The sequence below is a fragment of the Trachemys scripta genome, chromosome 1, assembly GCF_013100865.1.
Source record: "Trachemys scripta elegans isolate TJP31775 chromosome 1, CAS_Tse_1.0, whole genome shotgun sequence".
Taxonomy (NCBI): Eukaryota; Metazoa; Chordata; order Testudines; family Emydidae; genus Trachemys; species Trachemys scripta.
The window spans coordinates 233,819,155-233,891,243 of NC_048298.1; the positions used below are offsets into that span (position 1 = coordinate 233,819,155).

Consider the following 72,089-nt stretch of genomic DNA (forward strand, 5'->3'; position numbering starts at 1 on the left):
GCTTCTGCTCTGCTATAGGTCTTCACTGCTTTACTTTGGTCCTTCAAAGTTAATACTTCCTCTCAGTGACCAGCAAAAATCTCCCTTTGCAACAAGGCCGTTATAGAGGTATAGTCTTCCCTCGACCCAGGCAAAGAATGTCTGTTAAATTAATAGGAACTATACATCCAGAAAAGGGGGAAACTATACCCTGGGGAGTAGTCATGGAAGATTAATGGCAGGAGAAGAAAAGTGATACAGTGCAGGCAGAACAAAATCAGAACCACCCATACAAAGCTGGACAAGAGTTCATTTTTTAAAAGTCAGTCAGAACGACAGGAAAGCTTATTAAAAAATCAGGACTGTTTCAGTGCAGTTTTACTTACATTGGCTTTCAGGAGACATGAATAGAAACCAAACAGTAACTCTTTTTTTTTTTCATACCTCCTCTCGAGGTCTCACTGGCAAAGAAGGATTTAGCACTTAATTCCTGTACTTTTATGTGGAAAATTAGGAATTTGCATCTTAAAAGGAAATTGCTTTTCAAACTCTCATAAATTTTGGATTTCATTTTTTTAAATAGAGAACAGCATTCTCTACCTTCATCCCCAACACATAATAAATAGCAATCTCAATTGGTTCTTCTCAGAAAGGGGTAGGCCAGAAGGGAAGTAGAGCTAGGCAATGAGAGAGGTATTCCTGGTTACTGCTAAGAGGAGGCAAGGTGTGTACAGTTAACCATTTATTCTCCTCAGCACTCCTCAGTAGGCACACACCTTATTCTTTGAATTGAAATCTGAGGGACTGCATGGGAGAATATTTAATTTGGGACAGTAAGTATTTAGCTAATGTTTGACCAAGCAAGTCTCAAAATCTCAGGACCTATCTGAAATATAATGAGAGTTTCAGGTGGTTGTGATTATTTTGTTTGTTTTGTGAGGTGATTGTTTTATTTTTTGGTGGTGGGTTTTTTTAATTTAAGATCATCTATCTATTCTGGAATCAGCTAGGACTATAACAGGGTTTAAAAGAGAACTGGATAAATTCATGGAGGTTAAGTCCATTAATGGCTATTAGCCAGGATGGGTAAGGAATGGTGTCTCTAGCCTCTGTTTGTCAGAGGGTGGAGATGGATGGCAGGAGAGAGTTCACTCCCTCTGGGACACCTGGCATTGGCCACTGTTGGTAGACAGGATACTGAGCTGGATGGACCTTTGGTCTGACCCAGTACGGCCGTTCTTATGTTCTTATGTGATAGCCAAATTGGAAAACGCTCTGTGACGTGCACATTTTGACCTTTCACAGATCTCATTCCTCAGACTCAAAATGCATGAGTGAATATCAGACTCAAGGAGGCTGATTCTCATTCTCACTAAGGCCTTGTGACACCACTCTAGTTTTGACAAAAATGTCAAGCTTTGCATAACTTTTTGAGATGCAAGCAAATCTTGAGTGAACCACTGCTGGTTTGTGAACACAAGTTGAGTTCCAATCAGTCTTGATTTTGTGTATATGTTCAAGGTTTGTGTCTAATTCCATGCATGCTTCTATTTTCAACACACCCTCCCCCTAATGAAAGTTATTTATTAATCAGTTATTTTGCATCTACCGTAGTGCCTTTGTCAAGGGAAATTTCCTTCATGTTGCAGTCCACTATCAGAAGTGGCTTACAGTGGCAAAAGTGTGCAATATGTTGAGTGCTATGAAGAGAAGAGGTGATAGCAGACATCCCTGTTAATGTTACCCATAGTAACATGTCATGGGATGTTTAACACAGTCTTCACCTAGCTTGCAAAGAACCCCCAACATTTAAAAATAAAATCTTATGCATCAAACACACATTCTCTCTAGAGCCTTTTTGACATCCAGGGAGGTGATGAGGAGAAGGATGATAATGATTATTTATTATTTGTGTTATAGTAGCACTTAGGGAACCCCACCTCAGGAGCTGGACACCACTGTGGGGGGCACTGTATAAATACATTGTCTGTGCTCCAGTCTAGGTTTATGATAGATGGATGCAACAGACAAATTGTGGAATGGGAGAATGGGAGGACAAGGCAACAACAAAATGAATGTTTTGCATACGAGGCAGAGGTGTCCACTCACTAGGTAGTGTTTTGTCAGCATCATGGCAGAGATCTCATGATGAGGGGAAGGGGTTTGTAGGCATCATGGTGGAAGTATGGGGATGAGGATAGCACTCGGCTGGCAACAGAATTCAAATGAATAATTCAGCAAACCCAATTCAGTGTGATCTGAAGGATTGGGCCATGGAAGTGTGACACTAAACCCAAGGCCAGAATTTGAATTGCTACAGTACCTTAACAATGGAGATAGATAGAAAGAAAGTAATTTGGGATTCCTCTCCTTCTTAATGCAAAAAGTAATTTGTGCATCAGAGGCACAGAAGGAAGCAACCTACTCAACCTACTCAAGACAGCACACACATTCCACACTGTGGGAGAGAACAAAGAAAGATGTGCAGGCATAAAAATCCAGGCTAACCCAGCATCAACTTATTAATGACTGCAATAGGCCCATCTCAACATACCTTTCAGCCACAGAGATTGCAGTGAAGAGACCAGTCTTGTCTTACCTTAAAAGATAAGCATTGCCTTTTTCATACAGACACCTAAAAATATTCTTCCAACGGATCTTTAATACCGTATGTTTGCATATCCTTTAGGAAAGGAGGGAATAGCAAGGCTAAAATCAGGCTGCATAAACATTTCCAACACCATTATAATCCCTCTTTTCAAGGGATTCAGATAATTAGTTTGTTTTATTTTCCTTGAGGCCATAATTTGTCACAAAAGCCCTCAAATCAAGGATAGTTTTTTACAATAATGTCCAAACTTTTATTTACAGATATTTAGCTGGTTTTAGTTACCATTTGGGAGGGGAGGAAATGGGTTTAGATGTTGTGTAAAACCATTGTACTTCCACTATTACTCAAATGTAACAGATTCAATAGCACCAGATTGTTGTCTGTTCTGTGCCTTGATATTATACTTTCAAACTGGTCTGAAAAAGACGTTGTTATGTGTCAGTGTGTAGTATTCTACCTATGTAAAATTTGCAATGCTACCAATAAGACTAAGCATGGCTCTACGTATCCTGTCCATACTTAATATAGTGCCTATGCACTGAAATATATTTTGCTTATGCTATATTAAGTGGTATCATAACATATCACAAATGTTTGGCAAAATATTGAACGATAAACTAGTAACATCTCTACATGATAGAAATGAGAACAAATCAGTGACTCTGTCTGCATCATGTCAACCTGTAGCCTAATGGCAATTCAAGTGGAAGGGGACTAGCAGTAGAAGGGGTTTTTGTTTGTTTGTTGTTTGTTTGTTTTTGTTTTTTGCAGGGTTTTTTATTATGAGGTATGTTAAAAGATCAAACAAGTTGGAGTTAATAAAACCCAAATAACACTACATTTCTGATTTAAATTAAACCAAAATACTGAATCTGAAACCCTAAACTTCAGGAAACTTAGGACTCAATTTATCTGTGACATCATTCCATTAACTTCACCCAGGGATGAAAGTGATCTCGATTTTGATACCTGGCTCTGAATTTTGAGGCTTTGGTCCATATCTAACTTCAACCAATAAAGGTTAAGATGCACAGTGGTAAGCCTAAAAAAAATAACAGGAGTACTTGTGGCACCTTAGAGACTAACAAATTTATTAGAGCATAAGCTTTCGTGGACTACAGCCCACTTCAGTCTATTCTAAAATCACATGCTTAAATATTGTTGTATTGCAATATGTAAGATTTGATTCTGCCCTTTGTCTGAAAAAAGCAAGTGTGATTGGCTGTGATAAAAGCAGTCCAGCTTTCTGTATGCTAGAAGGATACCTCAGCTCACACCATATTCTTCTCTGTTTTGGCAGATATGCACATGGAACTAGTTCAGGGCATGGTTTCCATATCTGTGCCTCTGGCAAATGCAGTCAGAGTCTAACCCATACCTGTGCCCATGTATGGGATTATTTATGCTAGTGAAAACTACACTTGATAGTGTTTGCTTGCAAGAACAATCCTTGTGACTGGCAATATCAAAATTATCTTCTTCTGAAACTCTGGGTCAAAACAGCATGTGCATGACCAGAAAATATAGAGAATATTTGCCCTATTTCTTATAGTCTAGTTCTGTCCTTTGTGAGCATACATTTTATATTTGTTGTTTAGATATGTTTATCTTTTTTAAAGTAGAAAAGGCATGGGAAGGGAATGTAAATAGGAGGATATACAAAAAATAGAATATAACACATTGCCACTAAGCACAGCAGAGCTGAACCTGATCTATTGCAGCATTTTATGGCATACCTGAGTCAAAATTCCAAAGCCTGGCACACTTTTCACTTCAAGGAGCGTCATGCCACAGGCTGGGAAACGCTGCAGACAGTCTGCGCTCTCATTTTGTATAACTGAATAATCAATCTCCGTTCTGTTCTGTTATGTAATTGATGTAGCTCCATCGAAGTCAGCCATGTACAGAGCCAGATCCTCCGCTGGTTGATTTCTCTGGAGCGATGCCAATTTACATCAGCTGAGGATCTAGCCAATCTTTCTTTCACCTGTGCCAAATGTAGTATATGGGTGATATTATTAATTTAATAAATCATCCAAGTAAAACTCAATACAAGTTGCTGCAGCAGTATGCAGAAATATTCTTCAGCTGAGCAGTTTCAGAATTATAGCTGAGGATCTGGCTCCATGTATCATTGACTGTCATGCCATCGGTGGGTTATGCCCCCAGCACCCTGAGAGAGCATCACAAATCCACGTGCAGTGGGTCAACTGAAGAGGCTGGTGAGCTCACTGAGGAGTTAAATGAATTTTTTGCATCATCTTTGCTACTGAGAATGGTGTCGAAATTCTTATGCTGAAGGCACTTTGCAAAGGAAATCAGAGTGTGGCCTTTACACCAGTGGCTCTCAAACTTTTGTACTGGTGACCCCTTTCACATAGCAAGCCTCTGAGTGCGACCCCCCCTTATAAACTAAAACCACTTGTTTATATTTTTAACACCATTATAAATGCTGGATGCAAAGCGGAGTTTAGGGTGGAGGCTGACAGCTCGCGACCCCCGTGACATCCCTGAGGGGTCCCAACCCCCAGTTTGAGAACCCCTGCTTTACACAGACTGGAGTCTCGACGGAGGAAGTTAGAGAGTAACTTGAGAAACTCAAGTGCAGTAAAGCGCCACAGTCGGATGGTGTTCCCCTGGGAGCTCAAAGGGAAGTAAGGTGTGAAAAAGCCAAAATATTGACAAGGGTGTGCATTACTTCCTTAAAAACAGCTGCTGCTCAGGAAGGCTGGAAAGTCCTGTTCTGCTGCTTGTCTTTAAAAGAAGTTGAAGAAGATCCTGGAATTGCAGAGCTATGAGCACCACCACAGTTCTAGAGAACCTGGGACTCAGTTTTTAATAGCAATTTAAGATTGATACAGTACAAACTTCGGATGCCTATAACCTGATGGGGGTCAAGCCAGCATGGCTTCTGCTAGGGAAAATTGTGCCTGGTTAACCTGTTGAAGTACTCTGAAAACGTTCACATAATAGAAGAGAAAAGTGACAATACACAATCTCCTTGAATTTCCAAAGATTTTGAGGCAGTTCCTCTAAAGAAGACTTATAAAAAAAAAAGTAAGGAAATAAAACTCAAATTCCAAATCCTAGTTTACATAAACTTTGGGAATGCAGCATCCATCCCAGACTGGGATCCAAGTTTCACATCTGGTTCCCATCTTACAATAGGACAAACTAAACCCAAGATTTAAAACTCCAGAGCTAAAGTTTGTAGTTCCAACCCATTTCATAGTTACAAATGAAATGTGTGTGTATGTCTATGGGGAAGAAATTAAATATAAAACCAAAACAATTAAAATAATGGTTTGTCGGATGAAAGTAGAATTGATGTAACTTGCTGTTGACACTACATTTCTGTGGCTGGTACAAACTATAGAGGATTCTGAGAAATAGAGCAGCCAATCTTGTTGGTTTTGGTTAGCCTCGCTTCTGACAAATATTTTGGTTGGTTTGGATTTGTGTGGTTTCATACCCCTTCAGTTTCACTTAAAGTTTTGGGTTCATTCAAATCCAAAACCTTGCAAGCAAAACAGGTTATTACTGTTCTGCTCTTTGTATCCCCTGTGAGCTCATTATGTTTGGGCAGTTTTCAGATGATGCCAGGGCTGGAACTAGACAAAATATAAGATGTGGGACATCTTTGACTGGCTTATTCTAGGCTTTTAGTTGAGAGACAGGCAGTGATTTTTGAAGACAGATTGTAAGAGGGCTTTTAAAAATAGATAGTTACATTTGAATTAGACCAGATCCTCAGCTGGTATAAATCAGTGTAACTCCTCTCTGTCACACATACACGCATAGAGACTCATTACAGTTTTGTTTCCCTTGTTTTAATATAGTTTTGTTTCTTTTTAGTCACAGTGCTTTAGTTAGCTTTGTAAATTGTAAGTTTTAGGAGTTAAGGTTCCTTCAGGCTTAAGTGAGCGTCATGTATTTAAGGGAGGCAAGAGAGGAGGAAACTTGAGGCAGGGGTGCCGGGGTGCGGCAGCGCCCCCTGGCTTGAAGTGGTTTCCATCATATGCAAGATTTACAGTTTTGCTCAATGGCTTTCAGCAAATTTGTTCCAATGCACTGAGATGAGGTGCAAGAGGGAGAGGGACACCTGAGCAGAAGAGACTGTGGGAGAGGAGAAGGTGAAAGAAAAAGCTGGGAAGGGCAGGTGTCAGATGGACAATGAGGTACCAAATGCCAGGCATGCCTTTCTGGGCCCTGCTGCACTGTTAAAATTGTAACCGACAGCGAAGGTGTCATCTGCATCCATAGCAAGAGTGAGGTGATCTGCGGGTGAGTGGTTGAGCTTTTTGGACATGCATCAGGTAAGTACAAGGAACCTGTCACCAACAGCAAGGTGGTGAGAGTGTGCAGGATGATACAGACAGGTGGCGGCTCCTGTGGCACAACTGCTATTCAAGGCATGTAATAACCACACAAAATTCTCTGTTACTCCCACACTCTAGGGCACCCACCTTTACCCAGTTCCTAGGGCTTAAGGTGTAACCCTCTTATTTAGGCACGCACCCTTAGCCCATTCCTAGGGCTCAGGGCATAACCTTCAGCTGGTTTGCAGGACCTTTTATCAGTGAAAAAGCCTTACACAATAATATCCTTATCCTCTACTAACAGGTACCAAGCAGAATACGCATGCTAAGCATACAATGCTATGCTCACCAATCCTGATCAGGCAGGCAGACTTTCCCTGTTGGCCAGGCAAGGTCCTCTCGTCTGGATTCTGGTTGCTGCACATCACGGTCGTGCCGAGGATTCTTAATAGCTTTGATCTTAGGCTGTGTCTTAGAGTTGAGTTCTTCTTCTTCTTCTTCCAGGTCTTTCCTTCTTATTATTCTTCTGTTCCTTCTGCTGGTCTCCTTCTGGGACCCCAGTTTATATAGTGAAACTTGAGTCCTGCTTAGCTATACCTTAACCAATCATTTTACTAAAATAATTCTTTAACTAATCATACCCCACCACCTTAATTGATTTACACCTAGCAAAATTACAGACTGAAACAACCAAAGAACCAGAGACCATATAGATGAACAATAGAGAAGTGGGGACCATAAAGACAAAACAATAAAGAAATGAGGATTTCACAACCACAACTGTTGACAAGTGATTTCTTGCCAGATAGGATGCTATCAAACTAAGTTTTCTTTAACCATCTTAAGATCTGTTTCTTTATCTGTTGATGGTGGGTGCTGTTAGGAGGATCACCTTCTTAACAGCCCGGTATCACATTGTTTTAATGTAATTTAGATGGAATGTGAGGATGTGACTTTCTGCTTCTTGGCTAATGGCAGCTGCTCTCCTAATATGGCTGCAGATGAAGGCCTTAGGCTTTACAATATGGCTACAGGAAAATGACTTATCCTTACAGCATGGACTTTTTATTAGTATGTGCTTGTACCTGAACAATGGGGCCCCGCTACTGATTTGACTCTCTGGCACGATTGAATATAAATAATAACCACATCAGGGAGCAGCAGCTAGCTGTGGAGAAGAGCGGAACCAGCTGCTGGAAGGGATGAAGGCATTGACTGAGGCATTGAGGAGTGAGAGGGAGTGATGGCAGAGACAATGGAGACTCATTGCCAAGAAGAGGAAGATGAAAGCACAACAGAGGTTCACCTTAGGGAGTTGCTCTTGGCCACTCTCCAATAACTGGTCCAGAGCCCGGGCAAGGAGTAAATAGCAATGGTGAGGGGCATATCCAGCACTATTGCTCAAGTGATGATGGTAGTAGATATAGTACTGGAGCTGGTGTGCCCAAGAGAGCATCAGGTGGTGCCAATAGAGAAAACAGAACTGCCACTGGGGAGCAACACCATTTGAAGAAGTGAGCCCATGATCCCTCTACTCCATTACTCTACCCCAGCCCTGGGGAGTCGAAGTGGGTGCAGGCTGGTTCCACTGCACTCGCAACTGAAGCAGGATTAAGGGCTAGATTTTTAAAGGTGTTTTGGTGTTTAAAGATGCAGATTGGTGCCTAGTGGGATGCCTAAGTGCCTAACTCCCATTAATTTCAATGGCAGTTGGGTACCTAGGCACTTTTATAAATCCCACTAGGAAGCTATCTGCCTCTTTAGGCACCTAAATAGCTTGTCAAATCTATTCCTAATTCCTTTGGGATGCTCAGGTGAAAGGGTAAAGTAGATCCAGTTTCTAACTACACGGAGTGCTGCTGTGTATTTTTAACACTCTGGTGACATTACCAGTGTTCATCTTCTTTTTTTAAATATTGTTTCTTTTCCCCTTTCAAAGTATCACTTTAAGGAAAAATTAGAATTGTTTGCTCACATAGTGTGTGCCCACACAGTACCACTGACCTGTACATAATCAATAATAAAAAAGATGGCAATAATCTCTCAAATGTAGCCTATTGTAAATTGGACTAGGATACTTACCTACTTCATAAGCATATTGTTTGGATCAATTAACTCATGTTTGTAAAGTATTTGAGGGTGCCTGAATAAAATGTGCTATACGACTGTAAAGTATTATTATTAACTAGAGCTGTGTGATAAATTTCACATGCACCTTTTAGACATACCGATACTTTAATTTAGCCCTGCATGAACCAACAATGTTTTGCTCCAGGTTTTTTGTGTCCAGTAATTTTTCACTGAATTCGGATGCAAACACTTTTGCTCTGTCTGGATTTCCATCAAGAATCTGAGGCTTTGCTGGTTTCTTTCAAGTTCCATGTGTGTTCTTTGGGAAGGATCATAAGAGGCAAAACCACATGTTACTTTTCCTGTGGCCCTGATTGGCTGAGCAAAGCCGTCATTGTCTGGCTATACCGAAAGAAGGACAGGAGACATTTGATATGGGTTAAATCAGGCCGCAACTTTATCATTTGATGTCTGAGACTACCCGGCAGATAAACATGTACAGTGCAGGTAACCCCCTGTTTATTCCATAATTACCTGGAGGGCTTTTACCAGCTCCCCCTCTTTTTTCATCCAGGTCCCTCCAGCAAATCCATTGCTGGGACCTCACCATCCATTCCCCCCCCCCCCCCGTAGGAGGTTTAAGGTAGGCTATAATAATGAGGGTTGGCTCCCTGCTGTACCAATCATAGGAGTCCCCAACCGCCCCCCTTTTTCTCCTTTACTGAACACCTCTGTTTAAGAACTTTTCCAAGCCATTTATCCGGTCACTGTATACCTTTCCTATGAAGTACCTGCATTGGACATCCACCCAACACTTGACTAATGAATTACGACATATAGCCTACTGCTCTTCATGCCATGCATGAACTGAGCCCTTCCTGAAACCCGCTATGGGTAGGGTTGCCAACTGTCTAATCACACAAACCCAAACACCCTTCTCCGCCCCTTCCCCGAGGCTCCACCCCACTCACTCCATCCCCCCTTCCTCCTTTGTTCACTCTCCCCCACCCTCATATGCTTTCACTGGGCTGGGGTAGGGAGCTAGGGTGCTGGAGGGGGTGTGGGCTCTGGGCTGGGGCTGAGGGGTTTGGAGTGTGGGAAGGGACTCTGGGCTGAGCCTCGGGCAGGGGGTTAGAGTGCAGAAGGGGGTGCGGGGTGCAGGCTCTGGGAGGTGGCTCAGGGCTGGGGCAGGAGGTTAGGGTACATGGGGGTTGGGGTGCTGGCTGTGGGCAGGGGCTCAGGACTGGGGCCAGGGGTTGGGGTGCAGGAGGGGGTGAGGGATGTGGGCTCTGGCTGGGCGTCGCTTATCTTTGATGGCTCCCAGTTGGTGGTGCAGCAGAGCTAAGGCCAGCTTCCTGCCTGCCCTGGCCCTGTGCTGCTCCAGGAAGTGGCCGCCACATCCTTGCAGCCCCTGTCAGGGGGCCAGGGGACTCTGCATGTTGCCCACGCCCACAGACACCACCCCCGCAGCTCCCATTGGCTGCAGTTCCCAGCCAATGGGAGCTGCGGAGTCAGCACTCGGGGCAGGGGCAGTGCACAGAGCCCCCTGCCTCCCACCCAGGGGATGCTGGGATGTGCTAGCCACTTCCGGGAGCAGTGCGGGGCCAGGGCAGGCACGGAGTCTGCCTTAGCGTCACTGCACCGCCGGACTTTTCGCATCCTAAAATCTCCTGGTTTGGCTTCAGTAGCCGCCGGGAGATAGAGCCAGATTCCAGGAGACTCCCAGCAAAAATGGGAGGGTTCGCAACCCTAGCTATGGGGAAGATGTAAAAACCCCAACTCCACCTAAGCCTATATGGTGGCAAGGGAAAAATTACTTCCCAGCCCCCCCCTTAACAGAGGGGCATCTAACGTAATGCCCACAGCAGGTCTGGCCCAGACCTGATATTTTACCACCTAAAGGGAGAGGGAGGGTGGGTGCTGCCTCAAGCTGCTCTGTGCACAAGGAAGGGTTAAGGAACAGGGCTGCCCCTTTTAAACTCTCATTTCAAGGGGATCAGTCAGCGACCATGCTGCCCCTCTTGCAGCAGTTTTCATCTCCCCGACCCCCCAGCCATAAAACACAGTTCCCTTTATTCAGCCAGCACGCCAAATATCCCCCTGCCCCTGCTTAAAGGTGTAGGGTGGTCATTTCACATGGGGTCTGTGTTTAGCTGAACTCTTCTATCCATTTTAAAACAAATATCATTTCATCCCATTTTATTAATCACACTGAAATAATCTCCATTTGTATAGCCAGGTAGAGAGTGGAGAAACTGTGAGAGGAGAGGGTTTGTCTCCTTTTATGGCAGTCCCACACAAACAATGCATCAGAGGGGCCTCATCTTTGTGTCTTTCTTGCAGGCACTGGCTTAGTATAGTTCATAAGTGAGCCCATGTAAATGTTCATAAACCTGAGGAAACCCATAGGCAATATAGAGATTAATTAATCTTAGCTGTATGTTTGCAATGAGATTCAAACATGAAGAAATGGGTTCTTTCAAAGCAAACCTTTTCTGAATGTCAGAACCAACCTAATTTAATGCTGCCAAAAAAGTCTGTTTTGAACTGAACTGGAAAGAGCTTGCACACCTCTGTTGTTAACCAGCTGTGATAGAAAGTGGCCTCCACTACCCAGACATGCCATATGGCTGCCTGTCAGTGTTCACTGGCCAAAGGTTCTCACCTGTCTTCTATGGAGCAAATTTTTTTCTGGCTTCAGCCATAGAGCTTCCATTTATGCAGATGGGAGTTGCACCCACTTATTACATGTCCTAATTTGTTCTTCTGGATCTGTGTGTATATCTATATTTTCCACATAAACAGGCACATTGTCATAGTTTGCAGATAACTCCAGAATGGGTTTTACTGTAATCGTTTTTATTATATAATAAGTCAGCCATAGGCGGTGCATACCCTACATAGGAATAAATGAAAAACAAAACACAGGACTCTGTGTATCACATATAAATATTTTAATGGTTTGGGCCATGGAGTCCCCATATGAAACAAGACTTTATGCAAAAAATATATAATGCAATAGGCAGCATAATCAAATCAGCAAAGAACATTTATCCCAACCTCTTAGAAAGATGGCTTCAGCATAATGAACCAACAGAAATATCTCATCAATACTATCTCTCTCTGAATTGTATTAGGTGAAACAGGATAAAGTTAAACAAGTTGTACTATCATCACTTTTACTGGTAATTTTCTTCTATGCTGACAGCAGTTTGAATTGCTTGAAGGAGATAAATAAGCTGTAGGTATAAATGAACTTATTAGGAGCCATTATTTTAAAAGGCTGATCCAAAAGATATTAACTCTTGAAAGCAATGTTCCACACAGCTGACCAATTTAAAGAAGCCCCTGCTGGTACAAAGAAGAAGGAGTTAGCAGATATCATTAAACATGACCAGATGAGGCTGCAGGTAGCCAAAGCTTTCCTTAATGAAAATTTAAAGAGTGTGGATGAAAATGATATTCCTTCAATCCAACAGAATACTCTGGTAAAGACATTCAATTACAACCAAGATCTTTTTTAGCACCAAAGAAGTGTTGTTTGTTGATCAGGATTTATTGCCTGAAGTGAACTGTTAGGCTTATGACTAGCAACATATTTTCTACGATAAACTATGCTAGCACTTACACCTATTTACTAGACAAGCTAATATGTTCAGTAGTTGTAGATTTTAAAATAAACCTCCAAAAGCTGGACATTTTCAAAAATGAATGTGTCCATGTCATTTTTATCTCATGCCTTTGTGTAAAAAAGAAAATCATAATGGTGTGCATTTATTTTTAAAAACAGTTGGATTGACTGTTTCAACTACTATAAGCAGTGGTGCAAGTAGAAATAATTTCTTGCCAGTACTGCACTCATGGGAAGGACATAAGGGGGAGCAAGTGACCTCACCACGTGACCCTTCATGTGATTCCTCCCTGCCCCGCCCCCAGCCCGGGGCCCATGCTCTCCCTGTCCCCTCCAACACCTCCCTTTTTATATACAAACATCAACATGCTTAACTACTCACTTTCCCCCCAAATATGTAGTATTTCAGTATGTTTATATGGAATATGGGAGTTGGGTGAGGAGCTATTTCAGCATATGTATGACTTATTAAAAGACAAAATTTAAGTAGAACTGTATCCTAAACTGCTCTATGGTATTGTACACAAACACTGCATTTCAATGGAGGATTCAACTTCCTTTATAGGAACAGACTCCTGAAACTCTTACCAGTCCACAAAAGTAGTCCATAGTCATGCAAATAGTCCCATGGTCTTCAATGGGACTGAGCAAATGATTAAGGGTTTACAGGATTAGGTTCCAAGTTTGTAAATTGTTCTGGATGAAACTGACAATGCCTGAGCTGTCAGATCAGAAGGCGCTTCATTCGAATAAAAGTGGGCAGATGTGTGATAAGTCTTAGCTCTGTTGCTAAGATGATGAACATATTTTCAGCAAAGTTCTTGGCAGATTCCTGAGGTAGCTGGTTTAAGGCCATCAGTGTCCAGCATTAAAATCTTCACTTATAGTTATCTCACACACAAAGCTGGAAAATGAGGCATTTGTTTTCTTTATTTTGTTGTTCCAGTTCCAGTTAACAAAAAGCATGTTAGACTAGTTTGGCTGCAAAGAAGAATTCTGTGTACACTGGGGACAACACCTGATTCCTGTAAGACTGCAGAATTGGGCTGACATCAGAATCCAAACATCCTCTGGTCAGTGCAGGCAGAGGCATTCCTCTAATGATTTGGACTTGATGTGATGCAGTATGGATGTCATGGATAATTCAGACCAATGGGGAGCAACAGAATCAGAAACACTGTTTAAACACCTTCCTTCCCCCCACCCCTCCCCTCTTGAGGACTCCTGACCAACATACCAGCACAATATATATGCTAACAAATTTAAACAAAGCCTTTGCTTAAGTTTGTTAGCATATGTATTGTGCTGTTAAAGCCATTTAAAGAATGAATGCCCTCCCTAGCCGTGTTCTGCTCCTTTAAGAAGCAGAGCACAGCACTTCCTCCACCCCCTCCAGAGAGGGGAGCTAGCCCTGAGTCTTTCCGGTACCCCATACCCGCTAAAAATCTCTTGCCGGTACTGCATACTGGAGGGCACCTTCCTACTTGCACTCCTGACTATAGGTTATAGTGACCAACAGAATAAGAAAAAGTGAAGGTAAGGGAATGATCTTGAAAAAGGTTCTCTGTCAGTCTGTCTGCCTGTATAGGAATTTTAGGACAGTCACCACCAAAGTGTCAGAGTGTATAAATCAAAGACAGTTGGTGCTCAGCACCATGCAAAATCAATCCTTAATTCAGCACCTCAAGACACCTCGTCACCAAAAAGACACTGACAATCTAGAGGGTGCTGAGAGAAGAGCAAGAAAAATAACCAAGGGACAGAAGGGATTGATTTATCAGGAAAGATTAAATGAGCTAAATATGTATACACAGCTTGGCTAACTGACAACTAAGAGGAACATTATAGTAGTCTAAAGATACTTGAAGGAAATAACTCCAAGGAAGGAAAGGAATTATTTAAGGAGGTTCAAGGGAACATAACTAGAAGTAATGGGATGACATTAAGAAAGGGGAAAAAATTGACAGCAAGATCCATTAGGCAGTGAAATAGTTTCCCTAGGGAAGCGCCATCACTTGGGACATTTAATCTAGATGTACAAAACACTAGAAAATATGCCATAGGACACAATCTTGCATTGGCAAGGAGCTGGACTGGATGTCCTAAAGGTTTGCACATTGCTAATTTATGTGAGTCTGTAATTTTCCTGGCTTGTGCCACAAACTCATTGTTACCTCAAATGTATTTATTTTCTCTGGGCCCAATCCAACTTCCACTATAGTCAATGGATGTTTCCAGTGGGAGTTGGAATGAGCCCTCCCTGTCTTTGTGAGTGTCAATGTTTTTGTTTCCTGTTTGAACTGTTTTAAAAAGGAAAAACCCAATCATTCCCAAATGATTTTAATGAGTCTATTACTTACCCAACAAACCAGAACAACTTCCTCAGTACTGTAAAGATATTTTAACCCATGTTTATGCTTGTGGGTAAAGATGCATTTACCTTTGGAACCTCTCAGATAAATAAGCACGTATTTTCAGAAATACATGTAAGGGAGCTAGAGACCAGAAAAAAAGAAACTTCCAATGCACCTAAAAATACATTTCAGGGAAAATTTGATTCAGTTACAGAAGAGTTAAATGAATGTTTTCTAGATATTAAACCAAAAGATATTTCATAAGATGTTAGAGCCCTCTTATTTGAATACCTCTTACAGCAGGAATGCAGCTGGTGGGAAAATAAAATGTTGCTGTAATGAGTTTATCCATTGATCAGGATTCAACTATATTTCTGGTTAACTGAATAGATAGGTATGTAGTATAGACCTTTTTAAAAAACAATAAGTATAGTAAGCATATACAGGGGACTCAATTTGGCCTAATTTACATGCACACGGTCTAGTGATGTATGTATATGACAAAATATACATGCACAAAACACACTCTTGAGCTGAGATGTTATATACCAACTTTCATCCTCGCTTACATTTTTACAGGAAATATATGTCACTAAAATAAGGGTTGATAATGAAATTTTTGCCCAATTGTAACTATATTGCCATGAATTTTAAATGGTAAGTTAACCAATTTCTTCTCTACAGTTCACACAATAAATAAAATCCTATGTGAAAAATGAAGCCTTTTATTCCTTTGTCAAAATCTGATCAGAGTAAACTACAGATGTTAAAAGGCAGTGTAGTTCAAAGAATTAAAAAGAGAATCTTATGGGGGTTGTAGGAAGAACAGTTTTAGAGAATAATATGGAAAATATTAAAATGCCATTATATAAATCAGTGGCACATCCTCGCTTTGAATACTAAAGATTGGTCACCTCATCTCTGAAAAGAGATAGCAGAAATAAAAAAAAGTCCAGAGAATGGCAATAAAAATGATGAAAGGCAAAGGGGAGGGGAATTTCATGAGAAGAGATTAAAAACACAAGGACTATGCTGCGGGGGAGAGCTACCCCATGGGGGTGCAAATAATATTTGCACCAGGACGGTTCCATCTGGAGAACTGCTTGTGACCAGTGCTTCATAAGACCTCTGTTGCCAGAGATGCACTGAACCCTAACCATTCTTGTGGCTGCTCTGCACAGCTATGGGCCAGCTATAAAGCAGATACCCTGCATCACTACAGTCTTCTCTCTGGGAGGACTTTCACCTCCCAGAGCCCCTGCCGTGAATCAACTCTGTCACAAACCTGATAAGTGACCCTGGGCAAGTAACTTCTTTTTGTGCTGTTGTTTTCACATTTTGGGTGGGATTTTCAAAAATGTGAGTGACTTAGTCACACAAGTCCCATTGCCTTTAGTCACAAATTGGGGTCAGGAAGAGATTGTCCTCATGAAAAAGCATTGCACAATTAGGTGCATTATGTGGAGGGATAAGCTGCTTCTGAAACATCAGGTTTTGGCCTTTGTCAGAATCAAGACACCATACTCGATGGACCATTGGTCTGATCAGGTATAGCAATCAATAGGTTCCAATATTCCTCAAACAAATGTTCAGTGGCACAGAAGTCCTGTGTATGGAAGGTCAACAGCCATCTGATCTGACCGACGATGGACAGGCTAGTGCAGGTCTGAAGCCATTGTATACAGGAACTGCAGAGGCCCAGAAAAGACTAGAGAACTTAGGCAGAGTACGTCTCTGCATCCCATTCACCACAGTTGTGCATATCCTGTCTCCTTTCTGTCCCTGCACAGGAGTCACAAAGGCTGCAGCAATCCGGGTGCTGTAATAGCCCCCACAGAACTGCAGGGCAGGAAAAAAGAGGGCCAAGGACTGGAGGAGAACTCAGTGAGCACCTGGATGAAACAGGTGTTCGTGAGTGGGAGAGGGCTGGAGGGTCGATAGTGCCTGTGTGGTTCCTCTTTCCCCAACTATCTGCATGGGGTGGGGGTGGGGGCTTCTGGCCAGTGCTCCCATCTAATCTATTTAGGAGATGTCAGCAGACTTTGGTGCTGAATGAGGGAGACCGCTTGGGTCCCTTTACCATCTCTCTATGCAGGAACAACAGAGGAGGTACCATTTTCCCTTGACCACACGATAGGCCATATATGGCACTGGGGGAGGAGTCTTATACACTGTTGCCAGGGAAATGGTGGAGCTGGGCTGCTGAAGAACTGCGACAGCTCAGAGGAGTTATGCAGTCACCACTAATGGGCCCTCTAGTTTTAGGAAATTGTTTACCAGATAAAACCAGTGAAAAGGATCAGAACTGTTCCCTACAATAGAGTTTTTACGCCAGCAGTCTCTAAATATATGTAAAGATTTAATACATGCGTAAAATAAGCACGAAATGCTTACACTGTTGTGATTCCTGTATATTTATATCAGTTAGCAGCTTATATTTTGAATTATTTCTTTTCTGGGCAGAAAGCACAGTGGAAAAATGCATATTATTCATAAAAATGATTGTCCTGTTCACTTGTATACCTATGCAATTTATTCTTTAACAGCTTTTTACTTCAAAGAAATCACTAGCTAATGACATCTCAGACTTTTAAGAAATCCACTTATTCAAAATCCTGTCCCTGAGGGAATTCCAGTGTGTTATCAGAAATTTTTCCAAAGATCATTAGCAGATATTACAAACCAATTGAAACTGAGTATTTTCTTTGCAAATTACTTTTAACTTTAGAGCTATTGAAAAAAGACATTGAGTGATTTAATTTACTTAATCTGTCTACAGATTGCAGTTATGTGCACATTCTGTGATTGCATTTCCAACAAAAAGCATATATAACTACCCCTAATAGAGATATTTTTCTAAATTATCATACTGGATCAGTAAGATCTCTGAAGATATTAATGTTTACTTTTTCATTTAGAAAATTGCACTAAAAATGGGCATTTGTACTTTGTTGATATGTTAGGAAATAATAATATTGCATCACACTTTTTTTACCTACTATTTTAATTAAAACTCTCCTATAATCTTCAGGTTGGTGTGTCCTTTGAGGATATGTTTTTACTGACTTTTCTTAAAATCATTATATTTTTACTAGGCAATTAAGCTAATATTTTACATGAGAAGCACTTTATACAGTTACTCATTCTGAACCAAATCCTTTCTCCTGTACCAAACCTGAGTAACCTATCTTGATGATCAGACTGAGGATGGGGAAAAGGACCCTTGCTCCCCAGCTGTGAAGTACCAACCCTGCTGCTGTATCCGTATGCTTCAAGGATCAATGGTCAGTGAATCTACACAAAGGTAGACCCACTGCCAATGCTTACCCTGTGCTATCACAACCACTCCCTACTCCTGCTCCTTCCCAAAACTACACCCATCATCAAAATCCTGCAGTAGGGATAGTCCGCAACAGAACAGACTCTGACACTCTCAGAGGGCAGGCACTCTTGTGCAAGTTTTCAATCCTTCCCACTCCCACCTGATGATGATTGGAAATGATCCACTTGTGTTGTGTTTGAGGAGCTTCCTGTTCTCTGGATTTTCCCTATTTCCATTGAATGACACCACTAAGAATAGCTTACAGAGGACTCAATCTGCAATTCATATAGTTAGGGTATCACAATACAATATTCATTCATAAGAATTTGTATGTATGTGTCAAGGGTCCTCAGTAGTACACACGTTATTAGATTACTTGTATAGTCCTTCTTAGAACCCCTGCTGTTATTTAATATATTTATAATATATATATAATCAAATATGTGCTAGTTGTTTTTAAAGACAAATATGAGTATAAGGAATAAGGGATCATATTCCCCAACTGTGAAGCAGCAATCCTGCTTTGAAAATCCCATTAGATGCCTATCTGCATCTTTAGGCACCTAAATATCTTTTAAAATCTGGACCAAAAGCCCCTTCCTTGGAGAGCTTAAAATCTAGGTAACAATATTGTTTCACATTAAATGGTTATTTAATAAATATGTGTTCACCCCAGGAGTGGTATTGCAGCATTTGTGGCTACCACTGCAAAATACTGCTGCTTTTCATGAGCAGAGTTTGTTTGTGTTCATAGGGACCTCTTCTCTCCTTATCACACATATGCAACTCACATTCAAGTATTTGTTAGGACAATGTACACATATCAAGAAAAGGACAGTTCTCATAACACTTACTTAGGACTTTCACTTATATTTTACCACAATATCTCACACACATCAGACTTCAGTGGAAGTAGAATTAGTCCCTAGATTTTTTTCCACAAGACTTTAAGTTAAATCAGTACATTTTGTTGCTTGTAAGTTAACACTCATTGACAGCCCTGAATATTAAGGTTCTCTTTATAGTCAAACACCCAGTACAGCGCAACATCAGTGGTGCAAGCAACTCTTAACTGTGGCTCAAATTTGACCTGACATGTCCACCTATAGGCATTTAGTGCTCGAGCCTCAGCTGGTAAATCAGAATAGTTACCTTAACTTCAATGGTATGACACTGGTTTACACCAGCTGAGAATCTGCCCATAATCTTCCTCCTCACTGAATCATTGTCATCTTTATTGAGCCTGACAACACACGTTAACTAGTGCCAGCTGTGATAGACGGCCATTTATTGGTGTAAATTACCATTGCTCCATTGAAATCACTGGAGCTGCAATGATTAACAGCAGCCAAGAATCTGGCCCAGAGATTTTTTTACAATGTGGATTCTTGTCCTGTTGGAACTGCGTGTAAACCACGAATCGATTTCACATAAACCACCAAACAGCCATTAGATTAACTTTCAGTCACTGCCAGCCTGTGTTAAATTAGAGGTGTAATGCAGAAGTGAATGGCTCTGGATCCATTACCAATTCTCTGAGCCATCCAATCCCTCTCTTATAACATACATAAGTCACAACATTCTAAGGAAAAGCTAACAAATCTAACTTTTAAAGAAGAGAATAGCAGGAGATCAAAAGTAATCCTAATAACAATCACATATAAATATAGTGTTTTACATTTCAAACAATTGTCCAGATCCATTTTTATTAGCAATAATTTGGACACTTACTTGTATGAAAAGTATTGTTCTTTCATAACCTTATACTAAATGCACTGTTGGTTGATGGGTGAAACAACATGAGAATTTTCTCTGAATTTCATTTCTGATATTTGTCAAAATTTCATTTTCATCAATATTTTCCTTCCTACTCAAATTCCTCTTGGCTGTTGTAAATGGAGCTGTAATAAATATTAATTCTTAAGTTAACTAAAGGCAAGTAAAGCCCTCCTCGAAATAAAGCAAAAGTCTGATAGGTTGTGTTAAAAGGAGCTCATGTTATTATTATTATTATCATCATTCTTTTATTTGTTAAGCACTGACAATGTGCTCAGTTCTGCTGATTAAGTTCTACTGAGCAAGTTTTACTGATTAGCTTATAAGGACAACATACTGTACTAGAAAGGAGATACTTAACAGCTATCAAGACTCTTACTTTCAAGGCTCACTTAGCAAAACAATTACGTGCCTGTTTTGTATGCAGGTTTTCATGAAAAAAGTAGAAAATGCATAAACTGAGTAAATATCATGATTTTGTGTTCACTAATTTTCTCACCCCACTCCACCGTATTCTGCCAACTTCGCTTCCACTGAGGCTTGAATAAGTTCGAAAGCCCTGATCCTGAAAACACTTATGCACCTTTTAGTTTTCAGCATGTGTCTAGGCCCCATGAATGGATCTAAGTTAAGCACTCAGGTGAATGTTTGTAGGATCAAGGCCTATTTTTGCAAGCAGGCCTATTGAAAAAAATGGGACTACTTGTAGAGTACTACTTAATGTGAGTACAAATGACAGAATTGAGTCCAAAGTGGACAAAACTGTAGGAGTGTCTCCAAGTTTTTCACTATCACCACAAAGCAGGTTCATTAAGCACATTTGTCCTCTCCAATATCCATACGCTTCTTCAAAGCCATAAACAAATACAATGAAGGAAAGGGCAGCTTGCACCTCCCCTATCCTGGAGCTATTGGGGGTCACTTCAGCCTTCAGTGCTCAGATTTGCTGATTAAGTTCTACTGAGCAAGTTTTAGGGTCTGTCTATACGTAGTGCACTGCCGTGGTAATACAGCTGCAGCGCTTCTGATGAAGACGCTCTATGCCAATGGGAGAGAGCTCTCCCGTCAGCATAAAAAAAGCATCTCCATGAGTAGCGTAAGCTCGCCTGCGGACATAGCGCTGTGCACACGAGTCAGTGTAACTTATGTTGCTTAAGGAGGTGGTTTATTCACATCCCTGAGTGACATAGGTTATGCCGACATAGGTTGTAGTGTAGACATAGCCTTACTGAAGGCTGCCTTAGCTAGTGCTCCAGCTGTTAAGGTCTTCCTGTGGGCCATGGCACTACCAGAGAATAGCTGGGGCACAGAAATGCCCTGCCTGCAGAGGGCATAGAGGTGGCTAAACTGGTTCTATGTCTGACTGAGAGACCCCATATGCCAGGGGTACTCCTAAAAGTGGAGGGACATTGTGCCTATTTTACAGACACTTTAATACAGTTTAAAGGAGCCACAATACAACTCTCTGTCGTTTGTGCACCATATACATGAAGGACTGCAACTTTTCAAGAGCAGGCATTTCAATGGAAATAATGTTTTGGGGACTACTAAAATCAATGGCCTCACATCCCATTATGTGTTAGGAAGGAGCTTAACAGATATTGCCACTGAACACTATAATCGCATCTACTTCCTCTAACTATAATGCTGTGTAGAATTCCAGCTGTAAATGTGTTCTTAGGAAAAAATGCACATTTGTCTATGTCCAGCTTTCTAGTTTGTACACCTCTCTAAACCCAGCCAATATGCTTTTTCACAACTGACATAGAAAGGTCAGTTCTTACTTACATGCTTTTTGAGAAGATCAAAGTGTATGTATGTGTAACTCAGATTGTTAGGGAAAATTTGGCCCTGATAGTCATTCCATGCTACCCCAATGGTTTCAGTGAAGCATCATGGGTCTTTAACTCAGGACTGAATTTAGTCCTTAGTATGTTAATGTGTAAATCCAGGCCTCTCCTCTACAACTGCCAAGGGCCTCTGTGCTGTGGAATCATTCTGCTGTTCAAGACAAGCCGAATGTGAGCAAGATACTGTCTGTGCAACAGCATGAAGAGAGTGGGAGGGGACAGAGCATGGGCAGTCTGAGAACAGGGTGAGGCCAGGAGAACTGTATCTGACTGGGGATGCAGTGTGAGTGCCCCTCATAGGCAATGTCACTCACTGGGCTGACGTAGATTCATGGAGCAATGCCAAAGTTATACTGTGGCCTGAGAGGGAAATTTCTCCCCACCTGTCCACTGTGCATCTCCCAAGATCACTCAGGCCAGAGTGGAGTCTGGATTTTTAGCTACAGTTTTTTAGCTAGAGCCCTAAATTAATTTACCATTAATTACCATTACCATTAATTGCAATTACCAATTATCTTTAATTACCATTTATTAATTTACCATTCAACAAAAAAGGGAGGATTTTTTTCCATAAACACGGTCTTTGTTTTCCTGACCACTTATTAACTGACACTGAAACTTTTGTAATGGGAAAACAAATTGAAATAATTCCACTGATTATGGTGCCACTAAGAAATAAACTAATCTGAATCAGGAGTACTAGAGAAGAAATCCCCAGTGTGCAGAGGAAGGATAGAACTCTTGGCTAAAATTCAGTGTCACCCAGTATTTGTATTTTACTAATATATTTGCTTAATTAACAATAAGAAACATACCCAGGCAACAGACATAGATGATACACCTGCTTTTGATGACAATGAGGAGCAAGACTCACCACAGAAGCACATTTTTGGAAAAATCCTCTCTCTTCCTACTGGTTTTATGCCACATTCTCTTGAATACAGTAGAGGCAGGCTATTATAGTCAGCCCTAATTTTCTCAGAAAGGATAGCTCTTAAAGAAGAAGTACAGACTTTTTTTTACATTGCATCATAGAAGTGGACACACACTTAACCATAAGCATGTCAAGGATGGATGAACCAATTCAATTAAAACAAAAACATTCTTTCCTCGATCACAACCACCACTAAAATTTGAATCAAAGCCTAAACTAAACCCTAATCTAACTTTTATTGGGGTTGGAAAAACAGAGATTAACTTCCCTTCACTCACCCACTATTTTTATTTTCTGCACCTCTGTTTTTAATAATTTCACTCAAGACTGAAGGCAGCAGGACCACATAGGCTGGTTTTGCAATATTTCTGTCCCAAATGTATACTAAACATCTTGCATGAAAGCCTATTCTCATCACGCTTATAGCCTAGTTTTTCCAGTACAAGCAGTGTGGACACTTCAGACAAGGTTCAGATATGCATCCAAACATATGGATGTGCATCTAGACTGAACCCCCTTTCGAGCTTCAGCTAGCTCTACTCAGTTGGGGAGGTATAACAACATCATTCATTTTTTTTAAAAACTGTTAGAAGAATGTTCAGGCTTCAGAGTAAAACCCTGCAACATCAGGAAATACCAAAGTTACAGCTGAACCCCAGCACAACTTGAGCTCAGCTCTCTCCTGAGTGTGCATTCCAATGCAGTCCTAGAGTGCTGCTGGACCTGATAGGCACTACCCTGCGTAAAGGGCTTTGCACAGTTTTATTTCCCCAGGGAGAGCACAGGAGGCATTGTGCTTTACCTAGGAAAAACATCTTGTAAAGCTCACCATTGTTCTACAGGGACAGCATATCTCCACTACAGCCTTTAAGGGGCTGCAGCATGCCCTTGCTTGCATGTATGTGCAGGGATGGGGAACTTAACCCTATCTCCTCTTTTCCCCCTCCCTTTTGGGGTAGCTAGTGCCTCAGGAGCACTAGAAGGGAGCAGTTGTCCCTGCTGTTAGGGACAGTTGTTCCCAGCCACTGAATGAGAGCAGTGAAGACTTTTCATGCCCTCCCCTACACTTGTGCAAACATGCAGTGGCCAGATACAATCTACCCTTTAACATTGGAAATTAAAAAAAAAAAGCTTCTTGTTGCTATGAGGCTAAATATTTGCTGAGTTCATAGGGCGCAATAGTAGCAGCATTCAGCACTAACCGTAGCTATAGTCCCTCCCTTTTAATTCTTTATCACTTTTTCCTTGGGCCTGAACCAAAAAGATTTTCTAACACAGTGGAACCCTGCTCCCCAAAACACAGACAATAGAGTCTGCACCTCAGACAGGGGACAGAAAGAAAAATCTTCTACAGATCCTGCTGTGGGAGTTCCAACAGATTAAACAGATTAAAACAGACCTGTCAGACATCAAAATTAGTGGGGTTGCAAGGGATGTCAGTCAGAGGAGGATTCAGCCCACTGAACACAGACAGGACAAAACAAAAACCCCATACAATTCAGGCAAACAGACCCCAGTTTCCGGGAAAACAAAATCCTCAAACTAGATTTTTCCTGACAGCATTTACTTCTCTTGTCCTGATTTAAATGAAAAATATCACATTCACAACTTTACCTTAATGAACAGGATCAGTATATGACCCCATGGACAAACTCACCATAACACCTGGGACTTAAAAATGACAGGCCAGGACCTCAACTGGGGTAAATCAGCATAGCTTTGTTGACTTCTTCAAGAGAGCAGCACGAATTTACACCATATGAGGATCTGTCCTCATATGCTGTACCTTTTGAACATCTCTTCTCCCATTTTTTCACAGTCTGCATCGGGTTTAAGGTGACTTTTCATTTCCAGCATATGGGGCTGAATGATTAGGGCTATCTGAATTTATTTTAAATCATACCATATCTAATGGGAAAATAAAGTTGCTATGGTTTGGTTCACTCCTGGTTCTGATTATTGATCTGAATGAGTAATTGCAGCTATCATAATTAATGTTTATTTAATAACTATATTTGTGTACTAAAGAGACAGCTTTGGATAGAAATCACGTTTCTATCTGAAAATTGTTTCCCTACTGCTATTACAAGTAACACCTAACATTAGTCAAACTAAAAGAAATTGGCAAAAAGAAATTATTTTTATCTTCTTCATTTTCTTTACTTTGTGCATTTCACAGCATTTTGCGCATAGTCAGTTTCACTGCTTCTCACCTATAATCACTTAAATGAGACTCTTTCCCCTTGTTGTTTGTGTGACTCTGTCACACTGCAGCTAGGGATACAAAAACATTTTTAAAATAAAAAAATGTGGTAGCGAAACCACAAAAACTGGCACATTGTGAGGCAGGTACCTAAAACTACTCTCAACCTTTTTTTTTTTTTTTAAACTAAGCAGATTTCAAGTTGATAATGTCCCTTTAATATAAATAAATGAGCTAATGAAATAAGTATGAAATTGCAAGAATCATAAAAAGAATTTTACATTTAAGAATACCATCTGTGTCACACTCAGCCTAACAATGAAATCATTTCAGAGCCAAAATACCAGAGTGTGCTTCCAGCACAAGTTATACAAGAGTATAAGTGATTAGATTGTAGAACAAGATAATGTCTGTGTTCAAATGAGGAATGAATACCTGGGTTCAAATTTGGCTTAGATCACAAAGGCAAGGAATACCATATGTCATTTTAAACGAGTCCCAGTAAACATTTTTCCACATCACAAAACCATCACACATTTTCGTGCAGGAAACAATCTCTACAAAAAGAAAATCCAGAAATGAAAGTAAAAAGTTTTTGAGGTAAGAAATGGGGTATAATCCAACAGCTCTTAGACAAATTCTGTGGTTCTTAATTCCGTAAACCTCAAAGAGAGTTTTGTCTGAATAAGGAACACAGAATTTAACCTCTTGGTTGGAAGGCTGGATTTAAGCATAGATGCAACAAGAGAAGTTTATCTTCTTACTTCTTACTATAAAGAATCATAACCAGAATCCAAGCTTCTCCCCCTCTTTCGGAATGGGATCCCAAAGCACAGGACTCTCTGGGCATGATGTGGCAGTATATGAGTTGCAATACAGTGTTGTCAGATCATAATCATCTGTCTGCAGAACCTGAACTCACAAAAATTCAGGGGCCAGATCCTCAGCTGGTACAAATCAGCATCCTGCAGCTCCACTGAAATCAATAGATGTCTGCTGATTTATACCATCTGAGAATCTGACAGCAGGTGCTTTTCATCAATTATGTTACAATGGAGATTGGTTTAAATGCCCACTCCTCAGTACACAGTACATGCCCTCAATATGGGCCATATTTTACAGCTGCTCTGCTCACCGATCTCTTCAGTGGAGTAGTTCTGTACCCAGAGCAGCTCTGGACTGAGATCTAGCAATCTCTTCGCAAATATTGAAAGTTAAAAAAAAACTTGTCTTAGAGACTGACGATGATGCTCACACACAATGGATCCCATCACAAAGGATGCTGAAGCGTTACTTGGAGACACAGAGCTTTTGAAATCCATATACACAAGGCTGGAGAACATTGTCGCGGCCTATAAGAAAACAATAGATCATTAGGGTTCATTCAGAAGTATAACGTATAACAGTCAGTTGTGAGGTTTAAAAGTCATGCTCAAATGGAATTAATTGCCATTTCCACAGTGAGGCCGCATTAAAATTTCTCCTTGTGGCAAAGGTTTCCCCCTATATTTTGCTTAAAAGAACATTAATATATGAAAAGTTAAAGTGCTTAATAAACATCCTGAAGTGTGGGATGCTGTATTCATATAAGAAAGGTAGGAGCCAACTGCGAGAGACATTCAGATGCAATCAAAGAGGATCTGAGCTTAACTGAGCTCTCACATGACAGTTCAGATCATTTCAGATCCCTTCCAATGGAGATAAAATAGCATCAAAAGCAGAGAGGCTTTTTTCTTTCTTCCAAGGATGAAAACACAACATCATTAGTCAAATTTACTCTGAACTTCCGCCTCCTCATGTTGATTTGTACTCAGGTTGAGTAAACATATCTTTCCATCATGGTAAATAAATGTAAAAGCCTATCAGTAACTTAATTGCTTAACGAATGATGCAGTGTAGGGTGTAACATGGTTTTTTTACTATAGCATTGAAGATAAGGATCTTTCAAAAACTCCTGTTATATATCTTGGCAGTAAAAATCTGTTCCTAGTTGAAACTTTACTTATAAAATTTCAACTCAGGATAATTTTATTTTTTAGTTTTTGAAAAAAAATCACCTTGGATAATTTTTAAGATGTACAAAAATAAAACTGTTTATTGATTGAGAAGACTTTCTCTTGCACTGTGCATCACAGAGAAATGAAATTTGACAAAACTGATGAGTCCATAATAAGAGTGGATTGCATTTGGTGCATTAAAAACACCCTAAAATAAAAATGGCAAAGAGAATGAAAAATATGACAGTGATTTTTAGCCTGCAGATATCAGATGAAATTCTAATCTCCCATGCATGGCACACACCTAGACACAACTGGGACCATGCACTCTACTATCTTGGCACACCTGTAGGCTTAAATCGAGGGGATGAAAGGGAGAAGACAGTTGTTCTTCTTAAAATAAAGTGGCTTTATAGAGGTGTTGTGAAAACAGCATGAGTGCATGTCATGTATCTAAGATTAAAATCTGGCTCCTGGTGGTCATGTGGATATAATGCCCATGCATAGCTGCCAGACTGGCATGATAGATCATAAAGGCTACAAAGGAATGGTAAGAATCTAACCAATTAAACAAATATCACAATAGGCCAGCTCATCTTTACAGTTTATCCTTCTTCAAAAGCAATACGAGTGTCAAAATATGTATTGACCCTAAAAACTCTATCATCTTAAAAATAAGTATATTAATAATTATTATTAATAGTAACAGTAATCATTATTGGCAGCCCATAATTATAGATAAATATAAATATAGAGCATCTTGAGAAATAGTATGCTTGGGTATTGTGGCTTAGTTATATATTCCCATATCAGCTTCTCTCAGACACTGCAGGACAAAGGTATATTCAGTACTGCAGTTGTCCATTGTCCAGAAGGGTTTAGCCGGAATCTCATCATGCTCAATCAGTTAGCAATGGCGAGTGTATGACATGGTTAGCCACGTCTGCCTCAGCTGATGTTACCAAAAGCCCTGAACCTGCCAAAGATGATTGTCCCTGATGGCAGGACCCTAAAGTTTATTGTCAAGTCTCTTGTCACTGACATGCGTGATTTAAGGATGTAGTATCAGACAATGGGGTGATATTTCCCACTACTGCGTCAGAAATGTAGAGCTATGAGAGCCCAAGGGCTCGACCTTGACTCAATACTTGCATATACAAATTGTCCTCACTCTCTCATTTGCCCACGCTAAATCAAAACCTAAATTTGTGCAAGCAAATTTGGTAATTAGATACATAGTATGTGCAAAAACAGCATTTGTGCAAACTGCATGTGCATCTGTGGTAACCTTTTAAGTGTGAGTGTCTAACATAAAATGAAAACACTCTGGCAACTCCTCCAGTGAAGATAAATATAAATTTTTAAAAAATTACATTGAAGTGACGTAAGGAAGTCACAGTCCTGCTAGAGTGACTTTTGCATCAAATAACTTTGTTAGCATCCCAATACGTCAGTTCTGGGTTCAATAACCCACATTAGGTTCAATTAAATTAGATACCCAGAAATTGCAATGAAGTCTGATGCTATCTCCCTAATTCATGTTCATAAGACCAAAAAAAACCCCAGAGTTTAACCTTAAATTTCCTGGCTCAGTCTGGTTAAAACATGACCCATAACATGAATTAAAATGTAGCTTTCTGGTTTATTTCAAGTGCCATGTTGTATTGGGGGAAATGGTGGAAAGTATTTTTTTACTCCTCGACATGTTATGTGATATAAAATAGGCTGTTATATTCTGCTCATCTATTTAATTTAATACATCATCCACATCACAAAACACATAATATTTTGTTCCCTATTTTGATTTAATATTTTGATTTCTAACTAGTTCTCACTTATCTCTCTGAAGAGGAATAGACAGAACAAATGCTGACGTATTTTAATTAGAAGTCAGAGATAAATTTCTAACATTAAATATTTGCCTCTCAAAACAACTGACCATTTTCTGCCCATGTAGATTTACACTACACACATTGACATTTATTTGACACATATATGCTGCTCAGTTGGAGAAGGGCATACATTGCTCAGTAGTCTCTGGTTTTAGTATGGCCAACACAGAGACATACAATATCATATACCAGGAATTTAAGTCAGCACACATTTCACTACTGATTTCACATATGGGCCTGGAGTAACTTTTCTCCTAATATGGTGATAGCACGTGCACTATTTAAATGAGTCCTTATTCTGAGCCTTATAAATATGCACCAGATGTATCTTTTGTAAATGTTATGTTTTTCAACATCTCAGCATTTGTGAGTAGTTGAAAGCTATGTCAGCCATGCTTTAATGGGGCATAAAAGTGTGTTGCATTCAAAGAAATGGCACACCATTGTAACAGGCTAAATTAGAAGTGCTGTCAATGGCTACATTTTCATGTTATCGATTTACACTGTTTAATATGGTGCTCTGTTTTTATGTGTGTGCATTTTTAATGATGTCTATACATCCATATACACATACAGGTGTTATTTTACAGCAGTGAAAAATAACCAGATACAAAACAATAGCCACAGCAAATTAACTGATTCCTGGAATTGTATCAGTGTGTTTACAGTAATCGCAAGGTTGCAATTAAGTAATTCAGTAGATGTCCTGAGTTTGCCCAGGATCAGCTTTAACACAGAAAGCAAGCACCCACACACTATTGCCCTCTACTGAATGGAATCAGAACTGTTCAACCATATGTCATAGGCCCTATATTGCTAACAGCTCAAAAAGTATCTCCTGTTGCTTAAGTGGTAGCAGCCTGTACATCTGCAATAGCAGGATCTGACTTGACCCCCTGCTAACATGGAGCTCAAAGTGATCATGGTGTCCAGCACAGTGAAAACCTGGGCTGTCACCGATTCAGTACAGTATACAGATGGCTCGTTTTAGGCCATATCCTCCCATTCTCATGTAAAATGATGTAGAAAGGGAGCACTTAATTTAAAAACTGCGTATCATTTAGGGAAAGGAAGGCTTGTGAACATGTGGAAGAAGCAAGGAATGTGGTTAGAGTTACTCATAGTTTGGAGATCCATGGACACTGACTGTGCAGACCATCCAGATCTCTGGCCATATGAGTTTGTGCCCCTTGGCTCTGTGCTGTTCCTGGCCCTCCCCCACCTAAACATGGTATCACACTGGGGACAGTTGATGCTGTTGTATTGGCTCCTCCCCAGCACAATCGGTGTCTATGTGTGACTGATCCCTCACACAGCACATAGTGTGTGTTCATGTTAGGTCATTTGCCTTATGAACATTTATTTTCTCCTTTTAAGAATTTGCACCTGACCATATCTCAGAGAAAAGGAAAGGTCTCAACAGGTTACATAGTCACTATTATTTGAATGCTAGAATGCTATTTGCTTTTAAGTTTCATGTTAGAACCATTTCATGCCCCTCACTCAGGCAAATCAACTCAAAGGCTGAGCCATATGACACATCAGTAAACATGATGGCATCCTGGCATTTTTGGAAATAGTTTAACATCCCACAACTATTTTTATTCTCAGGTTCATGGGCTTATGAATGAGAAGAATATCACTGGATAACTGCCATTCAGAAATATGTGTAGAAAAATCCTAGATGTCTGTGCATCTGATAGAATGATCAAAAACACTCAAAAAATGCATATGCTAAACTTTTAAGAAATTCACATTGCTGAAATATATCCTACAACTAATGTCACATTTCAGATATATTTTAATTGTATTTTTACATTTGATATTCAAATTGGAAAAGTATATCTTATTAAACACAACACTTGGCTTTGCTATTTTAATAAAAAATAAGTTGTTAAGGGAAAGAAAAGCAAAACTACTGATTCTTTTCCTTATGATGATCAAATGAGTCTTTCATGTTGTATCTTACACTTCACTTTTTAGCATTTTGAGGCAAATAGCAGATATCAAAACTTAGTAAATAATCAAAGACATACTCAGTTTTTCCAAACTGTCATGCTACTTATCTTGTATTAACTGATCTCTTAGGTAGCATAAGCTTATTTAATTGCTACTGAAGATTATTTGGATGAAAAAAGAGATGACACTTTCCCTTACCTCTCAAAAAAGACAAAACTATATTTTTCAAACAGACACACACAGAGAGCCAGATTCTGATCTCCTACGCACATGCACAAGTGCAATAGCTAATGTTAAAAGGTTTGATAGGAGCTGCATATCTAAGATTGCACTCTGGATCACTGATTGTACATTCTATACTTAAAATGACTTAATTTGGAAATATATTTTATTGCTGAGTAATTCATATTGTGTTACATTAAAAAAAACAGCTTTCTGATTTTATTTCTAAAGGGCAGTTATGCATGCACAATAACTACATTTCAAAAGGAGTTTTAGCAGGTTAGCAAAGTGCATATGCATGTATCCCCACTGACATGATAGACCGTAATGGCTGCGGTCTGTCATGTCAAGCATCTGCATATTAAACAGTCCCTAAGTACACATTGACACAGCAGACCCTAATAGCTCTGAAGCTGTAACAATCTATTGAGTCAATAATATGCGTGTTAAAGAGCATCTTGTATACTTCCATCAATATATTTTATCTTTTAGTTAATTTGTTTCTTCTTTACATATATATATTCAGTGTTAAGGCTATAATAACCTTTATCCTTAACACAATGTCACAGATATGTAACATATGTCATACACGTCTTCTCCGTAGCAGAAACCATCCAGAACAGGGCAGTTCTTAAAAGGGATAGTGTAATATTTTACACTGCCAACATACACACTTTCAGGTTTGTAGCTGTTCAAGACAAGGTAGAAATATTCTCTTCCCTTTGGTGCCCCTGATCCAAAGCCCACTGGAGTTGTTGGAAAGACTCCAGTTGACTTTACCGGGCTTTGGATGAGGCCCAGTGTGAATCTGCTTTTTTCCTATTCTATATTTCCTTATAATTAAATGGAAAAGGTCACAAGGGGAGAATGAAACAAAATGCAAATGGTTTAATTGCTAGTATTATCAACAAAAAACTAAGAAACAAGGATAGAGATTTAAAAAAAAAAAAACAAGCCACCATTTTGTTAAATTTGAATTAAGTCAGATGCTACATCCTTAATTCATGATGACATGACCCTAACACCTTTTACATAGCAAAACAAGGAAACTATTATTAAACATCAGAAAATGGCAACTTGATCTCCTTAATCTAAATAAGTGGAGGAAAAAAATCTCACTTAGCACTTCCATACTTAAACCATGTCATGGTAACAGGGTCCAGCCCTTACTCATCACAGACCTTCCCTTCTGGTTTTATATTTCAGAAAAAGGTTCCTTTTCCATAATAAATAATAATAATACCTGGCACTTTTTAAAGGTGGGTATGAATTATTATTCCCATTTTACAGATAGAGAAACAGGCACAGAGAGATTACATGACCTTTGTAAAATTTACAAATGTTTGAGGCCTGATTCTCCTCTCACTTGTACTAGTTTTACATTGGCACAACTCCAGAGATTTCACTGGAGTTACTCCGAACTTATACCAGTAAAGCGAGAACAGAATCAAGGCCAATATTTCCATTCCTCTTCCTAGGAATCTCTGTGTTGCTCACTCTCTCCACTCCATTCCTCATACCCAAACACAATCAAACCACATTCTGTATCATGCTGCACTTCAGCACAATCTCACCCTAACCTGGACCTGGCTGGGACTTCTCCCTGCCATTTATAAACATGCCAAAAACTGATGAGAATTGCATTCTAGTAATACCGCAGCAACTTTCCTTGTATAATTCCACAGGCCTAAATCCTATAATTGGATCCTCCTGGGCAGACCCCCCATTGGGTTCTGTCCAGACTCAGAGTTCTGCACACATAGATATACCTGCAGGACTGGGGCTTTAAAATCTCTCAGAGATGTTTGTTAACTTAATCCTATATACCCACTAAGGCATAAGTATTTATTACTGGGCTTTACAAACAGTAGATAATTCAACACACACAGCAGTGATGACCCTCATTATTTTAGTTTCTATGCTGAATAGCTAACAAATAAAAATTTCTTGTCAGTGACACAAGATTTTTTTAATTTATAAAATGCACCAAATTATCAAAATTCAAGGTTAGTGAACAAAAATTGAAGATGGAATGCAATGATACAGATGGAGCAAATTGTGCTCAGGATTACATCTAACCTAAATCACAGAGGAGCAGATTGTACAAATTACCCCTGGTCCTGAGCTAGGAGATTATGCAAATCTGCTCTGCACCCCAAGGAGTTTTTGGAGGGATTGTCTCAAGAGGGATAAAATTCCCCCCCCCCCCCAGCTTCCTAGAACAGCAAGGCAATTCATCACCACGGCAGGGCCACCCGGGGGGGGGGAGGGGGTGGAGGCAAGTGGGGCAATTTGCCCCAGGCCCCGAGCCCCGCAGGGGCCCCATGAGAATATAGTATTCTAGATTCATAGATTCATAGATTCTAGGACTGGAAGGGACCTCGAGAGGTCATCGAGTCCAGTCCCCTGCCCGCATGGCAGGACCAAATACTGTCTAGACCATCCCTGATAGACATTTATCTAACCTATTCTTAAATAGTAAAAATAGTAATAGTAATAGTAATAGTAATAATTCTATAATATTACAACTTTTTTTTTATGGAAGGGGCCCCTGAAATTGCTTTGCCCCAGGCCCCCTGAATCCTCTGAGCGGCCCTGCACCACGGGATGCTGCAGAGTGTATTCCTCTCTCTGCAGCTAGCAGTTATGGCATAGTCTCACCCCTTGTAGGGAAATTTGTACCCCCAGGGACTCATAGCAGGAACTCTGAGTAAAGGGATTGTAACTGCCCCTAATTCTTGCTCCGGGAATGCAAGGGCGTCTCGTGCCCTTCCACCCTCCAGCCAGCACACCAAGGGCCAGGGACAATCTAGCCCTGATGAAGGCAAGTATGTCACACACCAAGGACTTGTGTGGTCTAATTGTAGAAAATCTACTACCCATTTGGCTCTACCATCAGCACATAACTAGCCACGCAGCCCTCTACTCACTTAACAGGTTGCTCGCACTGTGCTGTGTTCTCACTGAGCAGTCCCAAATATTGGCTGATCCAAAGCCCATAGAAGTCAATGAGAAGGTTCCCAGTTACTGCAATGGGCTTTAGATCAGGCTGTATATCCTTAGTAGCAAGTGTGGGAGTATGTAATTTGGATATGGCTGTGATTTCACACTGTCCTTGCTCATGGGATCTGACCACACTTGTGAACTATAGCTAGCTTGCCCACTGCTTTTATTTTCATTGCTGGGCACTGCACATGGAGTTGTCTCCAATTTACCAGTGAGCTACAAGTGGAGTAAGTGGCTGACAGTCATGGGTGTTTGGCTTCTGTACATACTTAGCCAGAGTAAGATTTGACCTACTAGCTGTGAAAAAGCAGCTCATGTCACATGTGCTGCAAAACCCAGCCAGAACAGACTGAAGTTTAATCGTGGCAATGTTAACCTTCAAAAAAGAGAACAAAAAGTTAAACTGCTTAGTATAAGGTGCTGCATGTCCCAAACATCAAGGGGGGGGGGGAAGAATTCAGCACATTAGAAATGTAAAGCTTTTGATTTGCTTTTTCTTTCCACAGAGACTAAGGTCCAAACCAACAGTGCTCCCGCTCATTATGACACCCTAGCATGAATCCTATGAGTAGAACTTCTGATTTTTGGTTTTAACTAATAAACACGATAAAACTCCCATGATACAAGAAACAAAGAAAAATCAGTGTTTATCCAATAAACACCAGAAAAACACCGGAAATGGTTACTTGTGTCTAAGGACTTGTTCATGGAGTGGTAATGTGCACTCTGGGGGTGGGATGTCCAACGCGCACTAAGATGTTGTGCATTAATTGGGCTGTGTACACCCCGCTGGTGTGTACTAAAGGTTACATGTCAGCAATAGTGCTTTTGGAAATAATACTACATTAAAACACACTAGGGGACATTACAAAGAGATTACTCATTACAGTATCATGGAACTTCAAACAGCTCCAGTCCACAGCTCTAGTCCACTGTTGTGTTGTGGATGTCACGATGCTTGTAGGTACGCCTTCTGTTTTGGGGCATTTATTAATTTCATTTTTGATTATTTATTTTTAGCAATTTTTGAGGTTTATGTAGAAGTCCAAAAATCGGAGATTTTCAGAGGTTCCTCTTCCTATATACTGAACTGAGTAATGTATATAGTGTATATAATGTATATACATTGTCATTACAGTATATAGAAAGAGGAAAGCCCAAAAACCTAATTTTGGAACTTTTACATAAAACTCAAAAATTGCTAGAAATAAACCCTGAAATATTAAATTAATAAACCCCCAAAAACAAAATCCATACCTATGAGCAACATGGCATCCACCCCAGAACACTGGGGTGGACTGGAGCTGCCTGAAGGGGACAGGTTTCAATTTCATGATAGAGATGTTGCCAGTAGAATGTATGCTACTGTGTCAGAACACATCGGGGCTAGTGATCAGCAGTGAGTCGAGACTACAGGGCCTATAGAAAACTAAAAGACAAGTAAATGTGATATATGCTGAAATAGCCCTTTTGTAAGGGTAAATTATCAGTGCATCAGTGCATACTCAGGCAGCCTGTGGGGAGGGATAGCTCAGTGGTTTGAGCATTGGCCTGCTAAACCTAGGGTTGTGAGTTTAATCCTTAAGTGAGCTACCCAGGGATCTAGGGTAAAAATCTGTCTGGGGATTGGTCCTGCTTTGAGCAGGTGGTTGGACTAGATGACCTCCCGAGGTCCCTTCCAACCCTGATATTCTATGATCCATTCATAATTGTGGCCACTGTGCAACCAGTTCACATCATAGTTCTGAAAACTTCCTCTTTAGCATTATTCTAACATCTTTTTGTTGGTTAATAAAGTCAAGGAAGAGTTTAAACCAATAGTTTTCTTGTTTCCAATAACTTGGTGGCCTCTTCTTTATGTACCCTGTGTATTAGACAAATATAGTTAATAGCAGCCAGACCTGATTGGCTGACATCTGTTTCTTTACAGGATTTATATTTGCCAAGTAGCCGGACAGCAATATCCATTTAGTATTCATGGAAAGTACTTACAGAACAATAATGACAATAATTGCTTCTGATTCTTGTGTTTACAACACTGCCAAAGTATCATTAGGGCCTTATTTATGGATAATAATGCTTATTAATCACAATTATTTGAATTTTGGAATGTATTAGATTAATATTCTTTTGTATTTCAGTTCTGTACTAATGCTGTGAAAGGCATTTATTGCGTGCAACTCATTGGGAATGCTTATTTTGGAAAAGTAAATCATCTGAGCAATTTTCAGGTAATAGATAAAGAAATGATGTGCATATCACAGTGAGCACAGTGAGCAATGGATACCACTACTAAAATCAGCACCTGTGGACTAAAATCAGGGACAGACTCTGAAAAGAAAATACTCTGAAAGGGATACTGATATTACTGGTTAGTTTGCTTTTAGAAATCCTATTGAATAGAATGCTTTTTATTGTTTTGAATAAATATTTTCTTTTTTGTCTCTCTTTAAACCCAATCTTTAGTAATATATACTATACTGGGGGAGAGTTTTTGCATAAATTCTAAGATTCATGGACACTTGAAAGGTTGCTAACATAGGAAGTATAGTATAAGAAAGACTTAATTTTGGATGTAAATAATTTCAGCTTTTATAAATCAGTGTCTGATAGTGCTGGAATAATATGATGAAATGAAAGCGTAAGAGGAAATTACAGTTGTAACAAGAGAAAACATAACCCTAAATCTAAATATCAGCTGCCATATATTCATATTCTCCTTTTGTCCTTCTGTAGTACTTACAATTCTGAAAAAACACCAAAGCTACTGTAATACCAAACTCTCGGATTTTTGGTGTGCGGCCAGCTCCATAAATTTGCATTTAAACAAATAAAATCCAGAACAGTGTCGTATGTCTTTTTTTCCTGAGATGGTTCTTCAAGCATAATTTAAAGAGGCACTGTCAACTTAAAAATCACATTTTGGTCTGATTTTTTTCCCCCTGACTGTTGATGTAACACTTATGATTACTATCACTGAAAAAGATTACAGAAACTATCTTCCTATATTTTATTCAGTTTATTTACTTAGTGCTTTTTGTAGCAATTTGTGCATAGTCAGCTTAACCTGTATAGTAGGTCACTTCCCTCTGTTTTTTGTGATTATTTTATTCAGCACCCAAAAACATTTTTAAAATAACTGTAAAAGCACAAAACTAGGGAAATTGGGAGGAACACTTAGGTCTGGTGAAGTACCTGAAACTACACTTAACTCATATATTTAATATTTATATAAGCTGACAGTGTCCCTTTAAAATGTAAGTATTTCACCTATTAATATTTTGGCTGGCTTTACGAAATATATTTATAAAACACATGCATATAGGTTTACCGAGAATTTCAAAGCATTAAGCAACAGTCCATGTGTATATAGCTGGATCACTATTAGAAGAATCAAAGATATTTTTAAAATATTTTATAAGAGATGAGCCCAAGTAGCAAAGATCAGGCCCAGATCTGGAGTGAAGTTTTACTAAGTTCAGTTCCCAAAGAACTATCCCACTGCTCAGAGGAGGGAGCAGGTCTGTAGTTGTAAGGCCTGGTATTATCCTTTGCTTGACCCATTGTTATAGACATAAAGGAAGTTCAGATCCAAATTAATAGCTGGGTTTCCCCAAATTCTGGGATGTTTGGCTGAGGGGCTTTGACTAGGCCCATCCCTAATTTCTACTCATGAATATCTGACAAAAATTGTTTCAAACATTGAGATCGTGTTACTGAAGGTCTTTGACTAATGATCAATCACCTTTTTTCGTTCTTCTGATTCTACTGTACTAAACAAAATTCCATAATGTCAGGATTTGAATGTTACATGATTAATTACAACGGTACAGTACGTGACATCATCTCTTCCTCGCTCTTATTTATTGCCCCCCTACAGAAAGTTTAGACTGGTGGTTAGAATTCAGTTTATTACACTCGGAAATTTGTCCTTCCTAGGAGGCCCAGAAAATATATTTCTTAGTATTTCCAAATCATAGCACGAAATCTGTGGAAGAATATAATACTAAGATCTTAACTTGTGTAACCTAAAATGGCAGCACTGAAAGCATAACTCACCAAATGCAGCTTTCAGTCTCCCTGTATTTAATTGTATTAAAGTATTTGTAGCACTCATATCACTTTTTTTTTCAAAATGTTCTTAGTGTTTTAGGGACTGTTCCTACTCTCCCTACTGTAAATGGCAAAACTACCAACAGTTATACATGAAATTATAGTACCGGCATTTACATAATTGGGAGCAATAAAGAACCTTTGTGCATGGGGTAAGGTGATTGTTTTGCGGGAGAGGGTGTTATACTACTGCTTTCTTCAATATTCAGTATTCCTTTTATCCCGAACATCCGCTACAGAAAGAAACCTAAATTCCAAACAACAATCTTTAGCCCAGATTTTCAAACCAGCACACCAAAATCTAGGTTCCTTAATCCATATTTAATTTCCCATGGCCTGGTTTTCAGAAGTGCTGAGCTCCCACAAATCCCACTAAAGTCAATGGCAGCTGTAAGTGCTCAGCACCTTTGAAAATCAGATCACTTGCATTGAGGTGGGTTCCTAAATATAAATTTAGGAGTACCCAAGTTTGAAAATGTTGGCCTTAATGCACAATATGAGGACCTGATCAATGAGACAACTCATCTGAGTAAGAGCTTGCAGGGCCAGATCTCAAAATAGTGCTAAACTGTAAACTGCAAACCTACCTGCTTACATTAACAGTGGGACTACTGCAGGTTAAACTTTAGGATTTAAGGGTACTGAAAATCTAAGACCAATGTAGAACACTTTTGTCTGAGTAATTTGTTCTCTAATAGTATTATTGCAACTACGATACATAAAGGAACATTTCAACATGAAGCTAGAAAAGACCTAGCCACATAAGTAAGTTTGAAAATAATCTTTTTTTCTTGCTTTATTTTACTTACTATATTTCTCAGTGAAACTATATTGTGTCTGCCTGTCTTTAGTGTAAGCTTTATTGTCAAATTGTAATTCTTTTTGCTTTCAAACTGCATGATTATTCTGTATTTATCCCTCCAGATATATAATGTGAGCATTTCTCTTCCTTATTTTTATATCATTTATAGCTACTATAGTTTTGAATTCATAGCCCCACTTCATTAATTGGCTTTATAAAGGCTTCTTTTACATATTTGAATGGAATTTTTGCTCAGCAAATTACATCTCTATATAAAACAACATCTTTATTAAACTGTAAGAAAAAATTAGGAATAAAAATAAAACCATACGTCACCATCTGATATTCTATCAACCAAAAAGTACACTCTTGTCTACATCTAAATATCCCTATAGGTGTTATATATTTTTAATACATTCTATATATTTTGTTTTTTTTTTTTTTCTCTGTTGTAGCATCTCTGATTTCTTTCATTCCAAACTTTTAAAAAATGTTAAGGCACCAACCATGGGAGTAGATTGAGTATGATTTTCATTATAAGTTCAATAATTATCCTTTAAGCATGACATGAATATCCCATTGTTTTAAAAAGTTTCTTCTGGAATAAACAATCATGATTCATATTGGTATAACAAAATTTAAAACAAAAAAAAGTGGAAACGAAAATGTGTTTTTATAGAAAAGAAATTCACGTTTAAACAAACATGGAGGAAAGGGCAAAACTGTTTAACAATGGATTTTTTTTTCTATCAGAACAGATTAGAATTTGAAATCTCAATAGCAAGATTTAAAAAGAGATTGGACATTTATATAGAGAAGACAACACCAGACAGAGTTATCATAATTAATAACAAAAAAAATTGGAAGAGATATTAAACATCGTGAGTCAGGGCTTTAGCCCATCTCTAACTAGTAAAGTTCAGGAAGAGACCTAATGTGGGGGTAGATTAACCCACATCTGCCTATCACAAGGTTCATCCACTTTCCTCTGAAGCATCTGGTTGACCCGTCAAAGACAAGATATTGGACTATATGGACCTTTGGTCTGATCCAGTATGGCAATTCCTATGTTTTTCTGTCCCTAATGGGAACTTCAGTATTTCCTAATTCTTGTCAGTGTCTTGTGTAATTTGTAAGGTAGAAAAATTCTCACAATCATCTGGATCCAACACCACTTTCTGATCTCTAACTCTTCGAAAAAGCTTAACCCTGCATTCCTTACTTAGAGGCAAATTCTGCTTGCCTTAGTTGTTGAAGCCAAAGAGAATTTTGCTTGATTAAAGTGAGCAGGATCTGGCCCTCATTTCTCATGCTGGAATAATTGTTTTTGACTTAACTGGGATCACAATATGGCACTCAGACCTTACTCCAACAAACTTCTCATAGATTTTAATGAGAAGAAGATATGGCCTTCATGACAACCACATTATAACCCCACTGCCGTCAATGGCATTTACGTCAGAGTGAGGACTGAGAGACAGAGACAGATCCTGCTCATTTTATTCAGGCAAAACTCCCATTGACTTAAAAAAATACAGTAAGCAGAATGTGGCCCTAGGCAAGAAATATAGGGTTTAGGTTTTAGAAGAATTAGATATACATGCTCATTTGTGCTAGAGCAAAACCAGAAAGTGTTGAAGTCAAATGGAGCTTTGCATGAAGAAGGACTGAAGGCCATGTCTTCATCCCACTGAAAACATTCAATGGGACCACAATTTGGAGTTGGAATGCAGAATTTGACCCTAATACAATCCTGCCAATAGCTTTTATTGTGATAATTTTAATATTGTAGTATTTTTAAAAAAATCCAATGCCAAATGTTACATGATTTGCTTTAAGCAAAAGCAAGTATATTGTACAGTTTACTATTCTAATCTGCATGAATTTTAAAACCAAATATGATTATTGTTGTGTTATCTGTCTTCATGTTTTCTATAAATGTCCCTTTATGGTTTTGTTTTTAGTATGTATAAAAAAAATGCAAGAATTATGGAGTATGTCAATTCACTTCATCTCATTAATCAGCTACTTGATAATGTTTTTCTTGCAATGTAGTGGAAAGTAAAAGGAAGGTTCTTTTTTAAAACATCCAAAATTAAATTCCTATTTCACAATGTTTATATTTCATGTGCAAAATTACCTGATATGTTTAGGTATCTGACTTCAGTTCTTTAATAAATTGCTTCATTGGCAAAATGTTGCATTTAAAATTTAGAATCTAAAATGAACTACTTACGTTTTCTTGATATGAAACAATTTTTAAGTTCACAGTAATTTTAAATATGACGCATTTAAAATATTAATATTTCACATGTATTATTCACTGACTTCCAGGTGTCATAGCAAGTTAGTGACTCTTCATATTTCAAAGGAAGAATTGTTTCTTTTTTCAATACTAATGTTCTATTAATTCACTTTGTAATATCACTCCAGTTCAGGCAAACAGAATTGCACTAAATTACTTATGCCAAAAATCATGCTGAAGTTGCTGACATTATATAAAATTTCATTTTCCATTACTATTTTATATGGTCTTATCTTGTTAGTGTCTTTTTCAAGTGCAATACATGGCTCTCATTAGTTAGTTTTAGAAACACAGGTATATACATGAACATTTATATGTTGAGATGAGAGTGCATGTGAATATATATTATACATTCTATCAGTTAAGTGGATTTTACACAGTGAAACTTCCAGTAAATTACATGTAAATATTCTTTATGAACATGCTGGTCTAATTTACAGTTTCTTTGGTGGAGCATCAACAGATCCAGTTACTGTTGTTTTTTCAGTAACTTAGTGTGATTTTCTGTTCCAGCATGTGTTTTAAAATATATAAAAGGCAAATCATCTGAGAACTTTCCTGTTTATAAAGGCCTAAAGGTGAACAGCTTCCTCATCAAGCCCAAAGAAAGGCAAAAATTCTGGATGTGAAAAGAGAACCTATTTATGACCCTGTAACATTCATATTCTTCATATAAAGATCACATGGCTACATAACTATCCCCAAAGATATGGTGGAAAACATACCTGGAGATGCTGAAAAGCTTTAATCAGTGAATCAGCAAATAATTATCAAATGCCCTTCAGCAGTGAGATAATTACAAAGCACTGGATCCAGAATAGTGAACAGTAGTGAAATTACTTATAAATAAATGTAAGGATCTAAAAATATACATGGCTAGTTGTCTAACCAACTCTTTCTGAATGTCATCAAAATCAAACCTTGCTGTAAGTAGGAATGCAGTTCCAAGGTTATTCATAACTAATCTTCAAGGAAGACACATTAATATATATATTTTAAGTATATGCTCTGAACTTTCAGTTTTGCTACATTGTTTAGTATAGTACAGGTAAGGTCTCCCATATTGGTTTAATTTCTGCCACGTTTTCAATTTGGAATTTAATAAATCTGAACATTTTCCAAAAAAAAAAAAAACCACTTGATCCAAATCTTTTTAAATAAACAAATAAACCCCTTCTCGTTTGTGACCACAACAAAACGATTTGGATGACAGTAAGACAGTAAACAACATGAGAGACTCTGGGTCTGTAGTATGGAACAGTCTTCTATTTCTATCAATTCTTCAGACGCCAGGATTTTGACATACAAACTAGACCCCCAACTCCAAATTAACAACAGAAGTAAGACACCATCATATAGACATACAAAGTCAAATGCTCTCTTTTCTGTCTAGCCCACCTAAAATATTAAAAGAGCCAGAACAAAGCAAGTGCACATCAAGCTAGAACCAATTAAGGAAACGAAATGTATTTACAAACACACAGGGAGACAGAGGGAGACACACACACACAACTTACTGAGCATACTGGAAGGGATGGATTTTCTCCCCCAGTGATACCTACCTTAGGAGTGCTCGCAGGAAGGCACTGGGTTAAAGTGTAATCCCCTTTGATATTTTTGATCCAGTTTCACGCGGAGTAGCGGGGGAGGGAGAGGAAGTAAAGAGAGTGCAAGAGAAAAATCAAACTTGGGTACCAAATTATAGATCAGTTAGTGGCGGAGGAGGGGGGGTGAAAAGACATAATTAGTGACAGAGTCTGGACACCCCCGCACTGGGGGCTGACTGAGTGGGCAAGGCAGGCAGGGCGGTGAGCCAGGCGAGCTGGAGCGGTGCAGGGCTACCCCCCCACACACCCCTTCCCACCCCTCAGCCTGAGCGCAAAGCTACAGCGCGGCGGCGGAGGAGAAGCAGCAGCCGCAGCTACCTGGGAGCAGGCGGAGCCGTCGTGCGCAGCGCGGGGCTGGGCGAGCCGGAGGGGCCGGCCCGGGGGAAGGGAGCCGAGGGCTGCCGCCAGTCGCTCAGTGCGGCCAGCCGGTCCCCTGGGTGCCGCAGGCGGGCGGCGCTCGGCTGCCGGAGGCGAGAGGGAGCCGCGCAGGGGCGGGGGAGCGGGGCTGTGGGTGTGCGCGCGCCCCGGGGGCTGCTGCTGCTCCCTCCTTCAGCCTCCCCCCGCCCGCTCTGCCTCTCTCGCCACGGCCAGCGGCTCCCGTTTGGCAGCGGAGAGGAGCGGGACTCGGCAGTCGTCCGTCCCCCCCTCCCGCCCCCCGCGCCCGCCCCGGTCCTAAGAAGATGCACTAAAAAGCGGGGAGGAAGGGGTTGGGGGGGGGCGATTGGGCTCCTGCAACTGCACCAGCCCAAGTGGGAGCCAAGGCTGGAGAATCGATTGCGTCATTTGGGGGGGGGGGTTCCCCCCTTTTTTCTTCCCCGAGCCGGATTGATCTACCTGCCAGTCTGTGCAGCTCTCCCCATCCAGGTGCCGCTGCTGCGCCGGTGTCAGTCCGTCCGCAGGGCTCGGGCGGGGGGAGTGGGGACCCCGCGCGGTAGGTGGTTCGGGCGGGGGGGCAGCAGCCAGCCCTTGTCTTGCGAGGCTCCGGGAAGGGTCAGGCCGAGCCGATGAAAGCAATTAAGACACATCTGCTGTGTTTGCCTTTCCGCCGTCCTCCTCCCGCCTCGCGCCCGTGTGAGCCGTGAAATGCTGCCAGCTGACGGGCGGCTTCGCTGCTACAGGATCGCTTGCGCCGCGGTGGATCCCGCAGCAGCACATTTGGTCCGTGCAGCTTGGCTTCAACGCACCCCGGCAGACTAAAAAAAAAAAAAAAGGAATTCATTGGTGCTTGGAGGTTGCTATTTTAATTGCAGGGTTGTTGTTGTTGTTTTGTTTGTTTGTATGTTTTTTTCAAAAAGTGGCCCGTGTGCTGGAGAGGGGGAAGGATGCTCCCTGATCCATCTCCTGGTGCCCAAGGCGTGTGTTGAAAGTGTTAGCCGTCCGCTTTTGCATTGCACGGTGGGGTTCATTGAGCCCACTGTCGTTTCCTCCTACTTCAGCTACAAACAAACTTTTCTTCTGCAGAGAGGAAGTAGCTGAGGCTGAGAACCTGAAGGTAGCGAATCCCTAGCGGCTTCCCTCGAGCTGCCCTGACCCCAGCACACAGACGAAGGAGCGGTCTGCAGGGCCTGTTTATAACTGACCGGGAGTGTAGCATGCCGTACATTTTAGACAAAATAACAGCCTCGGGAACAATTCTCCTCCCTCCACCAATGGCTGCTTATCCCGGCATTGTTTCCTTCTGTAACTGATCCTCTCTAAGAATGTTTAAACTCAGCTTCAACCATTCAAGTCTTTTTTTCCCCATAGTGTCAATATTAAAAGTGTACATTTCCCCTAATGAGATGCAGATCATGAGAATCTATTATTGGGGCCCATTTTGACTTCAGCTACATGAGAGAGAAAATCCACTACCTAAATGAGTTTATTATATCGATTCTGTAGGGTAATAGCCTATGGATGTTGCAAATAGTAGGGGGTGTTTTGTTTTTCATATGGTATATAGTGATGAGTCTGTCAGACTATACACTGCTTGATCTTTTATATATATAATATACAATATTTCAGACACACACGCTGATGATACCTTAGGTGTATGAGGGTGGGGGACACAATATCTTATACAGATGAAGTTTTTATCAGGCAGAGCAGATTACTTTAAGCGTTCAATTTCTCAGCGATCCAATTTTATTAGGATTTACTGTCATTTGTGTTGTGCATCCCTGGGGAAATAATGCTTTGATTAATGTAATCCTGGGCTGGGATCCGCCACATGCCCCTCTCCCCGGAGAAGAGCCCTGTTTGACAAACAAAAACAGAGCAGCAACTATTGCAATCTGCACTCACCTTTAGAAGGCACAAAAAATCCACCCCTCTCTCGAATACAATAGCAGCATTTCAAAACAATGTGAACTCTGATTAATTTACTCTGAATGCTCCTGATTCAGTGTGGGCTGTCCAGTCCAGCCCTCAACCTCAAAGACAGCCCAACGGATGCTGCTCTGTTCCCCACAGAGAAGCAAAAGCATCTCTGGGAAGCCTAGTGCCTCTCTGTAGATCTGCCTCTCCTTGGTCTCTCAACATTTCTGCCTCTTTGTTTCCCACTGCAGGGCTTGCTGCAAACTGTTTTCAACTCTCCTCATTCAATCCAGCAGCCAGAGGCCTATGAAGCTCTGTCATTTCATGAGATTCAGTCACACATACCTGAAGCCATATATACCTCTCAAACCGGGGCAATGGTAAGCAAACCACAACAAAGTGCTCTAAGCAGTTCAAAGGGGAGGTAGTGGGTCCCCAGAAAACAGCCTTGTACAAAAGATCTTGTTAAATAAAAAGGAAACAGTCCACCTTTGTTATTGTTTAAATATCTAGATTTTTTTCTTTTGTTTTGGAAAGTGCTTTTCTCCCCCAATGCGGAGCAATATACTTTTAAAAGGCCTAATGAAATAAGCAAACCAAGATCAGAACTAAACCTGCTTTCCCTTCCTTTATAACAGTAGGTGAACTGGCCTGTAGTCCCCCCACATCCTGAAGCACATTATGGGCAGCTGCAATGGTAGTGCAGTGTTTATCTTATTCCACTATAACAAAGCAGGTCTCGTGGTGCCTGAAGAGGAGATCCAGTGACAAAGGAGGGCTCTGGCTGCGGTTTTGCCACTTTATTCAAAGTCTGGATTAATAAATCCAGGCTAGGGAGGAGGGCTCTCAAGCCTGAAGATAGGGGATGCGATTTGCACCAGGGTTTTCAATAAGATGCCAGCATCTCTCTCATGTTTACCCAATGACCGCACTACAGTGACTCAGCATTTACGGTTTCTTTAGGTGTTTTTTTTTTCCCTCTCTTCTTTTCTTTCCTGGTGAAAAACGATGCAATTACATTTCTGCATGCTGATCTGAGCGTTCGAATAACAAGCTTTAAACGCGTTATCAGACGCTTGTTAAAGGGAGTGGGGGTGCTGAGAGAAGAGAGAAATGCTGTATTTTTTTAGAAAGAAATTTAAATTAAAAGCAGCTATAGAAAGAGATCGGCTGCAACTCCGCTTCAATCAATGCACCGAGGCAGATTAGGAGAAAGTCTCAGTCAAAAAGCGTAAATCACGCAAGGGAAAAGTTAGTTAGAATTCATTCCTGTCTTTTGCGAGTATAAAATGACTTTCCTGAGTGAATCCTGGGATTCACTCAGTTTGCCTCACATCCCTTCCTTCAACAGTATAAAATTGTTCTTTTCATTTTATTTTTAAAAAGTGGATCTTTAATAAACCACTGTTTGTGGGCGTGTTTGTTTGATCGTTTCAACCAAACAGTATAAAAGGCCCCAAACTCACCATTGCTACTATTGTTATGGTAGGTTCCTTGCTTCAGAGATTGCAAAATTGTAGTGGGAAGTATACAAATCCATGTTAGGAGCTCAAAATCTCCTCCTTCACAGCCCCATCAAGCAACAAGAATTTTTAAAAAGTAGGATCAGAGGGTTGAATTTAGGGAGGGGGTTGCAAAGAAATGATGAACGATGTTAACTTTTGACTGTAGGAGTCATGATAGAGTTGAGTGTAGCTTCAGGGAAATAAATCATTTAATCCCAGAGCTACTGAAGTCCCCTTTTCAAACATTTTGAGGTTTGAAATCATGCTGCTGTAAAAGCGACTGAGTACTTAAAAGTAGCAAACATCAAGAAATGTAGATATATTAGGAATGGATCCAAAATGAGAAAAAATAACCACGCGATCAGGAAAATATCAACCAGATTATATCTCCCAAGGAAAACAACAACAACAACAGCATCAGCAAAAATGTAGCTCTTGCATTCACTAAAGGAGAATAGACAGCATGTGCATGTTTGTGTGAAATGCCAAAAAGAGCAGCCTTAAGCTTGACCTACTGCAATCTGCACTGAGCTCCTCAGACAATAGACAAGTTCAAATGTCAAAAAATCTAATAATAAAAAACAGAGCTGCCAAACTGCACGAACTGTTTTCTGGTGTACCACAATTATTCACCCTCTTATCCACTAAGAGACTGCCAGTCTTATGCGCGTAAAAGAAAATCTATGTAATGCATATAGATTTTTTTTTTTAAATGTGAAACGCGATTGAGATGGCCAGCAAGCAAATCAGAATATGTCTAATGAAAGCAGGGCTAAGGTTTCCACAGCCTTTGAAAGACGCTAACTTGTAAATCCTTTTTTATGTTGCTACATGAACAATTATTCTTATAAATAAAAATCTACATGTTTGAGGAGCTAGGTTGTAACTATCTATCCGGAGAATTTTAAGGGAGGTGGTGACATTAAGTTTCATATGCAATGTGTCTACATGGAACTCAAGCCAGCAGATAGATTATTCTATTCATTTGAGAACTTTCATTTCTATGCATGTTAGGTGCACCCTAAACACAATAGAGTATAATATCAGAAATGTGCTGTTCTAAACGTACCTATATTTTTCAAATATATCTTAATTGTATGTGTAGTACTGTGTTATATTACTAATTTATTACAGAATCAGAAATTATTTATTACCCTAAACAATAAATAAAGTTCATACTGGAACCTTCACAATTAAATGTATGGATAAAAGATCATCCTGCCTATTGTGTATCTCCTTGTTACTGTAAGCCTTTAGAAGTAATATGTATATTTTCCTCTTTTCTCCAGATTGGCTGGTGTAATATCTCTTGTTCAGTTATCAACGCTTATATGAACTACTATATGGGTAAGGTTTAAAAACAGAGCAAATCACATTATCCAGGAATGCTACAAATCTGGAATCCAGTCAACTCCACCTTTTCATCTGACTGCTGTATTATAAAGGAAAACATTTTACATATAGCATACTGTATATGTAGCATGTCTTTGTTTAACATTTTAATTTGTAAATGCTAATTAGGCAGTTGCTCTCCACAATTATATTATTACACACCTAATCATTCTCGAATATAAGTAGATGAATACTAAATACAGTAAATAGCCACTTTGTATTTCCCAATACCTCGGCACTGTTCTTCATTTTGCAAATGAGTCTTTCCGGACAAAATAATAATAATAAAAAAAAACTCTTTGTAGCTTTGTTTTAATTGTCCTGGTACTTAAGGCATAAACGTGGCGTCACATCCAAATAATATCTTTAACGGCCAGCATGGAAAGTAACTCTATCAAATTAACTTGTTGCTCGTTTTAAGTGTTAATGTTTTCAATTTGCTTTTATTCGCTTCTATGTATACAGACAGCGAGTCATACAGGAATAAGACTGAGGAGTTGACCTACTAGAATTGTTTTCTTGGACTATAAATTCAAGTTGCATTTGAGGTAGAAAAAAGACAAAGCACGAACTGCACTAAAATGCAATATTTTTTCAAATATGGGATATTAACCATCACTGGCCTCTCTAAACTCAAAATCCCGTGGTCATATGTCCAAAAACTGTTTGATAAACAATGGTAAATCCAAGATTATGTGGTGACGCTTGTGAAGAAAATTGCACTCTAGATATGTACCCTAATAGTCTGGGAAATAGTCGTTGCTTTCTTTGGCAAATGCGGTAAGGTGGGAAGTTTTAGTCATGTAAATATCTCCATGTATTTTCAGTCATGTTCAATACACGGCAAGGCTTAACTCAGTTGTAAAAGTGAAGGCATGTGAACACTTTGCACATGGCAAAAAAAGAGAAATGTCTATTTTTTCATTGTTTCTTTTGCTGTTTACTTCTCTCTATTATGTTTTTGACCAGTGACTTAGCTTTCCACCAGATACCACATTTATGGGCAATACTATTTCCAGGATTTAATTGGTCTTTATATTGTAAAGACAAAGAATAAAACTTGCAGTCACTCTGAAACTGACGAAGTTCTAGTTGGAGAGAACAACCTGTCTTTACCGCCTGGCAGAGATTGTTATGGTTATGCATCAAACGTGCGCTTGCCCCACCAGCGCTCCCTGGCACTTCCCCTTTTACAGGTGTTTAGCTGGTGCTAAAGGAATGTTAGCTTGCTGGTGTGCATATAGATATATACATATACAGATAGACCTTCATAAGAATAAACATATGTTATTATCAATAAAATCACAGAAGTAAATTGTTTACTTATGTGTCCCATGCAGCCACCTAGAAAAATAACTAACAGGAATGGGCTCCTTGAGCAATATGTTAAGACTATGTACAATATGTTTGCAAAACAACAGAAAATCTGAGCAGACACCGAAGTTAAGATTATTTTAAGTCTGTAAATATCTACAACTGGAACTTCTCGTGTAGTTTTTGCATCTGTTTAGTGACACGGACTTCAGATGATCTATTGTTAACATAATGTTATTTTATAGCTACATTCGAGATAGTGAAGTAATTGAAAGAGAGTGAGTGGCTACTTTATTGGGAACATTGCAGATACTTCTGAAGGTTTAAAATGGCAATTAAATATTACATGATGTAAAGACACCCTGGATTCTCTTTGTTGTATCTGCAGCGGTTTAAAAGCTTTATTTGGACAAAGTCTGTGTGATACATTAGGTTACCCTGAAATGATGTTTTTATTTATTTAACTGATTTCACTTACTTGGAGGTCTTAGCTCACTTTAAGATAATGCACCAAATTAACAACTTTTAGGATGGCTTTTTACCTATTAGTCAAACTGTAAAGCCCAATGTAGAATCTTGAGTTTCTATCTTAGCGATGTGACAGTTCTATTTGGACTTAAGTCTGTTGTATTTAGGACATAAATTTACTCTAGCCTCTTTATCCACCCCACGAGTTCACTATTTTGATGTCACCATTTATATAACTATATAAAATATCATAGACACATATAGTTTGGAGAGGGCATTTGTTCCTCTGACAACTCTGGAGGAACAGAATTGTTGTTCAATGTAGTAGCGTTTTACTCACCAGGTTCTGAGCCGCATCAGTGCGCCCCCTGCTGACCATCAGTGCTCTCACTGAGCACTTCAAAAGTTTATTTTGTTCTGCAAACCGTATCATATAAAATTAACGACAACCAATAAAATTATCTTATATGTTTCAACTGTAAAAGTCCAAAACAAAATAAAGCTAGTTTTAGTGAAGCTAGAAAGCTCTGGTTTGGCTTCGTTCTCTTTGGCTGAACGAGGGTCCTTTTATCTAAAGCCCAGTGCACAAACATATAGCTTAATGTGACTAGTGTTCTTCCTTTTATTTCTTTCTCTATGGCAACCAATATGTTCTGCTCAGAAATGTTCCCCCATCAAGGAAACAAATGATCTTGAGGGAGCAGCTCTATACGGCATCTGTTCCAATGGAGAACACAGAGTTAACCCCAGTCAAAAGAGACGCTGAGCCCGTCATCAAGAAGTGGAAAATGGGCGATTCTTCTCCCCCAAAATTGAAACCTATACCTCCCTAGTTTTACAAGTCATTTTATTGATTTGAGTATCGACCGTTTCCAAAGAAGTAACTAATTCTAGGGAATTACAATGATCACGAGCTGTTGTGTATCCAAAAGAGCAAAAGAGTGCAAATAAAATAAAATTAAAATTAAAATAAATGAAAGTAATGCAATGGATATTTAAGCCTGGATAAAGTTTTCAGTAGCAGTATCTGGCCTACTAATTTCACCTTACATTATTTATCACATTATTTATCACACTCACCTAAACGCTGTAAAAGAGTTTCAGATCATTAGACTATACCTCTCAATTAGATGGGAATTCAGGGAAAGTGGATCTAGGGACAAGGAAAACTGTCAGAAATGAGAAACAAAGTGAAATCTGGTTTGTAATGCTCAAGCCACAATCTCCTTTGAGAATAAAATGAAGGGATGTCCTGGTTAGTTTTGATTGATTATACTCTTTCTGATGGACTTTCACTACAGAGCTCTAGATGTTGTGCTTAACCGTCTGTTCCCTAGTTACAATATTAACCCTGTGTGTGCACCATAGCTCTCCACCTCCTTCTCCTCTTCATCTTCCTCCCCCAGCACCAGACTGGTTTATTTCACTCCCCAGCTCTCAGCAGGTGTCCACTTCTCTACTTTTTGCCTTGCCCCTCAGCACACTACTGCTGTTCAAAGCTGATTTTCCCCCGTCCTCGGAAGAGATTCTCCTGAAGAAACATTTGAAAACAATAAATATTTATAATCCTTCACACTTTAGAATCCATAATATTTTCTAGGGCTTTTTTTCCCCCCTGAGTGCTACAATAATTAACAGTGCCCAGAAAAGTGAAGTAGTAACCAGAAGACTTTCCAGTACTAAAGAATTGCTTTACTGCCTTGAGCTTTGGAATGAGCTTTTTATGTAATATTTCACTAAGGCGTTTTTTTGTTTGGGGGGTGGGAGGGCGCTGGTGATTTTTTTTTTCCCATTAGGCTTGCTTCCTTCCAGAGAGTTGCCATGGGCTCCCTGTCTTTTCCTAATCTTTTAAAAATAGATTCACAGGACTTTAAATAAAACAAAAATAGAGAAAAACATTAAAAACACTTACCGACCAGACTTCCAGGATTTAGAGGGATTTTTTAAAAAATTGTAATTTTTTTTTTGTTTTAATAAGGTGACAGGGGAAAAACCATGTTCTCAACTCCAGCGAAACGATCCATGCTAAGATTTTCCTTTGCACTGACTCCACTAAGCCCAGCTCTCCACTTGTCTATTATTTTCACCAAAATATATGAAAATTTATGCAAATGAAAATCAGCACTAACTGTTCTCCCCTTGTTATACTTTGGATTTTTTTTTTCCAGACAAAACAATCACACTCTGCAAGGGAGGGGGTGGGCGAGAGTTGAGGAACTAAGTTGTTGTTGGCTGTTGTTTTTTGTTTTTTGTTTTTTGTTGTTGTTGTTGTTTTTTTAATAAAACACAAAACTCCAACACAAGCTTATTTTTTGTTGTGCGTGTGTACAATATTTTTAGGATTTTTTAAAGAATGTAGATCTGTTTGCAGAGGCGCTATCACGTTTCATCAGGCCACCTGAGACGGCTTTTGAAAGCGTGTACTGTGAAATTCATAGCAGTAATTTAGACAAAATCCTCACTGTATATTAATGAAAGACGGCCCCATGGCACCGTTCCTATCCTCCCCATTCAGTGTAAACAAAACCACGAGACTCACTCGGTTTTTGAGCCTGATCCAAGCAAAATCGGCTGGAAAGGAAAACATGGGGTTCTGGCACTGACTATTCAAACGTCTGCACCTGGAGATCTCAGATTTATTCAATGAAATCTGTGTTAGATCTTTTATACATATAAAATGAAACCTTAGGAGGACGCATGGGAACAAAAAAAATCGTTACGTTTAGGGTTTAGTTACCATTACTCTTCAGATCTGTATACTTCACATTAATGGTTTTTCTAAGCCTACCTAAGATGGTATCTTTCACCGTGCAAGCAAGGACCTGGACAGGGTCCTAAATAAATTCTGCTAGTCTACAGTTAATCTTCAAATCACGCAAATGCTGCATACTTGCTATTGGGGATGTAGTCTGTGCTGGAAGATGAATTCAACTAGCTGAATTTTGTGGGGAAATTATCAACTGAAAGAGGGGAGCGTTATGTTTCATATTTTAATGTAAACATAATGCATTTTTCTATCCATAGGCGCGCGCACACACACTATATGTGTATATGCATTATACATGACGGATAGGTAGCCTGTATGGATTACACAACACAAACACAATCATTAGTAAAGATGTGTTCCTTGAATGTCCGAATTGTGTTATTTCATTGGAAATCCCCGAGGAGTGTTCAATTTGCCCTTGTTTTGGTTGCCACTTTCTCTTTTTTCTTGGTTCACTGAGGTTGCCTGTGTGCAGCGTTTCCGCTTGGTCGCATCTCTCTCTCTCTCTCACTCTCTCTCCTTCTCCTTCCCCCGCCCCCCTTAACTCTTTCAGCTGGACTAGAAATAATAAAACATTTCATACAACCAGATCGGTTTCCTGCGAAATACCAGCGTTTACAGAATAATAAAAAATAATGGGGAAAAAACTATATATATATATATATACTGATATACGTATATCAGTAGGAAATGGGGACAGGGGATTGTTTAGTGGATCTAGAGCAGGATTCAATTTGGATTTTTTTTATGATGAGGATTCAGGTTTAACATATTTTATAACAATGCACGTGGTCAGCAGCTTGAGCTGTTCTGTGTGGTAAAGGCATTTTATTGTGCATCCTCTCAAATATTGTTGATATTAAACAGTTCGGTGCAGCTATCCATATAAGTGTCCAAAGACATATGAGCTGCATTCTAGTTCCCACACATACAGGGGAACTCAGAAACTAAAACAAAGAAGCGTGTGGCTGATTGCATGTAATTAAGAGAATAACTTGCCATGTTAGCTTCAGTCTAAGATCTGGTAAGAGATCATGACGGTCGAGACTGGCCAAAAACCTTAGTAAATCTTAAAAAGATATTAGCCCCCGCACTTTGCCTTTCTGACATATGCAGAGAGAGATAAATGGAATACAAAACTTTGAAACAGAACAGGACGCTTCCTTCTGTAGGTGATGACTGTTTGATTTATGTAGACTGTAGCCTATATACAATGGCTGCTTACAGATGATGGGAATTATTCGCCTATGAGGAGACTCATGTGCATACAAGTAAAATAAATGCATTATTAGATAGGGTTTTTCTCTCTTCCCCTCATCTTTCTTTTCATTCCTTCCCTCTCCCCCCGCCCCCCCCATGCCCAAGGGGTTTTTATTCTCCCTCTCTCCCCCCTCCCCCACATGCCCAAGTTGCTCTGTGCTGGGAGAACTCAGATTTATCCGCTGGGCGTTAAGAGTTAAGATGTTGAGGGGAGAAGAAGAGGAGGGGCCGGGAAGGGAGCGGGGGGTGAGTGGGGGGGGGGGGCAGATTTCCAGCTTCTACGCCACTTTGCCTAAATTAAAAAGCAACCAATCGGAACGGCCGGAAGGGGGGGCCTCGCGTCCGGAGCCAGTCATTCTGGCTCTGTCAATCACGCAGCGGGTCTCCAATCAGCGGGGGCCCTCGCGCTCGACTTCCTTGTATTTGGGAAAGTGTGGTGGTGGTGGTGCGCGCGCTCGGCGGAGGGTAAACATTCGGCAGTCCCCGCGCTGTGAGGGAGGGACGGGGAGAGAGAGAGAGAGCTGTCAGGGAGAGCGAGCCGGTGGGGACGAGCCGCGCTGCTCTCCTCCCAGCACCACCCGGGCACGCTCTGCAAGCCTGGCAGCAGCCAACTTCCCCCACTGGAGTTAGTGTACCAAGGAGCCCCTAGATGCACACACACATACACACACCTCTCTGCCCAGGCGCTCCTCCTCCCGCAGCCCGCTGCTGGAATTAACCACCAACCTTGCAAGGGAAGGAGAACCGTCTTTCAACCTCCCTCCTTTTTTCTTTTTTTTTTTTTCTTTTTCTTTTTCTTTTTTTTTTTTAAACTGCCCAAAAGGGGGGCAGGGGGGAGGGAAGATGTCTCACCCAGCCCGTGCCTCCAGCGAGAAGGCTCCAAAGGGACTTGCGTTTCAAAGCGGACAAAGTGCTCCTGCGAGAGCCCAACTTTGAGACATGCAGCAGCAGCATCCCCAGCACCGCCGCCACCATCCTCAGCCCAGGAAGTTTTCCTAGGACACCGACCAAACTTGGCAAGAGAAGAGGAGGAGGAGGAGGAGGCGAGAGCCAGGAGCCGAGCAGGGAGAGAGCGAAAAGAGGGAGCGCGAGAGGAAAGCCACCCGCGCGCACAAAGCCTTCCAGGAGGAAGGGGAAGAAAAAGTTTCGCTCCGGCAGGGGCAGGCTGCGAGGGCGAGATGTGCTCCTGAGGGAGTGACGGGGAGAAGGAGAAGGGGGCTCGTCGTTGTGTCCCCCCCCCTCCCCTGTTTTTTGAGCTTTGATTTTTATTTTTTTTTATATTTTTGTCTTCCTGCAAAAAGAAGCAGCCCGGGCGTTAACAGGTGAACGGAGATCGGGGCCAAAAGCCAAAGCGGCTGGCGAGGAGGCGAGCCCCGGTGCCTGCGGAGCAGCGCGAGTTCCCGGGAGAGGGTGTTGACAAAGGGAGCCGAAGAGCCCCCAGTTGTGCGGATTGGTGGCACGCCAGCAGGCAGGGGGGTGGGGGAGCGGAATGGCCACCGCGGCTTCTAACCCTTACCTACCCAGCAACAGCATCCTGTCCGCCGGCTCCATCGTGCACTCGGACTCGGGAGGAGGGGGCATGCAGCCGGGCAGCGTCGCCGTCACCTCGGTCTCCGGCGGCTACCGGGGCGACCCCTCCGTCAAAATGGTCCAAAGTGACTTCATGCAGGGAGCAATGGCTGCTAGCAACGGCGGCCATATGCTGAGCCATGCCCACCAGTGGGTGACAGCCCTGCCTCATGCAGCCGCCGCTGCCGCCGCCGCCGCCGCCGCAGCCGTGGAAGCCGGCTCGCCCTGGTCCACCAGCCCGGTGGGGATGAGCGGCAGCCCCCAGCAGCAGCAGCAGCAGCAGCAGCCCGATGTGAAAGGCAACTCCGGCCGAGACGACCTGCACGGCGGCACGGCGCTGCACCACAGGCCACCCCACCTGGGTCCCCCACACCAGGGCCACCCGGGCGCTTGGGGAGCCACCACCGCCGCCCACCTCCCGTCCATGGCCGGGGGACAGCAGCAGCAATCGCTCATCTATTCCCAGCCGGGGGGGTTCACGGTGAACGGGATGCTGAGCCCTCCCCCTGGCAGTCAGAGCTTAGTGCACCCGGGACTGGTGAGGGGAGACACGCCAGAGCTGGGGGATCACCCCAGCCACCACCATCACCACCACCACCAGCATCAGCACCACCAGCAGCACCACGGCGGGGTCAACAGCCATGACCCCCACTCGGATGAGGACACGCCGACCTCGGATGACCTGGAGCAGTTCGCTAAGCAGTTCAAGCAGCGGCGGATAAAGCTGGGCTTCACGCAGGCAGATGTGGGCTTGGCCCTGGGCACCCTGTACGGGAACGTCTTCTCCCAGACCACCATCTGCAGGTTTGAGGCTCTGCAGCTCAGCTTCAAGAACATGTGCAAGCTCAAGCCTTTGTTGAACAAGTGGCTGGAGGAAGCCGACTCCTCCACGGGCAGCCCCACTAGCATCGACAAGATCGCAGCCCAGGGCAGGAAGAGGAAGAAGCGGACCTCCATCGAGGTGAGTGTCAAGGGGGCCTTGGAGAGTCACTTTCTGAAATGCCCCAAGCCCTCCGCCCAGGAGATTACGAACCTAGCGGACAGTCTGCAGCTGGAAAAGGAGGTGGTCAGGGTTTGGTTTTGCAATCGGAGGCAGAAAGAGAAAAGGATGACCCCCCCGGGGATCCAGCAGCAGACCCCCGACGATGTCTACTCCCAGGTCGGCAACGTGAACTCCGACACGCCGCCCCCACACCATGGACTGCAAACAAGTGTGCAGTGAGAGTCACAACAGTAAGGGAAAGGAAGAGAGGCGAGAAAGGGAAAGGGGGAGGGGGACCAACAACAACATCACACACACAAAAATCCAGACTTGTTTCGACTATCTATCTATATATAGACTATATATATCTATATATACATAGATATAGATATAGCTAGCTATATGAAACGTTTGATAAGGTCGATCCGAGCGCTAGCATTTATATTGTGGTGGGGAGGGGGTGGAGATGCATAATGCACCAAAACTGCAGATGTTTTTTCTTTCTTTTTTTCTTCTTCTTTTTTTTTTTTTTTTTTTTTTTTGGTAAACATTTCTAAATTATCCCCTATTTCAGCGATGAACAGCACCCATCCCTTCTCTCCCTTTACGCCTCCCCCAAAATGCCCCCCTAAAAGGGCTCTCTTATATGAATCACGGAAACTTTTTTCTCTCACACACACTTTTCTTTTTTTATGGGAGCAATCAAAAAAAGGGAAGCAGAAGCAAAATCATCTGCCTGGTCGGAGGGTGCCTGCTGCATTCCAGGACCCTGTTTTTCTTGGCCAAACCACATCATTTTGGTGCAAGATATCAATTCTGGGGGTGGGGGGGAGTATCCTGCAAATTGAAAAGGGTCACTTTCTCCAGGGGAAAAAAAGGGAAATATGCACACTGCACTAAACACAAGCAGACTGTATAGGGAAGCAAATATATATATTTGGGAATAAATACCCGCATACCGAAAGCTGACCCTGAAAAAGAGGGGGAGGGACAGACACCGTGAGAAAGAAAGAGGAGAGATTGTTGGTCCCTAAAGTTCGAGCTCTATAAAAGGACTTTTCATGAATTAAGGGAAACAACCAGAGAAAGGGAAATAATTTAGGGCTGTCAAAGTCGTGCTCCTGACGGCTGCCAATCATCATGGAAGATTCCTTAAAAAAATCCACTGCTAATATTTTTTTTATTAATATTTTTATTTCTGGACTGATTCAGATAAAGGGATTTAGAAGTACTTGAGCATCTGCAGCTGCACTTATCTGAACTTCTCCTCTCCTAAATCCGTTGCCAACTTTGATTGAATGGGTGCTGTGGATGTGATTATATAATACTGCCATTTCCAAGCAGTGTTTTTGGTAGGTTTTAATAAACAGACTTTTCAAAAAGACGGCAATATAGAATTGTTAGATCCGTTGTTGATCTAAAAATATTTGCTTTATATTTTCATTAAATGACTTCTTTTAATATTTTATTCAGAATACCTATGAACTGCTGCAAAACGGTAATTTATTTTTCCCCAGATCTTGTATTACGTGTTTTTTTCAGACGAGCACAAATCAAAATGAAATGAAAATATGGACAGTTGTTAGGTAATAAGGGTATCTTTTGATGTGATAATTTGATTGTAATTTAATTTGAGTAGTGATTCCGTAAGAGCTGATTGAGAAAATAAATTTGTTAGAATGAAATAGTCTGTGTCTGATGCATAAACACTGTGTCGAAAAAGTTCTCTTAAGGAAATATTGCAAATATTTAAGTGGTAGAACTAAGGATGACCTGCTTTCTGTATCTGGTATCTCCTTCAGGTATCTGGAAATGCAGAGTTCCAGTATTCATGCTGTTAGCATTTTAGTACAGTACTCATTTCTTATAAATCCGTATACAAAGTAAATTTCCGTGGAGTTTTTCATAAATATCCCTGTGTAACGGGATAGTAAGGGAAGATTAGAGAATAAAAGGCCACGTTCTTTAAAATAATTGTTTTATTTTAAGATTAAACTTCAGTGCAGTAGATGTGTAAGTGTATGGACTGATAATTAATGGCTAATACTGAAAGCAGTTTTGTTTTTAAAAGTTTAGTCTCTTTTCTCTCTTTTCAAACTAAGAAACGAAGGCTAGGGTTTTTTTAAGTATAAGTTATTTTGACACATTTAATGTCTGTATAATATTTGTATTTAATTTATCGTTATAATTTAAAGAAAGGTACTTTTAAAAAAAATATAGAGATGATACTTTCAAAATCCTACCTACGGTCCTCATAGTTTACCATTTTTGTTGTTGTTGTTTGTTTGTTTTAGGCTTTTTTGTACGAGGTGTGCAGTGGTGTAGTACAGTTTTTCCTTCACTCGACTATAGTGTTGCCATTCCTTTTTTACAACAAATGTGTGTATAAGTAACGTTAAAGATGCCAATAGATGCACTAGATAGGCTGTCATATTTATCTGCTAAATTTATTGCAATATACACACAAGTGAATGAATATTTCAGCTCTTCATTTTGAATTGGTAATGTTGTCGAAACTACAGATCTAAATTTAATGCCTCTATGTAATCCCCTGAAAACGTATTATAGAGAAATATTTTATTTTTTTATTAATGTAAGCTTTCAATACTCTCTGGTTTCCCCCGTTCTTCCATTTTCTTCCTCCCTCCCTTCTTTCTCGCTATGTGATATTGATGCTGGGGTTAAAACCCCAGAAAACTGCTGTAGAAACAACACACATTTATTCCTTTTTGACAGGCCTTGTGTCACTTTCATAAATCAAATCCAACCATATAGCCGTGTACTGGGATGCATTATTTTAATACCAGATCGTAGTAAATATCACACTCGTTTTGATTTGTGAAATCCGAAAAGGCCATATTAGAAAAAGGGAAAGGGAAAGGATACAAGACAATTTCATTTATTCTTTTTGTTTAATTTAGGAGCTTCCCAGTAATTTTATAAGGGGAGGGGGGAGAAAGGGAGGGAAGGAAGGAGAGGAGGAATCATGAATTTTGCTACATGCAAGGGAAATCAGAGAAAGGACCTCCAGTTTGGAAGCAGTGGGTTTGTTTTTATGTAGTGGATACTATTAACACGTGAGGTGGAATCCTATTTTTCACACATGAAGGGTGGTGGCTTATTAGACATGGAGTGAGTAGGTCTATTTAAATTTCTTAGTGGTATTTGGTTACTGGATTTGGATGACAACAAAGAGCTACATTAGGCTTCACACTGGTTTCTATTAAAAGACAACCTTTGCGGATTTCTGCATAAGAAGGGCTGATTTTTACACTAGAGAAATAACATTTGGTAGTAGGAACGTGCAAAATCTGTCAATTCTGTGCACTTACTGTGCGCAAAAAGTGAGGCCATGTTTTCCCCCCACCCACCCCAATAAGAAATCGAATCATTTGAATGTATTTAGGAACTTCAGGGTTGTGAGTCTAAGGGATAATAAGAGGTAGATAATAAGTAAGAGGTTTTGTGTTAAGGGTTATATTGTTACACATGTAAATAATGAAAATACTGTTATATATCGCCAGATCTCTTAATGAATTTAGTAATTGTATTCATTTATAATATCAGTGTTCTGTGTTTGGTAACTGAGTCTTCATCATTTTTCCTTATTATTATTTTTCTACCTAAAGGAAAGCCAAATGTTTTACAAAGTTGTGTTTGATCAGTCTGGGTAATCCCGAGATGTGATTATTTTTAGTTTACATTTTCATATTCTGCAGTCTTCTACTGCGCCCTAGTTTTCTCCTTGACATCCCATCTTTTCCCCGGCTAGTCTGTATGCTATAAATCATTTTCAGGTTTATTTAAAATAGTCACCTCACTGCTGTTGGTCTACATATTTTCGGAACATAACGAAGAGCTATACCTTGGTTTAAAAATACAACGGTTCATTTCTGAAATTATCTTTAAAGATTCCTTATGCTTTAATGTAGTGACTGGTGTTTGCACATTACAATGCTCATAATTTGTTTTGTATGAATGGTTTTAAATGGAACGTTTAGAGAATAATTGGTTCTAATATGAAATGCAGTATATACTATTGATAATTTTATCAATAAGTGTAATATTTTAAATAATTTTAACAATTAAATTTGTTTTTTTAAATTATATATTTGTAAAATATTTATCCTGTTGAAAACAACAATATATTGTTGTATTTATTCGTTTATTTTTGTAATAAATGATCAACATCTTCAAGCTAAAGAAAAATTGACACTTCTATATATTTATATAGATATACCTTTTAAGATACAGATATCTTTGTTCCAATTTTTAATGTAAATAGAAGAAAATACATCTATAACTGGCAGCTTTCAGGACAAAATTGTAGAGATGATCTTCTTGCCACATGTAGTTTAGTTTGCCTAAGTTCCAGGGTAATTAATCAAACTCTAAAAGAGATGCAACAAGTATTGGCCCTGGATGCAGGCTTGGAATTATGTAGGCTATAGAGTGCTTTTTATAAACCCAGGAAGATAGATACCGCAAGGAAATTGGTCTTCTTTAGCATGATGGATGGATAAAATGAACCGATGGGATATAGAGGTAATACATATAGATATTTGCAGTTGTAGTTTGAAATATTTGAATCAGTAAGTAGAGGGGGGAACCTTGATATCAATGACACAGCAGTAGGAAGCTTTTTGGCTGACAGTCTTTTTGCTATCTAAAAAGCTAACATACAGTGAAGAATTACAGAACCCCCTCCCCATCTTCTTTAATGCCAAAGTAACACTAAGGGACTATATTTGGAGTGGCCAGGTGCCAAATGCCACAATAACACTAAGGGACTATATTTGGAGTGGCAGGGTGGGTCCCGCTGGGGGTAGAGAGAAAAGGCCAAATAAGACTCTTACTCCTCATTCGGGGGGCAAAACTCTCATTGAAGTCAATGGGAACTTTGCCTAAGGGAAGCCTGCAGCCTTTGGCCCAAAGATTGGGTGCAGTGGCATTGAGTGTAGCCTTGGCGGACACTTGGCCATTTCAGCCCCTTAGAGCTGTCGTTAACCTGTGGCTGAAGGTCACTCTCGTGACGTCATGCCTACTAGTTCTGCATCAGGGGCTTGACCTTGACTTAATAAGGAAACAAGGGTGCTGCAATCTTTAATCTTTAACCTAGCCTGTCACCCTGGGAAAGGAAAATTCATAGGAGGGATATGCTGTTTAATCGGAAACTTTGATTCTCTTAGATCAGAGTAGGTCATATTCATTAGATTATTATATTTATTAGCACATGTGGTATCTTCTAAACTCTCTGAGTCATTCTTTCCAGCATTTCAGCTGTATAATATTGGGGTTTTCTTGTAGGGCTGTTGCAATTAGAGCACTAGGTGCGCTTTATCAGCAGAACTAACGATCTTCTGCACTTTCCCTAGATGGTTGTGCTGCCAGAGTATATGACATTTTCTGAGTGAGAGATAAACGAGGATAGTGGGGGGCGGAGGGGAAGTCGAGAGAGTAACCTTACACAATCTCTCAGCAGTTTGACTAATGTGTGACTAGTTTCAGATGGATCATGCAAAGTGCACGTTTCAGGATGAAATAGGCCTTCCCATGTAGGAAACAGGTGGAAACTGGGCAGTGGAGGTAGGGGTGAGGAGGGGGATGCAGCCCCTGAGTATGTGGGTGCGCCAGCTGTATACTGTGTGAGAGTTGTGTTTTAGAGCAGGCTGAGCTGCCTCAGGTTGTGGACAAGAGACCTGCAGGGAGGTCCTGCTCTGATCCCTGCTGCCGGCCAGTGCTGCTCTTCAGTAGCAGCTGCTGCAGATCCCACAAGTTGTTTTCCTCGTGGCGACCATTCAGCAAAACACACGATCCTTTCTCAAAGATTTAAATTTCGCGGATGAATTACCATACACTGGTTGCTTAGCAACTAAATTCAAGCCGGGCTAAGAATATGCAAGCTTTTTGTATTCTCATTAATAAAAATGCCACTCTGACACAGCAACCTGACTTTGGATCACTGCAACTTCTGTAAAAGCCATAGGAGAATACAACCCGGCTCCTCCATTTAATTACAGATCAGAGTGGCTTGAAATGTGATGTTTTGTTAATCTATCTTCCTAAAAGCGATGTAAACAATAACGGCTTTTGAAGAGCAGTGGAAAACTACTTTTTTAACGGAGCTGTCTCTTGGTGTTACTGATAGCTATAAACTGAAACCTTTTTGAGGCACATATTCAAGTATCTTTCCCCCCATTTTTAGTTCCCTGAAATCAGAAAACATTAAGACATTTGCAATCACAGAAATTAAAGTGCAGTTGAGGCAGAATGATGGAGAAGCAAACATCTCTCCAGAGATGGACAAACTTCAATAGGTAGCAGCAGTTAAACTAAAATAAATAAATAAATATATGAAGCTCTATAAAGCTTGGGTTTTCTTTGTCTTTTGAAGTTGTTCTGTTTAGTATAAGTGAGCACGTACTTACTAAAGGAAAAAAACGGTGGTTATAAGTCTTAATGACACTTTGCTGAATGTTTGCCTCAAAAACCTCCATTTCCACTCCTGTTAAAATTTACTTTTTGTTGTTGTTACAGCTATGGCTGGATACAAGGTGTATGTGTTTATTTCTTTAGCATTACCAAAAAGTTTCCTTACCGACAAATGAGAACTATACTACAGCATCTGAAGTTAGCGTGGCCCCTCTCTCAAGGGCAAGGCAGTACAGGCCCTGATCGTTTGTGCACGGTAGTTAGCATACAAAGACATTGATAATAGTTTGGACTGTCTCTTTTTTGTTTGCTATTTTGTATACGTGCATTTAGCCCCGTTGCGGGGAAGGGTGGATGTTCGGAAAGGAGGGTTTGTGGTCTGTTTTGTTTTTGCTTTGTTTTATTCAGAAAATTGTTAAAAAAAACTTTTTGCAAAGAAAGTGCTATCATTAAAATTTAAGAGTAAAACAAGCAACATAAAAATTGATTAGTGGTAGGACAGTATTTTTCAGAGGGGATGTGTATAAAGAAAAAAGGGGACCTTTGAATTCTGTCCGAATTCCCCAATCCCTCTTCACTGAAGAACCAGATTTTTGGTTATTAATTATTATTATTATAGCGGGTGCTTGTAATGGGAGGCCCCTTTAGTAAAAAGCCACTTTCACTATGTATGTGAATGAAGAGATCTCTGTCCTTCACTAAGATTTAGTTTCCACTCACCTTAAAACAAACAAACAAACAAACAAACAAAAACATACAACAAATTTCTAGTTAGGAAAAGCAGTGAGGTGAGGATCTGATTTATATGTGAAGACTGTACAGTAGTCCTAATGAAACCCACAACCACTCAAGATCTTTCACCATTGCTTTGCTTCTTTCTTCAGCCATAATAGGATGAACATCAGTTTAAATAATCAAATTTCGTTCCAGGTTACACCTACTGCTAACAAAAAATAATTGTGATTAAATGCCAGCATTTAAAAGCAGTCTTTGCACAGCAATTGAAATTTGTGTCAGAATATATTTTCTAACAGTGTACTGAAAACTGTAATTCCAAAACAGGTTTATTGGATGGGGGTGTGAGGGGGGTTGTTTTTTGTTTGTTTTTACCAAAAGGAAAAGTTTAACAACTTTTCTGAATAGTTCTATAGCATGTTTCAATGAGAGGAAAATATAACATCACATCAATTCTTATATTTAAAATACAAAATCGATAGCTTTTACAAGACAATCTCACTGACAAGACAATAGACTAGAGTAGATATGTTTATTTTATATGTAGGTGATTTTAAATCAATTTCATTCTAGTATTGAATACCAACATAAAGTATTAGGCATGGAAATAATTTTCATAACAGTATTGTTAAATACATTCAAATTCTTTAGTAGCATCTTTCTGCTAATTTCAAGTGTCCACATACAGTATTCTTAGATTTATTGTAATGCACATACTATATAGAAAGAGTTTTATTTACAGATATCATGGTTTGGGATCATATTACACCATGTTTGCAAAAGTCCAGTCATCGTTCATGTGCAGAATTAATTCTCCCTTCTCTTTTAAAAGAATGCTTTAAAAATCGCTGGATTATAGAGGAAAACAAATGGAGATTGTTACTCTGATTTGACCATTTCTTAAAAACAACGTCAGGCAATCAAGATATGTGTTTGAGACGACATAGACCAATACTGTTTCTTTATAAGGTGCATGTTTAGTGTTAGAAAGCTAAACGATTGTTGATTGTGACTTGTGTCTGGGGCTTTCCTTTCAAATTGAAATGAATTGATTAAAAAAAGCGGGAACTGGGATATGGGGAACCGCATGGCTGCTATATTTATGTGCACGAAACCGAAATTTAAACAACTTGAGGCAGTTTTGGATGTATAAACGTTTTATATATAGTAACCTTTTTGTTATTAGTTTTGGACATGCTTGGTGGTGCTTTCCTGCCAGCACTCCATAGAGCTCACTATACAGCATTCAGTGTGCACCACAGTAGAGAGTAAACTGTTTGCTCAACAATTCCAAGCTTCATTTCCAACTAGAGTACTAATGTATACTTCAACTTAGTCGCATCAATCCAGGTAGCTTTCTGTAGACCACTTATTTAGAGAGCTGAGGTACAAAACTGAAGTGCATTTTTTTTCTGTGTGAATTATATAGATAAAAGCCAAGAGCAAGGGGACAGGAGACATATTAAATTATATTTTGTGGGGCTTTTTTCAAGTTCCAGACGTAAAGAATGTTTAGAAAGTACAAAAGAAATGAGAACTGCTGAGCATTTATCATGATTACATCCCTAAACCGACAGAGAATGGTCCCAGAAAAGCAGAGCTGAAACTAATCTTTCTAAAAGGGGAGTGGGGGGAGAGAGAAAAAAGGGTTGGTAAAGAATTGTGCTGGAATAACATACATTTGTTTCGTCCTCTAGGACTCTCATTCAAAAGAGAGGCCCATCTAACCGACTGGGACATTGCTCAAAGAAATCTAATAGATATTCGTTCCACACTAAAACCCATAGATGAAATGTAAGGTGTCAGACTCCTCATTTGCTTCTCTCTTTCTCTTTTACACACACACTTAAACATGCACAAATACACTTCAGTTTATTTATAAAAGATTAAAATATACACACAGAAATCCTGTATATATGTGTAAAAAAAAGTCTTAACTCCATATGCTAAAAGATCCTGTCAGTGACATTAAATTAAGCATGTAGCTTTATGAAATGTTGAAGATTAAATTCTATCGATACCTCAAAAGAAGACAATACATAAACATCCAGTTTCCTGATATGCTCACCAATTTACATCATAGTGAGTAAAACAGGTTTTTAGTTAGTTAGTTAGTTAGTTAGTTAGTTAGTTAGTTAGTTAGTTAGTTAGTTAGTTAGTTAGTTAGTTAGTTAGTTAGTTAGAAAACCAAAACAGAGATTTTTTAGCCAGGACTCCCTTTGGCTATATTTGAGTGTACTTGAAAATACTGCCTTTTCCCCTTTTTTATTTGAAACAAAAAGTAGAGGATTAGAATGTATCTAATAATGATTAATAGCTGAAATGACGTTTTTAATACTGCTAGTGGTACCTATGTTTCTTTGAGTGTTAGGCGAAATGAGATATGTCATTCTAAGTAGAACACAGGACACATTTACCTGAAGAACAAGTTGGTTGTTTTTATTTTTTTAATTGTCAGATAAATCTAAGAAACTCAATATGCCAATCTCTGTAGAGCAGAATTCCCTTATTAACACGAGAATAAACAAAAAAGAGGGAACATTACCTTGCCATTAGATGCCCGCTTTGTTCCTGAGCCTTGAACTGCACCTTGGAGCCCATATTGGAAAATAATGCCCTAGGGGAATGAATAATCCACTCCAAACTGTTGTCACAAGTCCCCTAAAAACCACACTGTATATATGTTCGGGGTAATTTTGCCATCTAATAGATTTTTGTGCACGTATTTTTACCTGTTCTTTTATAACTATGGAATGTTTTAGACAAGAGTTTTCCCCGTTTCGCGTTCAATAGCTGAGCCTGCTCCTAGCTCTTCTCATCATCCTGAGCCATCCTGGGACGCCTATTGCACAGCTCCAAGGAAAGAAAACTTGTGCATGGGACATGCGTTTGAGTCCCTAGAAGGCTCGTGGGTCGGCGGCTACCACACTAATGCGCAGCGACGCCGGTGGCTTCTGGAGGGGGTATCGCGTTATCGCTTGAATAGAAGCTACTGCCCGTGGACAGCAGGAGTTTAAAGACCCTGAGAATGAAACACTGTGCACTTGCAGCTGGACCATAATTAGGGGGAGCAGAAAGCTTTCTCTGGAGGTGTTAATAAGGAATGGCTTATCTGGGGCGTCAGACTGGATTTCAATCACGTGCATGAAGGGGGTCTCTTCCTGCTCGCCTTTGCTGACCGCTACATTTCCAGCTAACCTGCCCCAGCAATGGACTCCCCGGGTGTGAAATCTGGGCTGGCTCACCCCAGTTAAGGCACGGAGCCAAGGGCCCCGCTTCCTGAGTCTCTGTCAACCTTGCCCAGGAGTAGGATTTGGTGATTCTCTCTTTTGGGCAGCCATGTGAAGGCTGGGCCACCGCCCGCGGCCTCTGGCAGTCTGAAAATGGCAGTGATATGGTTTGGGGGCGGGGGTGACTCTCTCTCTTGCAGGGCTGTTTTAGGAGAGCTGGTGTCACGGTGGAGGGCGCAGTGGTGGATAGGGCACCTGGAGACGGGGCCAGGTGGCTGTTTCAGCCTGTTCCTCCGGGGACAGGGGCCCCCAGGATGATTGGGGGTGTTCGCTTTTGCTCACGAGCTAGCTCTTCTTGGTACCTCTCTCCCCACCCCCTCCTTTCTGTAAAGTCCCGAGAAGGACAGCGAGAGGGGGGGGGGCGCAAGAGCATAGTAACGACTGACCACTTCCCCCCTCTAGCCCCAGGCCAGGCGCATCGCCGCGCACAAATCCCCCCGATGCTGCGGAGTTGCTGTGGGGGGAGGGTGCAGGAGGGAGGTTAGAACTTGCCTCAGTGCGGGCCACCACGTTAACCATGCGGTACCCAGTACCCGCAGATAAATCACTCGCGAATATCCGCCCACCCCCAGCCAGAGCATCCTACGTGGAGTTCATGTTTCTGTTCTCTGCCAAAGTCTCCTCGTAGGTTTTTTTTTTCTCTCGCTCTCTCCTTGCTTCCTCCCATTATCAAGCTGGGCAGGCAAGGGCGTCTCACTGACTGAAAGCTGCCAGCTCTCAAGTTTTCAAGTCGCTCATTTGATCCGTTCTGCACAAAGGGAGAGTTACTCTGGAAAACAAAGCAAAACAACAGCACAACATCTGCAGTTGGCTCGGTTTGATACCAAGCCCGCTGTCTCTCAGCTCTTACTCCAGGGCCAGCTTTTGTCTACGTTTGTTCTCAGCTTTGCTGAAGTTCAAGACACGAGAATCCCCGCCTTTTTGGTTCCCCCGACCCTGGCCTGGCTCTCCGGGAGAAGGGTTAAGGAGCACTGGTGACATAGCCCGAGGTACAGAAAGGGCTGAGGAAACAGAGGCATCAATACCAGATGCATCCAAATTCCGAATCCAGACAAACTAGGCTGGTGCGGGGTGGGGATGGAGGGAGGTGCTCTGAGCTTCTATAGTCCCTGCTTCAAAAGTTTCCTCGTCAAACCTTAGCAAAGGATACTGAGGTTGAAGAGGAAAACAACTCACAAATACTGGGGATTTCAAAGCACTGGAAATGGCAAGATTGGGGATCCGCCTCCATTTCTCCTTCCTCGGCCTATTTACAATAGAAGCGTCTCTCTTTTTTTGGTAGCAGCTTTGACTGTATTTATTTCTAGCAGAGACTGTATATCTCATCTTACCCCTACAGACGAGCGAGCTACAGCTCTGACACAAATGAGTTGTGACTGCTTTCTAGAGAGCTCCCGGCTACAACCCACTGCCAGACACCTTCCTCAAGTTCAAGTTACACTCAGGACACTACAGCCTGCTGGGCGCGATCTCGCTCCTGGTTAAAACAATGGCAAAGCACCAATTGGCTTCAACGGGGGGGAAAGATTCGGGCTAAATCCGACCCGCTTCTCCCCGCCCCCCACCCCCGGCCCCTATTCCGGGAGCAGCCTCCCCCTGTTGAAGTGCTCTCCCGCCCATCCGTTTACCCCGGAGTCAATGGGGCTACCTCTGTGCCTACGGTGAACTCGATTTGGCTCGTTGTGTGCAGTGGTCATCAGATAAGTTGTGGCTTTGCAGCTGTATACAAACCTTCACCAGTGACAAAATGTGTATTGTCCAGACGATAATGTCCCCCCGCCTATTAAACGGTATTTTTCCCCCACCTAGTTTCCCTAGATCTCGCGCCTAGAAATGACAAATAGTTGGTTAAATCCACTCACACTTTCTGTTTTGGTATCAGCAGACCCACGCTTTTAATTTGTCTCCTGGTATCCTGGCATGAACGCCCATTGGACAAAAGAATTCCACGCAAGATGGGAAACATACGTATTTCTGGTGTCCTTTGGGCCCCGGCGAAATATTATTTCTTCTGTCTACCCCATCATATTAAATTGAAACTATCTAGCCTGAAGTTTCGTTGAATTGTCTCCGGATCTGATACAGAGAGGTGTTTAATTGTGTATTAAGCTGCCTTTCCAGATAAAAGTTTATTTTTACAGGTGCCCTTCAGAATAAATCTTGGTTGCCCGGTTTCACATCAGAAAAAACATCTCTAACCAAAATACGCGTGCAGAGAGGCAACGTGACAAAAGGGGAGAGGGGATCTTTGAGACGCAAAAAGTGTTTCCTCAATAAGGATAAATGGGTTTCTTCCCTGCTATGTTATAGTCTAAAGGAGGAAAAATATAAGTGAGACAAAGGCGTTGGTCTTATAACACGTAAAACATGAACACGTGAACAATAGCAGTCCTTTCAAAATCTGAACACCCACTGTCTTTTTCTAAATACTTAGTGTAACTGATCATCGGGGAAATATACACATCTGCAATCTGTGTATGCACTCAGAGAAAAATGGCATGGAATGGTGACTAAAGTATTATTGGACTTAGAGTTTCACAGGACTTCATACACATCACAAGTGGGTAGCCAAGCGGGGCAATATATGAGTCAAGTAATCACAAACAAAACAGACACAAGCTCCACCCTTCCTCACTTTGTATGAAATTTCGATAACCTGAGTTTTCAAAAATGTTTAGGTATTTTGTCCATTTGTTCCAGAAGTTGGGGGCTTTTTTGCTGGAGGTTCCAGCGCGTGGCTGTGTGTTTCAGTCTCAGGGGGGCACCGCACTCTCCAAAGAAGGGAGGAAGGGCTAGATTTGGAGGCTTTTTTCCCCCAAAGTATTAAAAGAACATGGTATGCTCACACCTCGATTGTGATTCTCACACCTTTGTGGAAGAGTAATAGATATTATTCTGTATGAGGGCTGGCTCATCACTTAAAGGATATAAATACTGCAAGTGCACACACACACGCTCTATAAAGTGTGTGAGAGAACAATTTTTATCTCGAATTTCACATGCAAACGTGAATTTGATGGTAACTGATAAAATTCAGCCGTAAATAGATCACTATCGCCCTGTAGAGATTTTATTGTGACGCTTGCATTTTACTGTTATAGATGCATATTTCATTTCACTTTCAAATTATGCAGCTACAACCAGTTTTGAAATCATTCATAATCCCATTTCTGTGTATTTGGCCGTGGGAGAATTTCCCAGAATTTATCAAACTACCTAAACTTTCCCACTGCTTGTCAAATCTCTGGACTTTCGCCCCCCAAGATGTATTTTTACATTTAGCCTGGCCATTTTTACTGCGGTCTGGTAAACACCTAAACAACGATCAAGGAGCCCTGATATGTCTCTGGTGCCGAAGATCTGTATACAGCGGAACTGTAGGTGCATTGCCCCTACCGCATTCAATGCCCTCAGAAGCCCTTTGGGGACTGCTAAAATATGAAGTACAGAGGTGACCTCGACCCCACTGATCTTTCGGCTTCTTTTCTGAACGCCCATTTTGCCCATTGCTTGTTTCAGAGTGACTATTGCAGGCCCCTGGGAGCTGCCCCCCGCTGGCATGCAGAGCCCTCTCCAGAGTCCAGCAGCAACCCAACTACTGTTCTGATATGCACACATACCCTCCTATCACTGGGTATGGACTGCGGCCTTGGCACTTGGGAGGAGAGAGTCAACGCTAGTCAGATCAGACTGCAAAGAACACTTGAGCCTAAATTCCCACTGATGCCTCTTTGTCTTTCAAAAACAACGAAGCAACCAAGTCAGCTGTCCTGTTCCTAGCGCAAAATACATCGCAAACCCAACTCATCTGGGCCCACGGGCAGACTGATTGCAAAACTCGTTTATTTAAATCCTGAAGTTAGCAGATTAGGAATGAGAAACAGAAGTTGTAACTAAACTTGCCATTGACACCTTTGTGTGACCTGACACCAACACAGACGCAGCTAAGTTTCGTTTGTTTATGCAAAGTAACAGCAAACTTCTAGAAACAGTAACACATTTAGTCCTGGACATTTCGGGCGGTGAGTGGGGACACCTTTGGACATTCATCTCCTACCCTCCCCCCTTCCCAACTATATTTAAAACATCAGCTGAAAAGAAAGTAATTGTAACTGACTAACAGGAACTAGCTTGGCCTCCAAAGCACTTCAAGTCAATTCAGCATCGATAATAATAATTAATACATTAATAAATAGAACTGAGGCTTCATCGCCAGATCCCATTACAGTTTTCCTGAAAACTACAATGCGGGCAAAGTTAAAATAAAGCCGTTTGCATGTAACTTTTCAACCAGAAGGGAAAGCACTTGGGTTCTATTCGGAGACGTGTCTCACACATTTCCCTCCCTCCCTGCCCACTTTTTTTTTTTTTTGGTAAGATATGCAAGAATAAACATTGCAGCTCTGGGCTTTTAATTTCTCCAGATGGAATCATAAAGTACCTTGTGTATGTGTATATATATATATATACACACACACTGTACATGTGAGGACACATGTCTGCTAGTCACCACGAGGACCGAAAAGCAACTGAATCTGAAGGCATAACTACTGAACCACATTTCGAACAACACACTTGAACTAGTTAACTTTAAAGCCAGGGAACCGCTAAGAGTATGGCAGTGGAAGTTTCTCCCTCCCACTTGAAGATCTACAAGGGGAGGCTTCACGTCTCTCTCTCTCTGGATATATGAGTACTTAGCCAAGTTGATGATTTTTACAACCTCATCGTACTATATAGTTAGAGTCTCGGTTTACAACACGTTCATATTAAACATGATTTGCCAGATCATACCACGAACGGGGTGGACTAGCCTTCTGATGAATGTGTGATTATATTCTCCTTATTTCTCCCCCCCCCCCCCCCAAATAAAAAGCGATTCACTTACCCTGGCGGTGGTCCTCCTCTCCACTCGACACACACACATCTACACACACAGGAAATCGGTCTCATTTAAAGGAAAATCTGAAATCAACATTTTACCTGCACAAGATAAACGCACACACACATAGGGCTCAGAGCTCAGGAGCCCTGAGTCTGGACGAAGAAGGGGGTGGGGGAAGGGGTATCAGGACAAGAAATCCTGTTTCCAGCTGTGTTATGAGGTCTGGCATGGAAAGGAGTAAAA

General features: G+C 40.6%; 1 protein-coding gene and 1 long non-coding RNA gene across 2 annotated transcripts; one reads left to right on the forward strand and one right to left on the reverse strand.

The window, feature by feature from the left end:
- Positions 1-23,136: 23,136 nt before the first annotated feature.
- On the reverse strand, positions 23,137-43,169 carry LOC117870731. Its single transcript, XR_004644024.1, has 2 exons — positions 42,908-43,169; positions 23,137-26,401 (listed from the first exon to the last, which is right to left on the reverse strand). It is a non-coding gene; the product is annotated as an uncharacterized LOC117870731 (long non-coding RNA).
- An 11,562-nt stretch (positions 43,170-54,731) lies between these two features.
- POU3F3 (POU class 3 homeobox 3) lies at positions 54,732-56,828 on the forward strand. Its single transcript, XM_034758034.1, has one exon. The coding sequence runs from the start codon at positions 55,443-55,445 to the stop codon at positions 56,742-56,744; it is 1,302 nt and encodes a 433-aa protein (XP_034613925.1). The 5' UTR covers positions 54,732-55,442; the 3' UTR covers positions 56,745-56,828.
- The last annotated feature ends 15,261 nt before the right edge of the window (positions 56,829-72,089 follow it).

Bases quoted from the DNA above. Each gene is read 5' to 3' on its own strand.
- POU3F3 (XM_034758034.1), top strand. From the start codon at position 55,443: ATGGCCACCGCGGCTTCTAACCCTTACCTACCCAGCAACAGCATCCTG.